Source organism: Carcharodon carcharias, chromosome 19 (assembly GCF_017639515.1).
Source record: "Carcharodon carcharias isolate sCarCar2 chromosome 19, sCarCar2.pri, whole genome shotgun sequence".
Taxonomy (NCBI): Eukaryota; Metazoa; Chordata; class Chondrichthyes; order Lamniformes; family Lamnidae; genus Carcharodon; species Carcharodon carcharias.
The window spans coordinates 28,793,406-28,864,551 of NC_054485.1; the positions used below are offsets into that span (position 1 = coordinate 28,793,406).

The following is a 71,146-nucleotide window of genomic DNA, read 5'->3' on the forward strand; positions in this document are numbered from 1 at the left end:
AGTCCTGGAGTGGGACTCGAAACCAGACGCAAGGGACGATACCCACTGTGCCACAAGACTCTCAATCTCAAATGTGATGACCTCCAAATTCAGTTACTGGGAAATCTATATCGACCTTCAGGGGTTTTCATTTATCCAAAGTGAACCGCACCCTCCCCAAATAGGGGCACATTCCACTTACCCAAGTCCACAGAATTTCAGTGTAAGTTAGCAGAGCCAAGTGTGCACAGGATTGCTACTGGAGTTCAATCAGCTAAAACTTTGCAACTTCCCAGCGTTACTTCCTGTTGGTTGTCCACTTGGTTCTCAATAATCCAGCATGTTGGTTGTAAGTGAAAAGAAAGGGTTGGCAGGCTGTAATTGTGGGTCACCACAGTGATCAGTACTTGGGTCTCAGCTATTTACAATCTATACTAATGACATAGTTGAGCAGATTGAGTGTAACACATCAAAGTTGCTGATGATACTAAGCAGTAAAGAGGTTGCAAAGAGGCTGCAGATATAAATAAACAGATTGCATGAGGGGGCAAGAACATGGCATATGGAGTATAATGGGGCAAAGTGTAAAGCTATTCACTTTGGTATGAAAAATAGAAGAAAGCAAGATTTTTTGTTAATGCTGACTGGAAAATGTTGGCAGATGGACGAGGGTGTCTTGTATGTGAATCACAAAGTTAACATACAGGTACAGCAAGCAACTAGGAAGGCAAATATTTATCTTTTGTTACAAAGGAATTGGAGAAAAAGGTAAAGAGTCTAATACAACTGTACAGGTTGAGGTCACACCTGAAGTCTTGTAGGCAAGTTTGGTTGCCTTACCCAAGGACATCCCTCCTCCTTCAGGTACCATGTCCTAAGAGGGTGTTGGCACCCATGGGCTTCCATTGGATTGGTCTATGATTATGTTTGGCAAAGCACTACAGCAGTTTGCCGTTGCCTTCTTCAGTATGACTGGCCAGGAAATTCTGCTTTTCTTGTCTGCCATCAGGTGTATTGAAAAGATTTACAGGCTGGTAATCAACTTGTTTGGCCATGTTATGAATACACCTTCCGTGGCCATCAAGTCCTGAAGTGGAACTTGAACGCAGAGCTTCTGGCCCAGATGTAGAGATGCTCCCTCTGTGCCATAAGACCTCCCTACCCAAAGCCATACTTACCCTAAGGGGAATGCAACAAAGTTTCTCTAGACTTGTCCCGGGGATGAAGGGATTGTCCTTTGAAGAGAGATTGTGTAGATTAGGTTTATATTCCCTCGAGTTTAGAAGAATAAAAAATAATCTAATTGAAACCCATAAAATTCACAAGGAGCTTGACAGGTTAGGTGCCAAGAAATTATTTCCTTTGGCTGAGGAATCTAGAACACTGGGGTCACACTATCAGAATAAAGAGTCAGCCATTTAGGTCTGAGATGGAGAGAAATTACACCTCAGAGAATTGTGAAACTTTAGAATTCTGTGCCACAAGAGACTTGTAAATGCTTAGTTGTTGCATATGTTCAAGACTGAGATTGATAGATTTTTGGGAATTTAGAGAATTCAGAAATATGGTGATAGTGCAGGAAGGTTGAATTGAAGTAGATGATCAGCCTTGATTTTATTGAATGGCTGAGCAGGCTGGAAAGGTCAAATGGCCTACTGCAGCCCCTTTTTCTTATTATTTCATGTCCTAATTGACAATGCCTCAATGTTCCATTAATGAATCAGACTGGCTGACAAATTAAAAATGTCCTGGAGTGGACCTAACCTTACCCAGATATCAGATTACAGAGTTTAGCACAACAGGTTCATTTAATTTCCTGCTTCCACTGGTAGGCATGCCACCTTTAATCGCCAAACAAATTTACTTGAAATTGGTCCTTCGGATATATCAGACTACCATGATGGTCTAGAAATTACAGTGGGAATAGAAAGATGAAGGACAGAGGGCGATTGCTACTGTAATGTAAGTTTACAGTTATGCTCATTTTATACCACATGATGCTAATGTCCATCAGCAAAATATTTTAACCTATTAGTCCTGTTCATCTCCAAAGTTGGGTCTTCTACTATGGAATGCTCACCACTTTCACAAAATTCTAGACCTCATTATATCTGTGTAATTAATCTGTGTCAGATTACACACCCAAAAGGATCCAGCAATATATGAATGCTTTCTTGTACAGACCATCTGAGAACAAATCTAAAGTGCTCTTTACAGAACATTTCAGATTCATTCTTAAAATGCAGAATCCACAAATTACCTGCCATGTTTTCAATTTCTCTCATCCTATACTAACCCTAATAGAAGCACCAATGAGACAGGTTTTGCCAAACCACCTCTTCCAAATGCAAAAGCAAAACACTGCAACTGAGTGTTGGAAATTTGAAATAAAAAACAGAAAATACTCAGCAGGTTTGGAAGCATCTGTGGTAAGAAAAAAAAATAAAGAGTTAATGTTTCAGGTTTGCAACCTTCATTCAGAACAGTTCCGACAGAAGGCCAGAGACCTAAAATATTAACTCTATTTCTCTAGCCGCAGACGCTGCCAGGCCCCGAGTAATTCTTGCATCTTCTGTTTAATTTCTTCCACATTATTAATTGCCCTATAAGTTTTGCCAAATTATATATTCCTCTCCCAAATCAGGACCAATGAAAAACAAAAAAAATCTCTACAACCAGCACACTGAACTGCCGATGAATTGAATACAAGTGCAGCCCTGAGCAACATACTCAACTTTTCCACTCCTCTGTATGAGGAAGCAATGTTTAATGTTGACTCAAGCATATGACCAAGATAAAGCATTCACAATGCAGAGAATTATGGACATATAGTTTATCTTCGATGGCACAGCACAAAGTTCCAAGTATTACAATAAATAGATCCAGTCATTGTTCCACTACTTTTGAAGTTTATTCATTTATGGAACTGATTTTAATACTTAGTAATTTTGCAATTGTTACATTGCATGTACACTTTATTAAAAACACAAATGAAAAAATATTGATTACATAAAATAGCAAGTCATTAAAGTTTGATTGAGCCCCATGGCAACTTTACCAAAGCAAGAGAAAGGTCATAAATGATAAATGTGCACTCAAGTTTGCTTTACCTGTCTGTGCAAAATTGAATTATATACACAAAAGAATTATTACAAGAACATTTTTTATGGGACTCTTTTGCACTTGTTTTTATTATCAGTAAAGCAACAGTTACAACACTACATACAAAAGATAATTACTAATTAGATGCCAAGTCAAAAAGTGTGTGTGTGTGTGTGTGTGTGTGTGTGTATGGGTGGGGGGGATCAACGTAGCTCATAGTGGGCATGGCTGCCAACTTAGCCACTTATACTGAAGATTTTTAAATGAATTGACATTCTAAGGATGCCACCACGGCTTATCTGATTATTGGAGTTTCCCCATCATTAGCATTAAATATGTGGTTAGGTACAGTTGACACAGTGACCTTCATTTTAACTAATGTAAAACTAATTATAATTACTGTGTTAATATTGCTCCACCAGATCTGGCAATTGTCCTCTATCTCTGAGTTCCCCAAGTAATTTACTGCTACTTGCTTTTCCTGTCCAGGCTAAATTCAGTAATGAGATTCAGGCAACCTGCATTATGGCAGATCAGAAAAGGAAGAGCAAGAGAGAGAGAATTAGTCAAGTTAATGAGGAACTTTCATCAGGATTCTCTGACTTACAAGCCTTGAAACCCTTTAAGCAACTTACAGTATCCACTAGCCCACTGTCATTTATAGGACCTTGCTTAGTAGGCAAATATACAGCAACTGTAACTACCCAAAAAGTATTTCATTGGCTGCAAGACATTCTGAGGTTGTGCAAAGCATCATACAAATTAAAGTTAGTTTTATATCCAGGAGCTTCGATATTTAAAATACATTGGTTGGGAATTTCCTGGAAGTTTCTGCTGCGACAGTGGCGCATCTACATTGTAAAGCTGTTTTCCAGGGCAAGAACCAGTGGAAGGTATGGCATGAGATAAACTGATTAACCTTATTCTAATTTGCTGGAACACGTGTCAATTTGGTAAAGTGCTCTTTACAGAACAAAACCCTCCAAAATTTAATACAGCTCTGTCCCTATTTAAAATAGCTGCAATTTCTTGGTTTCATGCTGATATCACCTTCTAGTAGAATCACTTAGGGCTCTCAGCCAGGCAGAACTATTTGCAGCTTGATTTCTGAACTTTTGAATTGATCTCTTCCGGTTTCTTTTTTTGTTATTTACTTTGCTTGAATCCATTTTTCACACCCAGAGACCTGTTGGTTCCCAATACTAATATTTGTAGAATTCCACTCTATACACTGCATTCAGAATGGCAAAGTAGCTCCACTAGTTGTCACAATAGGCGTGTTCCTGTTATCCTAGAGGAGGAGGGCCGAGACAGGAGGCATGGTGTGTGAGTAACCATGACAGAAGATAGCAACAAACATGGTGTTCCTGCCCAACCCAAAAAGAGTGTAAAGGATGGATTTACAATCTCTGGATTTTCAAGTAAGGTTGTGAAATGGGTGGAGCAATTTATAGATCAATAATCCCAGATGTGCGTCACATTGAAACAAAGCAGAAATAAGACATGGAATTGTGCGAACGTGCCAAGCATTGATGAGCTGGACACAAGCATTGTTGTTGCACCTTCCACTTCCAAGAAAGTTTTGCCTAAAAAAAAATTACATAATTTGAATTCTCCAGTTTGTGATGGAGACTTGGATCATCTCCTATGCAGCACTGCAAAAGTTAATGCAGCAAACCAGTGGTGTCTTTGCTGCATTTGCCAATATGACCACTCCCTCATTTATCAGGTCAGAAAACTCCAAGTGTCACAATGACCAAAAGATGTTCATCACTGCTTGTGGCTGCTATCAAGAAGTCACATGACACCTCCAAGGCACTCATTCTTTGTCCTTGGAAGACATGAAAATGACCCCTAAGCGACCAAGAAGCACTTGACTCGAACCTTGCAACTGGTCCCAGGTCCTAGAACATGGAGATCTTCTCTAGGACCATGAGAAATGAAGACATGTGATCCACTAAGCAATGCTACAAAGAATGAAGATTACAGGGCACAATGATCATACTAGAGCCCGCCAGAGAAGCTGTGTATGCACAGACAACACTTAGAGAAATAATCGAGCACTTGTGTGAAACCTTGCCCACCCTTGGTCACACTTCTTCCAAGGTTCATGGAATGGTAAGTTTGCTGCACGGTGTGTAAATTAGTTTTATAGGAAATTATGGAACAAGTTCACATTGGGAAGATTAGTGACAAAATCAGTGATTCTTGACATGGAAATTCCCATGTATTATTTTTAAAAATAATCATGCTATACTTAATCTACAATCCTTCATCATTTTGAATTCTGCTACTGCTAGGGGTGACATTTTAATCTGTTCTACATTATTTTATGTCACTCATCCTGACAATGTCCATTAATAAACAAACCACATATTAAAGTCAGATATGAGTGACAAACTCTGAAAGGAAAGTTGTAGAGAGGTGGCAACATGTAAGCTCAACAGCAAGAATTATGAACAAATACAGCAAGACAGGTTGTATGAGAAAATACAAAATATAGGCAATACACTGCAATGCCTGGATATTTACTGCCACAGGTCTTCTGTACGTCCAAACTTGAATACCAGGCCCCTGCAAGAAAGCGAAATTTCATCAGCAAAACGTTAAAACGTTTCTGTATTTCAGTTGCTTAGAACTGTTGTGCATTTTAGTTTATCATTTTTTTAAAAAAAAGTTTCAGAATACATTACTATTACTTATATACTTACCCAAAGAAGATAAATGCATTTTGGAAGAAGACAGCTATACCAGGATAAACATCTGTCTTTTCTAGAAAGAGAATGAAAAACAAAGAATTTTTTTTTAAACTGGAAAAAATACACATTTAATAAAACAGAAACATATAGCACCTAAAACTTGGAAAAATCTCTCTCAATTTTCAACACGAGACATTTTGTTTATTCAAGCTGTTGGTACAGAAAGTTATATTCCAACAGATTATTTTTTTGTAGATTTACTTGATGTTGGATGATGGCAACATTTCATTTTATTAAAAATGAACTTTTATTTATATAACACTTTTATATCCTCAGGATGTTCCAAAGCACTTCACAGCAGATCAAATTACTTCAGAAATGAAGGATGGAATTTAATGCCCTCCCCGACGTGGATTTGGCGGCATGGGCATTTAATTGCTATGGGGTGCAGGGTGGCAGGTGGGGACCCCAATGCCTTCCCGCCTCAGACCCATTTAAGTCCAGGGTTGAATGCTCGTGGACAACATTCTCACCTCACCCCCTTAAGTGGATTATCATTGCCTGCTTAGGGCCTCTTCCCACTGCTGCTGGTATTCACCCAGCAGGGGATTCAGCATCCAGGAAGCCAGAAAAGCAAACCCTATCAAAGGTTGATTCAAGGTTTGGGATGGGGGGTGGGGGGAGGCGCTGCAAGAAACCCGGCATCAGGAAAGGGAGGGTGGGGGGTGGGGGGGGGAGAACACTGACAGCCACACATGCCCTGGCTGCCCACCCACTTTCCCCTCAACCCCAACCCTACGAAACCCCTCCAGCCATCACTCATTTGTGGCCTGTGTCCCTTGGGGGGGCCTAGGCCTCAGGTGGGTGCATTACCAGCAGCAGCCACCCTCTCCCCGGAGGTCTGCCGAGCAATGAACGGCTACTGGTATCTAACTGGCTGGCAGCTCTTGGAGCCGGAATTTCCATCCCCAGGGAAAGCCTGCCACTGCCCAGTTAAGTGCCTGGTTAGCACTTAATTTGCCAGGTCTTCCCTAAAGGAGGTGACATGGGGCTCTTGCTGGATCTCCAGCTGGCAGGTGAGACCCTAGAGTCTACATTAAGTTCTTCCGTAACCGAGGTTTTCCATCCATTTTGGCTGAGAGGGCCCTCAACCATGTCCGGCCCATCTCCCGCGCATCCGCCCTCACACCTTCCTCTCCATCCCAGAACCATGATAGGGTCCCCCTTGTCCTCACTTATCACCCCACCAGCCTCCGCATTCAAAAGATCATCCTCCACCATTTCTGCCAACTCCAGCATGACGCCACCATCAAACACATCTTCTCTTCACCCCTCTGGCAGCATTCCAAAGGGATCGTACCCTCCGGGACACCCTGGTCCACTCCTCCATCACCCCCTACACCTCAACCCCCTCCCACGGCACCTTCCCATGCAACCGCAGAAGGTGCAACACCTGCCCCTTAACTTCTCCCCTCCTCACCGTCCAAGGGCCCAAACACCCTTTTCAAGTGAAGCAGCACTTCACTTGCACTTCCCTCAATTTAGTCTACTGCATTCGCTGCTCCCAATGTGGTTTCCTCTACTTTAGAGAGACCAAACGCAGACTGGGTGACTGTTTTGCGGAACACCTTCGGCCTGTCCGCAAGCATGACCCAGACCTCCCTGTCGCTTGCCATTTCAACACTCCACCCTGCTCTCATGTCCACATGCCCATCCTTGGCCTGCAGCATTGTTCCAGTGAAGCTCAACGCAAACTGGAGGAACAGCACCTCATCTTCCAACTAGGCACTTTACAGCCTTCCGGAGTGAATATTGAGTTCAACAACTTTAGATCATGAACTCTCTCCTCCATCCCCACCTCCTTTCCGATCCCCTTTTTCCAATAATTTGTATATTTTTCATTTCCCACCTACTTCCATTATTTTAAAATGTATTTCCATCCATTGTTTTATCTCTACCTTTTAGCCTATTTCGATCCCTTCCCCCCACCCCACCCACACTAGGGCTATCTGTCCCTTGCTCGTCCTGCTTTCTACCCTTGATGTCACCATTAGCACATTTCTTAGCTAATATCACCACCGTCAACACCTCTTTGTCCTTTTGTGTATGACATCTTTTGGCAATCTCCACCTATCACTGGCCCTCTATCCGCCTCTACCTGTCCCATCCCCACTTAACCAGCTTATATTTCACCTCTTTTCTATTTTTCCTTAGTTCTGGTGAAGAGTCATACGGACTCGAAATGTTAACTGTGCTCCTCTCCGCAGATGCTGTCAGACCTGCTGAGTTTTTGCAGGTATTTTTGTTTCGGATTTCCAGCATCCGCAGTTTTTGCTTTTACATCAAGTTCTGTCTGAAGTCACTGTTAAGTAGGCAAACATTCACAATGAGGTTCCGCAAATGAGATCAGTTTACCTATTTTGGTAGTTGATGTTTGAAGAATAAATGTTGGCTCTGATACTGAACAGGTTGACACGGAGACAAATACACAGGAAAAAAAAACTACCTCTACTGCAGTGGTAAATAATTGTGTTTTTGGGTCGGTAAGGAACTCCATGTTTCCTCATCATACCAAGACTGAATTTGAATAAAAATCACTTTTCCCCCTTTTCAAAGTTACCACGAAGACAGTTAAAGGAATTCATTAAAGTGGCACTGTACTCAGAAGTATCCAAACTGGAGATCAACATGATTTAATGGTGAACATGGCCATCGTGAAGATTTTTTCTTGTCCTTGTATATTTTGTGTTGAAAATGCACATCCTCTCCCAATATAAATATGCTTTCCAAAGTCCTGTATAGTACTGTAACAACTGTTTCCCTCACCAAGTGCATTGTAAAAAAAAATGCAAATATTGAATATTCAGGGAGTACACAAAACGATGAAGTCCAATCTTAAAAATTCAACCATGGTTAAATAGCAAAATGTATAAAACCCAAGAATTCATAATATTTTGTTTGTAAGCACTGAGAACAGTGGCTAATCAACCTTTATGTGCAGTTACTTTCTTTTTAATCTTTAAGAGGCATTGACAGAGAAATGACCTAACAACACAAAAACCAGTGATAAATCACACCTAATTATTTGGGTTTCAGCATCAGTCAAGCATGGGACTAAAAAGAGTTTCAAAAAGGCAGATTAGAAGAGTTACTTGCATTCACTTACGTGGCACAACATAACCACCAAAGAGGATCCACATGGATGCAATGAGGGATCCAAATGCCAACATAAAACCAATGAACAGCCAGATGCGAGCACCTGAAAAATAATCACTACTCATAAGAGTGTGCAGTATATAATATAACTGATAGCAAACCATCTGAATTTGATTAAAATATACCGTGGGAACTTCAGAATCAGTGTCAGGAATCTTTCAAAAAGTATGCATGTCAGTTTATAGCATTAGAAACAGGGTTGTCTATATAACATTGGTAAAATAACCTGTAACGATCATATTATCTTGGTGAAGCAGTACTTTTCTGCTAAGATAAAAGGACACAGATTATTTTTTAATGAAAAGCAAGACGCAGATACAATGACTTTCCTAAGCTGATTGGAAGAACTATGTCCTCCTATTACTAGTCCAGTGGATAAGTAAATGCACAAGAGACATATTCTCCTCTGGCTGACAAAGGTGAACAGATTCACAAGCATATCCACTAATGGATAATAGAACTCAACAACAGAATTTCCAAAGAAAGATGGACTGGGGAAAGCACACCTTCATTGGTTACAATAGTGGTTGGGAAATTGGGGGGAGGGGGGAAACTGATGTAACAATTCACCAACTTTTTAACTATGTATTTATTTTCTCATTTGTCTATTCGTAAACGGATTCTGTTAAAGCAGTTATCAAACCAAGAGGGTTCAGAAAGACTCAACTTGGTTACAGGGAATCATAACCTGTAAAATCAGAATAGAAACAAAATGACAAGGAACTAACTAGAAACCACCTCAGAGATCACTTCATATTAATGATGAGAATGAAAAGGAATACCTGTCTGGCCCATACAACCTTCACTATAGCCATCTCCACGGACCTGTCCATTTGAAACAGCGTTTATCCTAAAAAAAAAGACATTTTCAAGTGAAGCTTCATTGCAGTATCAGTATGCAGATATGTGGGGAGACAGTGAGGTAGTGATAATGTCACTGGACTAGTAATTCAGAGGCCCAGACTAATATTCTGGGGACACTGCTTCAAATCCCATCACAGCAGTTGGTGGAATTTAAAATTAATTAATAAAAATCTAGAATATCAAGCTAAAAGTAGTCACCCTAATGGTGGCCATGAAACTACCATTGATTGTTGTAAAAACCCATCTGGTTCACGAATGCCCCTTTAGGGAAGTGAAGGTGCAGAAAATTTAGATTTATTTTAAAGCACCAGCCAGGACCAGCAGCTAGGGTGCCAAAACTTACACAGACAATCACAGCCTTACATGAAAGCTATAAACTTGTACAAAGGGCTCAGCTGTAAATTTGCAATTAGGAAATGGAAGACACACACAGGCGGGGATATGGGATGACTCGATCAATAAAAGGGGAAGGCCATTTAACACCATCTGATAGCCTCGAACCACATCCAGTCAGCCCCCGTTAACCTTTTGCATAGAACAAACATACATTCTTTGCTATCTTCAAAAGGACAATGCCCAGTCTCTGCACTGCAATTACTGTACAAGAACACAATTATCAGCCCACCAAGGGGTCATTGTGCTGTGGCCTTTGTCTAACTAATACCATTGAGCTTTAACTGATAGTAAAAAATATATAAACTGGGTTCATTTGAACCTTGGTGGAGAAGCGCCTGGATTGCCCAGCATTTGCTCCCCGCATGCATAATAAAGGAACCACTTGAATATTGCATCTGGACTCCAAGTGTTGAAATTTTGTACCAGAGTATTCCTCGGACCTTTCAGAAGGAAATTTGCTGTCCTTGCCCAGTCTGGCCTCCATGTGACTCCAGACCCAAAGCAGTGACTCTTAACTGCCCTTTGAAAATAGCCTAGCAAGCCACTCAGTCCAAGGGCAATTAGGGATGGGCAACTAATGCTGGCCTTGCCAGTGACACCCATATCCCAAGGAAAAATAAAGTTTTTAAAAAAGATAATGAGATTGAGAATTTATGCAGTTGTATAGAGCCTTGGTGAAACCACATGTGGAGTAGTGTGCGCAGTTTTGACCTCCTTACCCAAAGAAGGATACACATGTCATAGAGGGAGTGCAGTGAAGGCTCACCAATCCCTGGGATGGCGGGATTGTCATATGAGGAAAGATTGAGGAGACTGGTCCTGTTTTCTCTAGAGTTTAGAAGAATGAGAGGTGATCTCTTTGAAGTATACAAAATGACTACAGGGCTTGACAGGGTGGATGCAGGATGTCTCCTGGAGGGGTCGGGGGGTGGGGGGGGGGGGGGGGTGTCTAAAACCAGGGGACACTGTCTCAGAATAAGAGTTAGGCCATTTAGGGCCAAGGTGAGGAGGAATTTCTGTAGACAGAGGGTGCTGAATCTTTGGAATTTTCTACCCCAGAGAGCTGTGGAGGCTCAGTCATTGAATATGTTCAAAACAGAGACCGATGGATTTCCAGATACCAATGAGATCAAAGGGCATGGGGATAGGTGTGGGAAGATGGTGTTGAGGTAGATGATCAGCCATAATCTAGTTAAATGGTAGCAGGCTCAAGGGGCCAAATGGCCTACTCCTGCTCTTATGTTCCTAAGTGGAATAGGCAGTCCTGGTGATGCAGAAAAGGACTAGAACAGGATCAAATAAGACACCGAGGTTTCAAATAGTCTGGTTAGCCCAGGGAAATGGCCAGGGATAGAATCAGTGGCTCGTGTGGCAGGGGCTGCAGACAATGGCTTTGGTCTTTTCAATATTTAATTGAATGGAGTTTTAGCCCATCCAGAATCGAATGGTGGACAACCAACATGATAACAAAGAGGCAGTGGAGAGGTGATGGTAGGTACAACTGGATGTTGTTATTATATATATCAGGAACCTGATGTGAAATCTATGAATTGAGTTCATCGAGGTGCAACAGGTAGATGAGAAATAGATCTGGGTCAAGGATAGATCATTTCAGGTCTCCAGAAGCATGGGCATGGAAAGAAAAGTCATTGCAGGATATTCTCTGCCTACAACTGAGTGAGTAAGAATGGTACAAGGTGAGGGTCATTTGGATGAACAGAGAAGAGGCACTGAAGGAGCATAACATGGTCAACCGTAGAGTAGTGGAGAAGAATGATGAGGGGAGAGTGCACTTGTGTCAAAATCAGTGGATGTTAATTGTGACTTTGATTAGGACCATTGCAATTCTGTGGCAAAAGCAGAAAAGAAATTACAGGAAAGATAGGGATGGATCTGGGTGGGGCCACACCAGGTTCAAGACTGCTAAAGTTCAATTCTACTTACATGAGAAATGCAAGTGTTGCTATAACTCCACAGGTGTGGTAGGAGTGGTTGAATTTGTCCATTTCGGGGTACTTTACAGCAGCATCAATGATAACCCACCAGCCTGTGAAAAACTAAAAAAACAAAATGCTTCAAAATTCCATAAGTGGATGATGAAGTAAAATTTAATATACATTTTATCTAATTTAGATTAGTGATTGGCATATTCCTAAATACAAATAAAATATCTTAGGAAAAAAATTAGCAGAATAAGGCACAACAAAAATAGTTCACCTAAAGACAGTAAGCCAACACAGACAGAGAAGCTCCCAGATTCAAGCCCTCCTCTGTCCCAAGTTAGTTGGTCTAAACCAAGGCACCAATATCAATATTACAATTTGCCTCAGTCCCGTAGGTTGGGATTAGGAGGACTGATTTATACAATGAGCTCTACATGAAGTATTTATGTACAATATTGGACAAGGATGGGATTAGGTTTGACTATGACTGACTATGATTCAACTATGGTTGAACAGTCTGTGCTAAGGCTTACATATGACTTTTAGCTTGAGTGAAGTATCAGAGGCCATCCAGAATCTAATCAACTGTAAATGACAAGGTGTTAACGTCTTCAGGAGAGAGAGGAATGAGATTTTGAAGAGTGGAGGCAGAGGGGGGAAAATAAAAAGATTTATGTAACATAGAAGTGAGTGGGCTTCAAGTAATTGTCAATATACTGGACTCTGAACTAACCCAACAAACAGCTTGTGCTTTACCTATAATTCTACTCAATGTTTAGATGCTGTATCAACACAATAATGTACTTAAGTGATAAGGATGTTATTTAATTGTGGAACATAAGAGAATAATTTAAACATATTGTGTCAGAAGGATTAAGCAGGAAAATTAGAATAAGATGCTCTTGTTGTGGTATCTTTGACAAATGGATCACAGGGGGCTCAGGTACAGGTCACGATCATTTATTCGAGCAACTGCAAGGAGAGAACCATCTCAAGGCAGCTTGAGATAGCACTTTGCCAAACTACAAGCATACAGCTTATTTTATACACTACTGATCACGTACAAAAACATTGTACAATTCCAATCTTGTCAGCATATAAGTTACATCATACATCCTCTTTCAAGCCTCTCCCTCTATCTAGGCTGGGACCATCTGTCCTTTCTTTATCTGTTGAAGAGCACACTTAATCTGTTGTTGCCATCCTCTGACTCCAGTCCGACTCCCAAGGCCTTTCTGTTGCTTGCAGGCCCTAAGGCTGTGCAAGGTTCATCTGGTAACCTTTAATTGTTAATGTGCTTGGTAGCACTGGCTGCCTGGAGATTTTAAGTAATTCATTCCCTTTCAATAAATTCTTACTGTTTTCCCCCTAACACTCTAGAGCTTAGTTACATCAAGTTATTAGTAGAAATTTATCACATACAAATCTTGTAACTATTCTATTCCAAATTATCACTTCTATAATTATATTATAGAGCAAATTAGTCAGATTTGCAGGAATACATACCAACACACCAGCAGCCATTGATGCAATGGCATTCCGTTTCTCACTCCAGTCAATACATTCACATTCTGGGCATCTGATGTTATCTAAAAATCCCGACATCCTATAAGCCCCAAAAATAAACAAAGCCATATACATCAAACTTTTCTTTTTATTAAAACATATAGCTAGATTCAGACTTAAGGAACTTACAGAATCAGAATAATACAGCACAGAAGGTGGCCATTCAGCACTGAGCCTGCATTTATTCTTTTGAAGAGTAATCCAGTTAGACTGATTGCCCCACTTTTCCCCATATCACGGCAATTTCTTTCTCTTTTTAGTATCTATCCAATACCCTTTGAAGGTTACTGTTGAATCTCTACTATCCTATTAAGCACTGTGTTCCAAATCCTAACCACTTGTGTTAAAACAGTTTTCCTCATATTGCCTCTGGTTTTTTTGACAATGCTCTTAAATCCATGCCCTCTACTACCAACCCTTCAGCCAATGGACACACTTTCTCTTTGTTTACTTTATCTAAATCCTTAATGATTTAAAAAAAACTCTCAGCCTTCACTGCTCCAAGGAGAACAATCCAACTTCTTTAGTCTATCCACTTAACCATAAATCATTGATTCCTGGAAGCATTCTGATACATCTCTTTTGTATGCTATCTAAGGCCTAATGATCCTTTCTACAGTGTGGTGTCCAAAATTGGACACACTACTCGAGCTGGGGGTGAACTAGTATTTAAATAGTTTAGCATAACTTCCTGGCTTTTGTAGTCTGTTCCTCTATTTATAAAACCTGGGACCACATATGCTTCATTAAGTGAACAAAGTAATTTTATAAGTTGCTTGAACCTCAATATATTAGGTTTAAGGGAGAAGATAGAGTCACAAACCAAAGTTATAAACTGAAGGGATGACCACAGTAAATTGGGTTGAACCGTTCATGGGTAAACCTAAAGACAAGCAGTAGAGAGTATTTGGTATGATACAAAAACAGTATCCACCCTTAAAGGCAAAGACCCCACTTGTGTAGATAATCAACCAGGTCAACAAATGAGCTAGGAGAGACCATTAAGCTAAATGGAACAAAAGGAAAAGCAGAACTCCAGACTGGGAGAGCTAAAAAAATTGCAACATCAGGATATGAAAAAAATGTAAAAGACATAAAAGGGAATATGAAAAAAATTGCAAGGCATACCAAATCTAATGGCAATTTCTTTCAAATAAATATACTAAGCATAGTAAGGTGGAATGTGGGCAAGGTTATAACAGAGAAGAAGAAAATGCCAGACTCATTATTAATGAGGGCTTTATGCCCATTTTCACAGCAGAGGAAAAGGGCAAATTACTAGCGACAGAAAGAAACCTAAAAATAACTCGATAATTGAACTTAAGACAAATTCCCATTACCCCAAATGTCTAGAGTAGACCAGGTCTGACTAATTGAGCTGACGTTTTTTTTTGAAGAGGTCAATAGACCGGATATTGGAGTTTCTGTATGGACATCCAGAAGGAATTTGTTATAGCTCCTTGCCAGAGGTGAGCAAAATTAAAATGTCATGGAATTGGAAACAATTTTGTGATATGGGTTGGTAAAAGTTGAAAACAGGGTAGGGATAATGGGTCCTTTCTCTGATTGGTGGGATGTCATCACACAGGTATCTATATTGGGGCCTCAACTCTTCACCATACATTAATGGTTTGAATGAAGGAAAGGAGTTGTATATCCAAGTTTGCAAGTGACAGTAAAGAGGCACAGTGAGATATGTGGATATGAAGAGGAAGTTTCAAAGGGACATACACTATTTTAGTGAGAAGGAACTGAATTAGCAGAAGTGAGTTCATCCACTTTGAATCTGCAGAAAACAAATTAGCATATTTTCTTAAAGATGACATAGTAGCAGCAGTAGAGAAGTAAAGGGATTTAGGTGTCCATGTACACAAGTCACTAAAAGCCAATGCACAGGTCCAAAATTTAGGTCAAACGACCAATGGAAAGTTCAACTTTAACTCAAATTGATTCAAATTCAAAAAAAAAGTGAAGTGATGTTTGAGTTGTTGAGTTGTATAGAGCCTTGGCCAAATCATACTTGGGCATTCAGCCTCTTTAAAATGATAAAATACTTGATAGTCTCTCTGGATCTACCCTATTTCCTCTGTTGGGGAAATCCAGAATAAGAGGGCGTAATCTTAAAATTCAAGCTAGGTCAATCAGGAACTATCTTTCCACATAAATTGTGGTGGAAATTGGGAATTTGTTCTCCCAAAACTTTGAATGCTGGGCCAATTGAAATACGACTGATCTCCCAGTCACATATTAACAAATAGTACCAGTATAATGTAAAAATAAGCACAAAATGGAAAATTGTTACAGATGTAAATGCTAGGACATTGTGTCATTGATGCATCATATTATTTAAAGAAAGAACTTGCACATTACATGCCTTAAAACATTAGCTGAGTGATAAGAGGAAAGGAACTATTCAGGACCACATGATCTCCACAACCCCAATTCAAATCCAGCCTGCCACAGCAGGCCACACACTACTTGGACGAAAAGATAGAGAGAAGAGAAGGACATCGGGAAAGAAGCAAAAACAAAGGATAGGAAAAACAACAACAACTTACATTTTCAATTACTATTGAAAAATGCCTCCAAAGTGCTTTAGAAGCAATCAAAAATAACTTAAGGGATAGGAGGAGAAATTAAGAGGGATGACCAAAGAGGTGAGTTCTAAGGAGAGCCTCAAAAAAGAGAAAAAAAATGGAAGCAGCAAGGTTTGGAGAATTCCACAATCTAGAGCCCAAAAAAATGAAGACACTGCCACCAATGGTGGGGTGCAGGCAGGATGCACAAATGAAAGAAATCAGAGAAGTACTCTGATTGCAAGGGAGGTTGTAGGCCGAATGAGGTTACACAAATAGGAAGGGTAAGGCAATGAAGGGGTTAAATACACAGATCAAAATTTTAAATTGGAAGCATTGGAACACTGAGTCAATGAAATCAAGCAAAGACAGGGACGATGCGTGCAAGGCAGGATGCGAGAAGAGCGTTCAACGAACTGACATTTACGGGAAAGTGTAGAATGAGCTGCCAAGAGGAAATTGGAATAGTCAAATCTGAGATGTGATAAACACACGGATGAGGATTTCTGTGACAGATGGGCGAAGGGAGGGACAGGCAGGCCATATTACAGAGAATATGAGATCATAAACTCAATTCAAGATTGGACAGGAAGCTAGGATTGCAAGTGTGTTTCAGCCAGAGGCAGAAACCTGGGAGCAATCAGTGACTGGTACAGGGTTTAGTGGAAGCCAAAAGGTAGGTGATAGAGTGATCATGCTTTATGGTCAATTCAACACGAGATCAAAATAAAAAGAGTGTTATTAATGAAGTAATACAAGCATTATTCACTAATTTGGTGTTACTGAAGGAGTCAGGACAACTCTGGCATACCAACATACTTTAAAAGGTACTTCCTGCACTCAAAATGAATCAATACCAATTTCTTCCACTTTAGAATCAATATTCTTAAATATAGTGAAAAAACTACAACCTTAAATTAACCTAAGCCATAAATATAGTCAACAAGAAAAGCTTAATATTTGTTTGAATGACTAACAATACCCACTTGCCCATTATCTGAAATAATATTTTAGATAAACTAACGGCAGTCGCACGACTGGGGGAATGTAATGCGATCACAAAATATTACCGAAACAAGCCTGAGAAGTGAAAGGCTAGGCCCTATAGTGTTCTCGGGATTTATAGTCCTGCATGACTTCCACTCCTTCCCTGAGGCTGAAAATTCAGCCTCAAGAAAACTACATCTCCCACTGCAGGAAGGACAGCTGTGCGCATGCTCAGACCACAGCTGCGACGACCCTTTAATTCTCGAGCCACAGCTGAAAAAGAGTATCACCATTTACAATGACAACAACGGCTGCACTCTATATAATAAAGTAAACATGCGAAATAAAAATTGATAAACTTTAAAAAAAAACGATCTACGAAACGAAACCCATACTTGCTCGGTCGCCGGGAAAGACGGTCGAAAACAAAAGCTCAGTCCTCCCTCGGCAGCCAGCTGGATACGCGCATGCCCATTAGCGCGGGGCCGTCACGTGATCGGAGTGACGTCAGGGCGTGTGATGGCTCGGGTATATCAGGGCCTGGCGGGCGAGCAAGCAGCGCATGCGCACAGCTCCACCGCCCAGTTGACAAGATGCCGAAGTATTATTGCGATTACTGCGACACTTACCTGACACACGATTCCCCGTCTGTCCGCAAAACCCACTGCGAGGGCCGCAAGCACAAAGAGAACGTCAAAGACTATTATCAGAAATGGATGGAGGAGCAGGCCCAGAGCCTCATCGATAAGACCACCGCCGCTTTCCGCCAGGGGAAGATCCCGCCCACCGCTCCTTTCCCGGCGCCGGCTGGTCCGCCTCCCGCCGGGGCCGCCATCCCGCCGCCGCCCGGCAATGTCGGCGTGCCGCCGCCGCGGCCCGCCATCCTGCCGGGGCCCCCGATGGGAGGGCCGCCAATGATGCCGATGATGGGCCCCGCGCCTCCCGGGATGATGCTGGTCGGCCCCGGGATGAGACCGCCTATCGGGGGCCCCATGCCCATGATGCCGGGGCCGATGATGGGGCCTCATCGGCCCATGATGGTTCCTTCCAGACCCGGATTGGTTCGCTCGGGAAGATAAACGGTGACTTAAAGAGGGAGATTTACTCAGTGCAGCTTTTCATATTCCCCTGAAGCAAAGGCAGTCGGAGTACGGAGTCGCCTTTTGAAGATCAGATTTGTAATTGTCTTTTGTTACCAGCAAAGTCGCATGTTAGCCGCCATCTTCCTTACTTGCGGCCAGTTTGGTTAACGTGAGCGAATTTCTGCCTGGCCATCAGTGATTCCGACTGATGTGTACTCTCTGAAATCTCGATTTACACTTGGAAGTGGGTAATGTTCAGTTTAGAGAGAGTGGTTCACTGATATTCTGGCTTCCTCTAGATTTTACAGAAAACACAGACGTCTTCTGTAACATTTTTCTGGCTATAAGGCATATTGCTCCATTGTATTTGATATTTAAAAGGGATTTTGGCTTTCTAAATTGTCCATTTGATTTCTAACCTTCCAGTGCCACATGTCATCCCTTGGCTAGAAAGCGAGTGGATATTTGGAAATCTTTGTTTTTTTTGTCGGTCTAAATCTTTTATATTTATTAAGAGATCCCAAAGCCCACTGCTGTGGTTGACCCATCTGACTGTACAAAAGCTATGAGCCATAACATATTGGATTAAATTGTATATGGAACTTATTTCTTTCTCCATAATAGTTTTGGGTAGCTGAACCAACCAGCTGAAAATCTTAACTTGAAAGTGCACTGATGTTGAACAGAATTTGTTGCATTTTTTTGCAATCCTTAATTTAGTGGTGCAAATAAGTTTTTAAAATCTGTAATAAATGTCATACTTTGGACAGATTTGGTTTCTTTTGCTGCCTTATAAAGGATGTAATGAAGCTGTAGTTTTGGACCTGAAACTTGGTGTGTCATTTTAATAGCAGGAATTGTACATTTCTGGCCCATGTAAATCACTTCTCGTGGAATAAAGCTGCCATTCCCCACTAATATCCTATGTTAGAATATAAAATATAATTTACAAAAGGTAAGCTTCATTTTCATAAACTTGGACAATTAACATCTCTAGCATAACTGTATCACCAATTAGTTTGTGCAGAGGGCAGATTAAAGTACAAAATGCAGTGCTTTTTTTTAAAACCAACGTTGTGGATTCTCATCATTTTGTCTTTTAACTTGGTAACTATGTACTGTATGTAGTTAAAAATAATTAATCAGTCTCAGTTTTACCTGCCAATGTCGTTGCAGTATGAGAGAACTTCTACATTTGATTCTTAATCAGCCCATAATGTGAATCGAAGTGGCTTGATGCTGTCTATAGATGGCTTGAACTATACTGAAAAGTTTCTTATTAAGTGACCACTTTCCTTTTGTGGATAAAAGCATTGGTCTTTCCCAAATCTTACAGTAAGAAAATAACCTAAAACGTTGTTTTCAAAATAATTTAATTGGAAATAGTGTAGCCAAACATATGAAGCTACGTCAAGATATACCCCACCCCCACCCAAAACAAACTGTCAAAACTAATTAACATAGGATCCTGATAATTTGGTTATATTAAGATTTCTATAGAAATCTAAGCAAGACAAAATTATACCTTGAGGCATCATTATTTATTCAGCTGAATAGAATTTAGAGTGACAACTTTTAATAGTTTCTGAAAAATCTGATTTTAAAAATGGATGCTGGAAATGTGCAGTTCAATGAACTTTTGAAAGAAATGCTGTGTTTGAGGTAATTATCAAAGTTATGCAAATATTCTGTTGACTCTCTCTCTCTCTCTCTCTCTCTCTCTCTCTCTTCCCCCCCACCCCCACCACACACACACAACCTGTTAACCTATCTTTCTCTTCCAGGTGTTCATCAGCCTGATCTACACTTTACCATTATCTGTTTATTTACTTTCAACTGATTTAATTTCAAGACATCATAATGCATGCTGATGCTAAGAAGTCAAATTGAAAACAGCTTGAAATATTGAGCATCCCTAGGACTGGAAATAACACAAATCTAAGGGGAAAAAGTTACATTTTGTTACATCAATTTAAGCTACCAAGAATTACAATTCCTTAACTGGAGTACAGAGTAATTCTACATTTACAGAAGAGGATGTAACAGCCAGTTGCCCAATTTTTTTTTAAATTGGAATGTGATTTTTCTGCTGGGATTTATCTATAATTATCCAGTTTATAAAACACAACTTTTTAAATATAATTTGCAACGCATCATTTATGTTAAATGGAGTAGAAAATGTTTTGTCCCACAAAACCTAATCAAAATGGAATGCTTATCATATTGAAGAGAATGGCTGATAATCAAACAAATAGCAGGAAGTGCTAAGATGATGCTCATTTCAAAATGGCTGAATATGTATAATACCAGAACTATTGCTAAGCAGTCAGTCACAGTTATTTTCCTACATCTATATTTGTGGTAGAAGGTAGAATGGAATGGCTTTGTTTATCCCGTTGAAAGGAGGATTTTAAAAGCGACAACTATAGACAGAAAAATGACTCCCAGTAGACCAATATATCCATACGAACCATTCATTCTTTTCTCTGGCACTGTAAAGAAGCAGAAGTAACATAGATTATGTACTTTGATTCAGCTGAAACAAAACATGGCTTAATTGAGATAGCTAAGACCATGTGGAACTATTTTTTTCAAAAAATTTCAATGTACTGTATAAAACTATCATGTATAAATTTTGATCCACATGGAAGTAGGAGTTTCATCACATGATATAATACGGTCTAGTGAACTTCATAGACCCCTCACTATTTGAAGAGGGTGGAAGGACTCAAAAGACTTGAGCAAAGTTTGGTGAATGTTTAGGGGGCAGAGAGAAAAAAAAAACAGGTCTAGACGAGATGAGAAAATGAAGTTGGGAGAGCAAGAGAGGGAAAACTGACATTTGAGTAGAAAAAAATGCACAAAAACAAAGTGTTTGAAATACACAACCAGTCAGCCAACATCTGAAAATAAATTAAGTTGGTTATGACTTTTCTGATGTATGATAAGTGGACATTTTGGTAAGATTGGAAAAAGAGAATCAACAAATACACCAACTGGAGAGAGGGAATTAACTGATTAAATGATCTGTAAGCTGCTTAAGGCTCTAATATAAAAGATTATCTGACACGCAAAGGTAGGAATGTATAAAGACTAAGGTGTGAAAAAAACAGGCCATATAGCAAATGTGAGAATAAACAAACCGAGAAAGGAATAAGACTGCAAACGCAGCAACTATGAAACTCATAAAGAAAATGCAAGTAATGGTGGAAACGACAATTTGCTTTATTTAATGTAGTTAACAAAAAAGACTGAAGGCACTTTGAAAAGCTGTAATAAAAAAAACCGAGAAGTGACAAAAAGCTTTGTCAAAGAAGTGGATTTTAAGGACGGTCCTCAAGGGGGAAAATGGAGGAGCACAGTGATTTATGGAGGAAGTTCCAGAGTGGGATACAGAAATGAGTGTCCATCCCATCAATAGCGGTACATATGGTACTTTACACTAACATTGAACACATTTATCTCATACTTTAGAAGAAAAACTAAATGTATGTAAAAAAAAAAAAAGAATTTGAATACTATGTACCTCCTGAGTAATATCCCCATGCATATGTAAATCGGCTGGTTACCCAGATAATACCAAGAACCGAAGCAGTGATCTGTGAAATATCAAGTAAATTAGATTACTTCATTATAACACCGTGTGCAATATAAACAAACGTTAAGAAGCCACAATGACTCATAGATGTCTACAGCACAGAAGGAGGCCATTCGGCCCATTGTGTCCATGCCAGTCGACAAAGATCTGACTATACTAATCCCATTTTCTAGCCCTGGAGGCCGTGGCAATGCAAGTGAATATCCAAATACTTCTTAAATGTTAAGAGAGTTTGTGACTCAACCACCCTTTCAGGCAGTGAGCTCTATACTCCCACCACCCTCTGGCTGAAAAAATTTCTCCTTAACTCCCCTCTTAGCCTTCTACCTCTTATCTTAAACCTATGCCCCTTGGTTATTGACCCCTCTACCAATGGAAAAAGTGCCTTCCTATCCACCCTATCTTCCCTTCATAGTCTTATACGCTTCTAACAGATCACCTCGCAACCTTCGTTGCTCCAAGGAAAACAACCCCAGCCTATCCAATCTTTCCTCATAGCTCAGACCCTGCAGTCCAGACAGCATCCTGGTAAATTTCCTCTGTACGCTCTCCAATGCAAAAACATCCTTCCTATAATGTGGTGACCAGAACTGCATGCAGTACTTCAGTTGTGGCCTAATCAGCATTTGATACAGTTCCAGCATAACCTCCCTGCTCTTGTATTCTATGCCATGGCTAATAAAGGCAAGTATCCCATATGCCTTCTTAACCACCTTATCTACCTGCCCTGCTACCTTCATGGATCTGTAGATCCTCTACTCTTCAGTTCTTTCCAGGGATCTACCATTCATAGTGTAATCCCTTGTTAACCCTTCCCAAGTGCATTACCTCACACTTTTCCGGGTTGAATTCCATTTGCCACTGCTCTGCCCACCTGACTAGTCCATTGATATCCTCTTGAAGTTTATGGCTATCCTCATTATTTATCACCCTACCAATTTTTGTGTCATCCGTGAACTTCTTGATCATATCCCCTACATTTAAGTCCAAATCATTTACATACACCACAAACAGCAAGGGCCCCAGCTCCGAGCCCTGCGGAACCCCACTGGAAACAGACTTCCAGTCACAGAAACATCCCTCTACTGTCACCTTCTGCTTCCTGCCTCTCAGCCAATTTTGGATCCAATGTGCCACTTTGCCTTGGATCCCATGGGCACTATTTTCTTGACCAGTCTGACATGAGGGATCTTATCAAAAGTTGTATCAAAATTTTCCATTGTGAAGATCGATGCAAAGTATTCATTGAGGACTGCGCCCATATCTTCCGGGTCCACACAAACATTATCTCCATGGTCCCTAATTGGCCCTATTCTTTCCCTAGTCCATGTAGATGACATCAAATGCATTACCCTCATCAACATTCCTGGTTACCTCAAAAAATTGGTCAAATACGACCTCCCTTTAACAAATCCATGCTGACTAACCCTGATTAATCCATGTATCTCCAAGTGCAGATATATTCTGTTACCCGGAATTCTTTCTAGTAACTTCCTCACCATCGAGGTTAGAGTGACTGGCCCGTAGTTTCCTGGTCTATTCCTTCATCCCTTTTTTAATAATGGGACAATGTTAGCAGTCCTCTAGTCCGCTGGCACCTCACCTGTGGCCAGAGAGGATTTGAAAATTACTGCCAGAGCCTCTTATATCTCTTTCCTTGCCTCCCTGAACAGCCTGGGATACGTCTCATCTGTGTCTGCGGATTTATCCACTTTTAAGGCCACTAAACCCGCTAGTACCTCCTCTCCCTCTATGTCAATTTCCTCTAATATTTCACAGTCCTCCACCCTGATGTCTATACCTGTGTCATCCTTTTCCATTGTGAAGACCTACGCAAAGTATTCATTAGGGACTGGACCCACGTCTTCTGGTCCACATACACATTACCTCAATGGTCCCTAATTGGCCCTACTCTTTCCCTGGTTATTTTCTTGCTCTTTATATATTTAAAAAACCCCTTTGTGTTTTTCTTTATTCTACCCACCAATGCTTTCTCATGTACTTAGTTTTCCTAATTTCCTTTTTTTAAGTTCCCCTCTGCACTTTTTATACTCCTCTAAGGACCCTGCTGTATTGAGCCCCCAGTATCTCATACAGGTCTACAGCACAGGAAAAAGGCCCTTCAGCCCATCGAGTCTGTGCCGGTCAAACAAGTACCTAACTATTCTAATGCCATTATCCAGGACTAGGCCCATAGCCTTGTATGCTATGGCATCGCAAGTGTACATCCAAATCCTTCTTAAATGTTATGAGGGTTTCTGCCTCCACCATCCTTTCAGGCAGTAAGTTCCAGATTCCCACCATGGTTCCCCCTCTGGGTGAAAAAATTCTTCCTCATATCCCCTCTAAACCTCCTGCCCCTTACCTTAAATCTATGCCCCCAGGTTATTGATCCCTCCAAGAAGGGGAAAAGTTCCTTCCTGTCTACCCGATCTATGCCCTTCATAATTTTATATACTTCAGTCATGTCCCCCCCTCAACCTCTTATCTGCCATAAGCTTCTCTTTTTTTCTTAATCCTAACCTTTATGTCCCTTAATATCCAGGGTTCTCTAGACTTGGGTTCCCCCCCTTGTCTTTACGGGAACATATTTGCTCTGTACTCTTGTATTTCATCTCAGTAACATTAGCCTTTCCCCAGTTTAGAACTATTATTCTCAGCCCAACCTTATCCTTTTCCATAACTATCCTAAATCTAACTGAGTTATGGTCACTATCTCCAAAATGCTCTCCTACTGATATGTCTTCCACCTGCCCAGGCTCATTTCTGAATATTAGGTCCAGAACTGCCCCTTCCCTTGGGCTTTCTATGTACTGGCTAAAAAACTTCTCCTGGATGCAACAACAATTTTGATCCCTCCCTACCTTGCACACTAAAACTTTCCCAGTTAATATTTGGTTAGTTAAAATACTCTACTATTACTGCCCTATTATTCTTACATTTCTCTGAAACTTGACTACATATTTGATCCTCTATCTCTCCCCAACTGTTTGGGGGCCTGGAGTACACACCCAACAGCGTGTTTGCCCCTTTTGTGTTTTTTACTTCTACCCATGGCTTCCATTTGATGATCCTTCCAAGATATCATCTCTCCTCACTACTATAATTGATTCCTTGATCAATATTGCGAACCCCCCCCATCTCTTTTATCCTCCTTTCTATCTCATCTGAATACCCTATAACCAGGAATGTTGAGCTGCCAGTACTACCCTTTTAACCAAGTCTCAGTCATTGCTATGATATCACATTCCCACATGCCTATCTGTACCCTCAGCTTGTCTGTCTTATTCCTCAGGCTCCATGCATTAAATATATATTCCAGTTAGCCTTGCTAAACTCACTTCTTTCTTATCTAGCCTATGTTTCCTCTGCCTTCCAGACTCAGTTACCAGTGTTTTCACTTCTAATTCCATCTCAGCTTCTCTCCCCTCTGAACTACTTTTCAGGATCCCATCCCCTTGCCAATTTAGTTTAAATCAGTCCCAACAACATTAGCAAACCTCCCTCTGAGGATGTTGGTCCCGTTCCTATTCAGATGTAACCTATCCAACTTGTACAGGTCCCACCTCCCCCAGAAACAGTCCCAATACCCCAGGAATCTAAAGCCCTCCCTCCTGCAGCACCTCTCCAGCCACACATTCATCTGCTCTATCCTTCTATCCGGAGATTACTACCTTTAAAGACCTGCTTTTCAATTTCCTACCTAACTCCCTAAAGTCTGCTTGCAGGACCTCACTTCTCTTTCTTCCTATGTCACCGGTCCCAACATGGACCACGACCTCTGGTTGTTCACCCTCCCCCTTCAGAATGCCCTGTAGTCATTACATAACATCCTTGACCCTGGCAACCAAGAGGCAACATACTATCCTGGAGTCACGTCCACGGCTGCAGAAGTGCCTGTCTACTCCCCTCACTGATGAATCCACTACCACTATTATCCTACCAGACTTCTTACTCCCTTCCCTGAGCAGCTGGACCACCCACAGTGCCATGGCCTTTGCTCTGGTTGGCCTCCACAAAGGAACTATCACTCACTGTTTTCCAAGGCCACAAAACGGTTTGCGAGTGAGATGCACTCAGCGATTCACTCAATACTTGCCTGGTCCCCTTCTGTCTGGTGGTCACCCATTCCCTCTCTGCTTGCACTTCCTTAAGCTGCGGGGTGACAGCATTCTGAAACGCGCTATACACCAAAACTCGGAGCTCAAGTTGGTCCAGCTGGAGGCATCTCCTGCACACATGGTCATCCAGACCACCAGGAGCGTCTAGGGTTTCGCACATAGCGCAAGATGTGCAAATCATGGGACTGAGTTCCCCAGACATATCTTAACTAAATAGGTAATGAACCCTTGCTTTTATTTTACCCTTACTCCTACTTGAGTATAGACTAGATGCTAGATCTTCTAGGTGCTGCTGACTGCCTGTCCCAGGGCCCTCCTCTCACACTCTCCTCTAGGTGCTGCTGACTGCCTGTCCCAGGGTCCTCCTGTTCCACCCTCCTCGCGCTAATGAAGGATATCACTAAGTGATAAAAATCAATTGAAAATATTTAGCAGACTAGGCTTCATGTGCATGTCTAAAATTAATACTTTGTTCTTGTGCAGAAAATGGCTGCTCAGTTTATACCAAAAGTCACTGCACTTCAAAGTATGTAAAGCACGTTGAGATGTTTCTAAGATGCAATACAATATCATACAAATTATAGATTTTTTTGGTTCTTTTTAATTTGTATATTCATAAACATAAGAGTCACTAATAAATCCAAAAGGAAATTAAGGAGAAACCTCTTTACCCAAAGAATGTTAATAATGTAATTAAATATGTCAACCTTCTCAATTTTACCCCTACGCTGTCAGTTTTTTTCAGCAGAAGGATGAGGCAGTGCACTTTCAGACTTGTCCATTGTCTGTGGGACACAGTGTTCATGTTAGTTAGTTCTGAGGGAAAAAATAAGTCACTACTGTAGCAATATTCCCCTCTGTGAAGATAAAGCATGCTGAGTTGAGTGACAGTGAACACAAGGATCAACTGAAGTTAACATCAATCAGGTAATAGTTTGTTGGAGAATCAGTTTTTGGCATAATTGCACACAGAAATCAAGTTCAATTTTGTATTTTTTAATGTAGTTCTTTGTTGAAACAAGACAGTGTTAGTTACGAACTCGTGAATTTTACAGTCCTTTGGATAAAAGCTGAAGGATTATCATACTTTCACTAACATGGAGCTAGTTGTCTTACTGGCTAAAAGGCAGCATGGTAAAAGATAGCACATCATTCATGGCAAAATAGTTTTTGAGCTACAATGCCATTTCATCATTTTTACCGGATAGACAGCTCCAGCTATCAGTTGGAAGATCAGCCACTGAGGATATATCTCCAGTGTGTTTTGATGTGCTCGTTGGATGCAATTGAATATTGGGTCCTTTTCACTGTACATGTTTGGATACTGAAATGAAATACAATGCATTATTACAAAGCAAATGAACAATTGTACGACCCAATTCCAGAACTTTGTGAATGTTTCAGCTTCAAAAATCCATTGTTAGCAACAGTCAATGCGAAATTAATCCAAAAAAATTCTTCATTTAGCCAAATAGATCTAAGCTTTCCACTAATGCTTAAAATTACATTGCACAGCTCATGAACTAATGCTGTACATTAATGTCCCCATGCTTTTACTGGGTTGGATCAGAAGTTATGGCCCAATATAATTTTCCAATTCACCAATCAAAGACTAAATTAAGAAATCTTTCAACTAAAACTTTTTCTCAATCCTAAAATTAACAATTCCTATTGTTATGATCTCAACAGGGGAACCGTAAACCAAAACAACCAAATTTACTGAAAACATTACCAACAAGATTTCACTGCTTGCAACTTTTACTTTAACATGAATCTGAACCAACGTAAACTAAACATGAATTAACAGGGAAATTATACTTCAAATAAAAAGGTAAATTTCACTTCAAATAGTCAATACAACAAATTTACATCTTATGCAAGATAAGCATTTGCATCACTCCTTGCACAATTGTGGCACTACAAAGCTACACGGTTCTACAATATACTGCTTTCTTCACTTTGTAGGTTAGAAGTTCCATCTAACAACAGAAGACACACTTCTACAAACCCTCTTTCCTGGGTCACAACAGTCCAGATGCTGTAGCTTTCTAGAGTTCCTTTTCAACCAACCAATCGATAACACCCTGCTCACAGTTTGGCCACCTTTAAACAAACACCAAGCTCTTAAAGTCTCTAAGCTATTCACATAGCATTCCAGATTTTTGCTGCTTGCACAGTCCTCCAAAAGCTCCTGTCTCCTTTTCTGCCAAAACAAAACTAACCTCTTCTTGAGAATGATTTACTCTTCTCACAAGAACTCTCTCTGTTCCTCTTTATGTCTCTGTCTGCTTTCTCTTTGTGTCTGCGTCTGAACCTTCAACCTCCAACTCTTCTGCTTGTAGCTCTCCTTTGTGTCTGTCAGCCACATAGCCTCTTTTTTTAACTTCCTTCCTGTTTGTACTGCTTCCATGTCAGGGGTCGCCAGATCACATGGACCAGTATTTCTTATACAAGAAAATTACAATCGGTGCAAACTTGTAAAAATGCCATTTTCAAACATTGTTAAAAGCATACAGATTCCACAGACATTTTAAAGAAATTACAAATTTTCCTTTTCCTTCAAAATGACCAAGGACTATGTTACTTTATAAAAAACACATGTTGGAAACTGTCAAAAATGTGTTGGTTTTAAAAACAGTCCAAATTGCATATTAGCTACTAATTATGGTACTCGCAATTAATTTCAATGTACATAGATTGCAGGTCATCAATTCACAACTGAAATGGTATTTTGACATGTGTTCTGATTTACTTAATTATTTCACACCATTACTGAAATTTTGCAAGAATTTTTCACATTGCCACTTAGTCTCCTGATGGGGCTTTCACATTATTTGTCATTGTCACTTTGGAACACATTGTACATTGAGATTAGACTAATGTTCCATGCAAAGGCTGAAGAAATATGGTGGCATATACACTTTCTAAACTAAATTCTTACTTCATTGTGTTGTGTGGCAATATCACTAAGCTACTTGGGATAGATCCCGAACAAACCTAGCAGCTGAAATCTGGACATACATGAGATGCTGTGGGCCATCAGCAGAATTGTATACCACTGCAATCTGTTATGGCTCTACATACCCTTAATTTACCATTACCATCAAGCCTGGTTCAATGAGGAGCATAGGAGAGCAAGCAAGGTGCAGGACCAGGCGTGTCTAAAAATTAGGTATCGACCTGGTGAAGCTGCAATGAAGAATTGCATGCATGCTAGACAGTGGAAGCAGTGTGCTATGGACAGAGATAAGCTATCCCACAACCAATGGATCAGATCAGATCTCTGCAGCCTTGCCACACCTGATCATGAATGGTGGTGAACAATTAACCAACTAGCAGGAGGCTTCACGAACTTACCCATCCTCAATGATGGCAGAGCCCAGCACGAGTGCAAAAGACAAGGTTGAACCATTTGCAATCATCTTCAGCCCTAAGTGCTGAGTGGATAATCCATCTCAGCCTCCTGCTGAGGTCCCCACCATCTCAAATGGTAATCTTCAGTTACTTTGATTCATTCTACATGATATCAAGAAATGGCTGCGTGCTTTGGCTGCAGCAAAGACTATGGGTCCCAACAACATACCGGCTGTACTGCTGAAGACGTCTGCTCCAGGACTAGCTGTGCCTCTAGCAAAGTTGTTCCAGTAGAGCTACAACGCTGGCATCTACCTAACAAAGTGGAAAATTGCCCAAGTATGTCCTGTTCCCAAAAAACAGAACACATCTGACCATTTGCTGCCCTGTAAGTCTACTCTCAATCATCTGAAATGATGGCTGGTATCATCAACAGTGCTATCAAGTGGCACTTACCAATCACCTGCTTACCGACATTCAGTTTTGGGTTCTGCCAGGATCACACGCCTCGAGACCCCCTCTCAGTCTGGATCCAAACATGGACAAAAGAACTGAATTCCAAAGGTAAGGAGAGATTGACTGCCCTTGGCATCAAGGCACCATTTGACTGAGTATGGCATTCAGGAGTTTTCATAAAATTGAAGTCAGTGGGAATCAGGGAAAATTCTCTACGGGCTGAAGTCATACCAGCACGAAGGTAGTTGTTGGAAGTCAATCATCTCAGTCCCAGGATATTGCTGCAGAAGTTCCTCAGGACAGTGTCTTAAGCCCAACCATCTTCAGCTGATTCATCAATGACCTTCTCTTCATCATAAGTTTAAGTATGGAATTGTTTGTGATGATTGCAGCATTCAGTTCCATTTGCAACTTCTCAGATAATGAAGTAATTTGTGCTCACGTGCAGCAAGACCTGGTCAACATTGAGGCATAGGCTGTTAAATGGCATTTTTAAAAATATTGGTTCCTGAGATGTGAGTGCTACTGGCAAAGCCAGCATTTAATGCCCATCCCCTAATTGTTCTTGAGAAGGTAGCAATGAGATGCTTTCTTGAACTGCTATGGTGTAGGCCCACCAACAATGTTAAGCAGGGTTCCAGGTTTTTGACCCAAGGGCAGTGAAGAAACAGCTATATAGTTCCAAGTCTGGATGGTGTGGTTTGGAGGGGAACTTGCAGTGCCAGGCAATGACCTTTTCCAACAAAAGAGAGCTTAACCACTTTTTTTAACATCCAACGGCATTACCACTGCTGACTCTCCCACCATCAAGATCCTGGAAGTCACCATTGACCAAAAATAAAACTAAACCAATCATATAAATACTGCGTCTACAAGAAGAGATCAAAGGCTGTTTTATCGGTAGCAAGTAACACTTCTTCACTCCCCAAAGCTTGTCCACTATCTACAAGACACAAGTAGCTGATTATGGATTGTTTCCTAGTCAGTTAGTTGCCTTGCTATCAGCAATTATCCAATCAAGTGTTTGTGACAATCAGGGAATAGGTTTCTTCATCTCAATTTTCCTGTTCACCTACGTTCCTTGTTCTGAATGATATCTAACTAACAGGATTCCAATCCTCTCCCACTGACCCTTCACCTGAACAGTGATTATGTTCCAATGAAACACCAGTAATATTTTTATAAATTATTTTGAAATTATCAGCCATATATGTATTTTGCCAAAAAAAATAGGTTTACTAATGTTTTCTCCATGAAGTTTTTTTTATAGCTGTAACTGATTGAAGGGAGATCTGATAGAGGTGTACTGTACAAAACTGTGACAGCTTTTTATAAGGCAGACAAAAAAATCTATTCCCATTAGCTGATGCTGCAAGAACTAAGAGACAGATTTATGGTTTTGGGCAAGAGGTACATATGAATTGGGAGCAGGAGTAGACCACTTGGCTCCTTGAGCCTGCTCTGCCATTTAATAAGATCATGGCTGATCTGATTGTAACCTCAACCCCACATTCCTGCCTACTCCTGATAACCTTTCACCCCCTTGTTAATCAAGAATCTATCTAGCTCTGTCTAAAAAAACATTCAAAGACTCTGCACCCACTGCCTTTGAGAAAGGGAGTTCCAAAGACTCATGACCCTCAGAGAAAAAAATTTTCATCTGTTTTAAATAAGCAACCCTTTATTTTTAAACAGTGACCCCTAGTTCTAGATTCTCCCACAAGAGGAAAATCATCTCCGCATCCACCCTGTCAAGACCCCTCAGGATCTTAAAAGTTTCAATCAAGTCGCCTTTTACTCTTCTAAATTCCAGTGTATACAAGCCTAACCTGTCCAACCTTTCATCAAGAGACAACCCGCCCATTCTTGGTATTAGTCTAGTAAACCTTCTCTAAACTGCTTCTAATTCATTTACATCTTTCCTTAAATATGGAGACCAATACTGTACACAATACTCCAGATGTGGTCTCACCAGTGCCCTGTACAACTGAAACATAACCGCCCTACTTTTGTAATCATTCCCCTCACAATAGATGATAACATTCTATGAGCTTTCCTAATTACTTGCTGTACCTGCGTACTAGCCTTTTGTGATTCATGCACTAGGACACCCAGATCCCTCTGAATCTCAGAGATCTGCAATCTCTCACCATTTAGATAATAAGCTTCTTTTTTATTCTTCCTGCCAAAATGAACAATTTCACATTTGCCCACATTATACTTCATTTGCCAGATCTTTGCCCACTCACTTAACATAGCTGTCACTTTGTAGCCTCCATATGTCCTCTTCACAATTTACTTTTCTACCTATCTTTGTGTCATCAGCAAATTTAGTAGCTATTCTTTCACCCACGTCAGTTATATAAATTATAAAAAGTTGAGGCGCAGCACTGATCCCTAGGGCACACCACTCGTCACATCCTTCCAACCAGAAAAAGACCCATTTATGGCTACTCTTTGTTTCCTGTTAGCTAGCCAATCTTCTATCCATGCTAATGTTACCCCCTCCATCATGAGCTTTTCTTTTCCGCAATAACATTTGATGTGGCACCTTATCAAATGCCTTCTGGAAATTTAAGTACAGTACATCCACTGGTTCCCCTTTATCCATAGCACGTGACTTCTTCACAGAACTCCAATAAATTGGTTAAACATGATTTCCCTTTCACAAAACCATGTTGACTCTGCTTGATTGCCTTGAATTTTTCTAAGTGCCCTGCTATAACATCTTTAACCATAGCTTCTAACATTTCCCCATGACAGATATTAGGCTAACTGGCCTAAAGTTTCCTGCTTTCTGTCTTCCTTTTTGAATAAAGGAGTTATATTTGCTATTTTCCTATCTAATGGAACCTTTCCCGAATCTAGGGAATTTTGGAAAATTAAAATCAATGCATCAATTATCTCACTAGCCACTTCTTTCAAGACCTTAGTGTGAAATCCATCCTGGCCTGGGGATTTGTTAGCCCACAGCCTCAACAATTTCCTCAATACCACGTCCCTGGTGATTGTAATTTTCCTGAGTTCTTCCCTCCCCTCCATTTCCTGGTTTACAGCTATTTCCGGGATATTACTTGTGTCCTCTATAGTGAAGATTGAAGCAAAATATCTGTTTAATGAATCTGCCATCTCCCTACTTTCCATTATCAATTACCTAGATGCACTTTCTATTGGACAAATGCTCACTTTGTTAACTCTTTTCTTATTTAAATGTCCATTGAAACTCTTACTATCCGTCTTTATATTAGTAGCTAGCTTCCTCTCGTATTCTAATTTTTCCCTTCTTATTAATCTTTTTGTCATTCTTTGTTGTCCTTTATATTCTTTCCAATCTTCTGACCTGCCACCCGTCTTTGCATAATTATATGTTTTTTCTTTAAGTTTGATACTGTCCTTAACTACGGATGGTGGGCCCTCTCCTTGGAATTTTTCTTTCTCATTGGAATGTATATATTCTGAAATATCCCTTTAAATGTCCGCCACTGAACCTCTATTGACCTATCCCTTAACCTCATTTGCCAGTTCACTATAGCTAGTTTTGCTTTCGTGCCCTCATAATTGCCCTTATTTAAGTTTAAAGGGGGGAATGTGAGGAAGAATATTTTTAAACGCCTTGTACCCGCTGCCTGCAAGGGTGGTGGAAGCAGAGACGATCAATGATTTCAAGTGGAAACTGGATAGGCATTTGAGGGAAATAAGTGTAGGGCTACAGGAATAGAGCAGGGAAATGGGACTAACTGGGTTGCCCAACAGCGAGCCGGATGCGTTACATAGCCTCCTTATGTGTTATGATGACTCCATGACTGGATCAACCTTGAGTTAAGACCATAAGATCACAAAACGTAGGGGCAGAAGTAGGCCATTCATCCCATTGAGTCTGCTCCACCATTCAATGAGATCATGGTTGATCTGATAATCCTCAACTCCACCTTCCTGCCTTTTCTTCATTACCTTTTATTCCCTTAGTGATTAAAAATCTATCTCAGCCTTAAATATACTTAACAAACCAGCCTCTACAGCCCTCTGTGGTAAAGAATTCCACAGATTAACTACCCTCTGAGAGAAGAAATTCCTCCTCACCTCTGTTTTAAATGGGTTATCCCTCACTCTGAGATTATGCCCTCTGGTCCTAGACTTTCCCGCAAGGGAAAACAACGTCTCAGCAACTAAAACAAAAATAAAAATACCTGGAAAAACTCAGCAGGTCTGACAGCATCTGCGGAGAGGAACACAGTTAACGTTTCGAGTCCGTGTGACTCTTCAACAGAACTGAGGTAAAATAGAAAAGAGGTGAAATATAAGCTGGTTTAAGGGGGGGTGGAACAAGTAGAGCTGGATAGAGGGCCAGTGATAGGTGGAGATAGCCAAAAGATATCATAGACAAAAGGGCAAAGAGGTATTGAAGGTGGTGATATTTTCTAAGGCTAATAGGTGACATTAAGGGTAGAAAGCAGGACGAGCAAGGTAGCCCTAGTGGGGCTGGGCTGGGGTGGGGGGGAATGGATCAAAATAGGCTAAAAGGTAGAGATAAAACAATGGATGGAAATACATTTAAAAATAATGGAAATAGGTGGGAAAAGAAAAATCTATATAAATTATTGGAAAAAAGGGGGATCGGAAAGGGGGTGGGGATGGAGAAGAGAGTTCATGATCTAAAATTGTTGAACTCAATATTCAGTCCAGAAGGCTGTAGAGTGCCTAGTTGAAAGATGAGGTGCTGTTCCTCCAGTTTGCGTTGAGCTTCACTGGAACATTACAGCAGGCCGAGGACGGATATGTGGGCATGAGAGCAGGGTGGAGTGTTGAAATGGCAAGCGACAGGGAGGTCTGGGTCATGCTTGCGGACAGACCGAAGGTGTCCCGCAAAGCGGTCACCCTGTCTGCATTTGGTCTCTCCAAAGTAGAGAAGACCGCATTGGAAGCAGCGAATGCAGTGGACTAAATTGAGGGAAGTGCAAGTGAAATGCTGCTTCACTTGAAAGGAGTGTTTGGGCCCTTGGATGGTGAGGAGAGGGGAAGTAAAGGGGCAGGTGTTGTACCTTCTGCGGTTGCATGGGAAGGTGCCGTGGGAGGGGGTTGAGGTGTAGGGGGTGATGGAGGAGTGGACCAGGGTGTCCCGGAGGGAACGATCCCTGCAGAATGCCGCCAGGGGGTGAAGGGAAGATGTGTTTGATGGTGGCATCATGCTGGAGTTGGCGGAGGATGATCCTTTGAATGCAGAAGCTAGTGGGGTGATGTGAGGACAAGGGCGACCCTATCATGGTTCTGGGAGGGAGAGGAAGGTGTGAGGGTGGATGCACGGGAGATGAGCCGGACACGGTTGAGGGCCCTGTCAAACACCATGGGTGGAAAACCTCGGTTAAGGAAGAAGGAAGACATGTCAGAGGAACTGTTTTTGAAAGTGGCATCATCAGAACAGATGCAACACAGGCTAAGGTACTGAGAGAATGGGATGGAGTCCTTACAGGAAGTGGGGTGTGAGGAGCTGTAGTCGAGGTAGCTGTGGGAGTTGGTAAGCTTGTAATGAATATTGGTGGACAGTCTATCATCAGAAATAGAGACAGAGAGGTCAAGGAAGGGAAGTGTCAGAGATGGATCATGTGAAAATGATGGAAATTGGAAGCAAAATTAATAAATTTTTCCTGGTCCAGACGAGAACATGAAGCAGCACCGAAGCAATCATCGATGTACCGGAGAAAGAGTTGTGGGAGGGTGCCGGAGTAGGACTGGAACAAGGAATGTTCCACATACCCCATAAAGAGACAGGCATAATTGCGGCCCATGAGGGTACACATAGCCACACCTTTTATTTGAAGGAAGTGAGAGGAGTTTAAGGGGAAATTGTTCAGTGAGAGAACAAGTTCAGCCATACGGAGGGGATTGTTCGGACCTCTGTTCGAGGAAGAAGTGGAGAGCCATTAGACCATCCCGGTGGAGGATGGAGGTGTAGAGGGATTGGAAGCCCATGGTGAAGAGGAGGCAGTTGGGGCCAGGGAACTGGAAATTGTTGATATGATGTAGGGTGTCAGAGGAATCACAAATGTAGGTGGAAAGGGACTGGACAAGGGGGGAGAGAATGGAGTCAAGATAGCAAGAAATGAGTTCCGTGGGGCAGGAACAGGTTGACACGATCAGTCTGCCGGGACAGTCCTGTTTGTGGATTTTGTGAAGGAAGTAGAAGTGGGCCGTCCGAGGTTGGGAGACTACCAGGTTGGAAGCTGTGGAAGGAAGATCTCCAGAGTAGATGAGGTCACTAATAGTCCTGGAAACAATGGCTTGATGTTCAGTGGTGGGGTCATGGTCCAGGGGGAGGTAGGAGGAAGTGTCTGCGAGTTGATGCTCAGCCTCTGCGAGGTAAAGGTCAGTGCGCCACCCTTGTCAGCAGGTTTGATGACAATGTCAGGGTTGGACCTGAGAGAACGGAGTGCAGCAAGTTCAGACAGAGAGAGACAGGTTAGAGTGGCATCTACCCTGTCGAGCCCCCTATGTTTCAATATGTTCTAACATTGGAAATGCAGTCAGGGGCCCTGAAGCAAAAAAAAAAAAATGCTTTTAGTCACCTTTCAAATTCAATGTGGGACTATTAGAACATCCACAGGTTCTTTAAATCAGAACCTTGTGAAATAACTCACCTGAAAGAGTTCGTTGAAAAAAATAAAGGGCTCAGGAGAGAATTATATAACACGGCTTAACCTAGAGACGATGGTCAGGAATGCGGAAACTGTCAGCTGGTGAGAGTCCGCAGTATAATAATCAGGGTGTAAAGCTTGTGATTGAGAGGAAGGAGGTCTGTGCTGATTGTGGAGGGATTTTCTCTTTTCCCCCTTACCTTGACATTGTATTTCTTCCTGGCGATGCCCACTTTCATTGCCAGATAGGCCAGCATGACCCAGCTGTAGATAAACACCAGGATCACATAGCCGAAGTGCTGCGGTATGAAGTGGGTCGGGTGGGACAGAATATTCTGCGAGGGAACGTATTGCATTAGAGACGGTGGAGCCACGGCAGCTGGCAGTGTGTTCCCTGGAAACTGGGCTGAGCGGCCGAGAGCGAGTCCCCCCTTCCCCCCGGTGGTCAGGTGCTGGGGAGCCGCCAGCGCCCCCTCTCTCTGCCAGCGACACTGCAGCTCCACATCCCACCCCTCTGCAGCTGCAGGAAAGATATGGTGATGGATTTGGGAGGCTCAAGGACTTTGGAGAGAGATACAGAGATGGGCGGGGGAGAGGTTATATGATATGGTGCTGCAGAGTGGCAGTGAAACCTCTGCAAGTCGACAGGGTCCCGAGACAGCCATGAGGCTCGAGTGGATCCAGTGAAAGATACCTATGGTCTATGGGACACATTAAAATAAAAATAACATATTGTGGATCCTGGTTCAGAAGAAGATTCAAATTTGATTCAGAACCTTAGCTCTGTTTCTTTCTCCGCAGATGCTGCCAGACCTACTGGGTACTTTCAGCACGTTCTGCTTACTGATTGGCATCACGGCAAGAAGCACAGTCAGGAGGCTTATTTAATTTTTCTGCAGGTTCGTTGCCAAAAAACATACCTCTGTTGCCAGATCTACAGGTTCACTGTCATATGAAATAGGTCTTATCTTTATATTGTTTGCACACGAAAAAAACAATATGCCTCTAATATTTAAAGGAGAATCATAGGCTTTTTTTTTTGCAAAAATATAATTTATTCATAAATCTTCAAAAACATTCTGAACCATTTCAAAATCACCATTACAAAAATACAATCAGGTTCAACTTTTACAACATGAATCACAAGGTGTATCAGTACAAACAAAGAATATTACGATCATTGGCAGACATTCATTTTGAGCTGTACATCCGAGGGGCTCTAAACAGTTCCCAGTCCCTCAGTGCACTGTGGCAGAAAGATCTTAGGCAGCGACCTTTCCCCATTGCGCCTTTGCGGCGACTGCCCCAAGCTTAACTGTGTCCCTCAGCACGTAGTCCTGGACCTTGGAATGTGCCAGTCTGCAACACTGGGTCGGGGACAACTCTTTGCGCTGGAAGACCAACAATTTTCGGGCAGATCAAAGAGCAGCTTTCACTGAGTTGATGATCCTCCAGCTGCAGTTGATGTTTGTCTCGGTGTGTGTCCCTGGGAACAGCCCGTAGAGCACAGAGTCCTGTGTCACAGAACTGCTCGGGACGAACCTCGACGGAAACCACTGCATCTCTCTCCAGACTTTCTTTGCAAAGGCACAATCTACAAGGAGGTGAACAATGGTCTCTTCCCCACCACAGCCACCTTAAGGGCAACGTGCAGAGGGAGTGAGACTCCTGGCATGTAGGAAGGATCTTACAGGGAGGGCCTTTCTCACCACCAGCCAAGCTACGCCTTGGTGCTTGTTGGAAAGTTCTGGCGATGAGGCATTCTGCCAAATGATTTTGTCAGTCTGCTCAGGGAACCATCCTACAGGATCCACCCTCTCCTTTTCCCTCAGGGCCTTTAAGACGTTACGTGCCGACCACTGCCTGATGGACTTGTGGTCAAAGGTGTTTCTCTGCATAAATTTTCCCACGAGGGACAGGTGGTTCAGCATGGTCCAACTACTTGGAGCGTTCTGCGGCAGTGTGGCCAGACCCATCCTTCGTAACACTGGGGACAGGTAGAACCTCAGCATGTAGTGACACTTGGTGTTTGCATACTGAGGGTCTACACACCACTTGATGCAGCCGCACACAAAGGTGGCCATCAGTATGAGGGCGATGTTGGGCACGTATTTTCCCCCTTTATCTAGAGGCTTGTACATCGTGTCCCTGCGGACACGATCCATTTCAACCTCCAGATAAAGCGGAAGATGGCTCAGGTGATCGCCACCACACAGGAGTGTGGAATGGGCCAGACCTACGACACGTACAGCAACAGCGAGAGTGCCTCACACCTGATGACCAGGTTCTTACCCGCAATGGAGAGGGAGCGTCGCTCCCACATGTCCAGTTTCCTTTTCACCATCGACACTCGCTCCTTCCAGTTTCTAACGCGTGCCCTGGTTCCTCCGAACCATATCCCCAGCACCTTCAGGCTGTCAGCCCTGACAATGAAGGGGACAAAGGATCTGTCAGCCCAGTTCCCAAAGAACATGGCCTCGCTCTTCCCACGATTTACCTTGGCTCCCGAGGTCAGTTCAAACTGGTCGCAGATGTGGATCAGTCTGTGCACCAACAGGGGATCCGAGCAGAAGACGGCGACATCGTCCATGTACAGGGAGGCTTTGAGCTGAGTGCCTCCACTGCCTGGGATCGTCACTCCTCTTATGCCCGGATCCTTCCTGATGGATTCAGCAAAGTGTTCTATGCAACACACAAAAAGGACAGGGGAGAGAGGGCAGCCCTGCCTGACTCCAGATTTAATAGGAAAGCTATCTGATTCCGACCCATTGATAGAAACTGCACTACTGATGTTAGTGTAGAGCAGTTGGATCCAATTGCGAATTCCCTCCTCAAACCCCATTTTGGATAGCACATCCACCATGTAGTTGTGCGATATTCTGTCAAAGGCCTTCTCCTGATCCAGGCTGATGAGGCAGGTATCCACACCCCTGTCCTGTACATAGGCAATCATATCCCTGAGCAGAGCGAGGCTCTCAGAGATCTTCCTGCCCGGCACAGTGCAGGTCTGGTCAGGGTGGATCACCAATTCCAGAGCGGATTTGACCCGATTGACAATGACCTTGGACAGAATCTTATAGTCCACATTCAACAGTGAAATGGGTCGCCAATTTCTAATTTCCTCCCTTTCCCCCTTGTGCTTGTAGATGAGGGTGATAATGCCTTTCCTCATGGAATCTGACATACTGCCGACCATGAGCATACTCTTGTACACTTCTAGCAGGTCCGGGCCGATCCAGTCCCACAGAGCCAAATACAACTCCGCCAGCAAGCCGTCGCTTCCGGGAGTTTTACTCTTCTCGAAGGACTCAAGGGCCTCAGTCAGTTCATCAGGAGTTAGCGCTTTGTCCAGGCTCTCCTGTGTACTGTCGTTTAAGACCTCCGTGATAGAGGACAGGAAGGACTGGGAGGCCGTGCTGTCTGTGGGCTTCACGTCATACAATCGGGCATAAAAGGATTTGCTGATCCTCAAAATGTCGGACTGTGATGACTTTACTGAGCCGTCTTCTTCCTTCAGGCTGTTGATTACAGAGCTCTCTCTGTGTACCTTTTGGAAGAAGAAACGTGAGCACATCTCATCCTGCTCCACGGAGCGGACTCTGGAACGGAAGATGATCTTGGAGGCCTCCGAGGCAAAGAGCGAGGCTTGCTGGCTCTTCACCTCTTGGAGACCCTCCTTGACATCGACCCCCATCGACTGCAGCCAGAGCAGATTCTGCATGTTTTTCTGGAGTCGGGACATTTCCCTCTGTTCCTTTCTAGCTTTCTGGATGCCTTTGAGGATGAAAAACCTCTTGATGTTTCCCTTGATCACTTCCCACCAGTGAGTCAGTGACTCAAAGTGGGGTTTCATGGTTCTCCAACCTTTGTAATCCCTCTTGAGCTCCTCAATGTTCTCTGGGGTCAGCAGTTGCACGTTTACCTTCCATACCCCCCTGCCAACCCTCTGGTCTTCCTCTAAGTGACAGTCAGCCAGCAGGAGGCAGTGGTCAGAGAAGAACACCGGCTTGACGTCAGTGGATCTGACCGCGAATGCACGGGACACAAACAGGAAGTCTATCCTGGGATGGACGGACCCGTCAGGCCGCGACCAGGTGTATTTACGCTGCGCTCTGTCTGCAGGGTTGCTGAAGACGTCGTGCAGCTTGGCATCCTTTACTGTTTCCATCAGGGATCTGGACGTAGCGTCCAATCTGCTGTCGGCCCTGCCGGATCGTCCAGCCGCATCGATGATGCAGTTGAAGTCACCGCCCGGAATGACCGGCCTGGAGGTCGCCAGCAGCAGTGGGAGCTGCTGAAAAACCTCCAGCCGCTCAGCCCCTTGTGATGGGGCATATACATTAATTAACCAGAGTGGAGCATTCTTGTACATTACGTCTGCTACGAGGAGGCGCCCGCCCACCACCTCCTTAACCTGGGAGACGGTGAAGCTGCCTCCCCGCAGCAGAATCCTCAGGCCGGAGGAACGAGAGTCGTTTCCTCCCAACCAGACCGATGGCCCATGGGACCACAATCGTGACCATTGCCTGTAGGAGTTGAGGTGCGGTATCGCACACTCCTGCAGAAACAACAGGTCAGCTTTGACCTTGGCAAGGTAGTCCAAGGTCGCAACACATCGCACAGTAGATTTAATGCTACGCACATTTATGGATACAATCTTTAAACCCATTTTAAAGCATTTAGTCTCTTACCAAACCTGTTGTCTCTGAGAGTTCCAGACCTTTGGTCTGCTCCTTCATGCCCGTAGTGTGCTCAAATTGCTTCACTTTGGATGGGCTGAGGAAACCGTCCTGAACCTCCCCATTGGCGGTGTTCTGCTCGGGTGGCATCTGGGGGTCCGTGCAGAGAGCGGGGTTTGAAATGTCCTCTGTTGGAGAAGCTTCTCCAATCCTCTCCCCCTCTGGGGCGTTGCTGCTCCCGGCTTCCCGGAGCTGGGGTGCGCTGAGCGAATCATAGAATCATAGGCACTTGGTCCCGGTGGCAGGGAGTGGGACAGGGGCTTGGATTCTGCCTGAACTTTAAGCATGGATTCTGGGGACAGACTTCCACTTCATATTTGCTGATACTGTGTTGCTAGTGCCTGTTTCTGGAGTCCTATAGGACAATGTGGGAGTGGAATGAAGTAATGCTTACTCTTGCGTTTTATCAACTAATTTTATGTTACCTACTGCAAACGTAGCTTTTCGTGATTGTATGTGTGAGGATCTGTCACCTATAGTATCGTTGCCTAGTGGCATGTAGGAGCCCAGCAAGGCAAATGCAGAACGGGAGGATGGGTTTGTTTTTGAGGAGATGGGTGATCATTGCAGTTTTGAAAGGCAGGGAGATAATACCAAGAGCTAAGAAGAAAAGTTGGAAACTTGTCAGATCTTAGTGTAAAATTCAAATAAAGTTTAAAAAATGTCATGTAATGTTTCTTCCTAAAAGTTGCTGTTCGACCAATTATTATCAGAAGAAAACGCTGGCAGCTCAGGCAAGAATTTTAAGCTGGTGAATTCACAGGCAAAATATTCACTGCTCTTAAGATAAAAGCAAAATACTGCGGATGCTGGAAACCTGAAACAAAAACAGGAAAATGCTGGGGGAAAAAAAATCAGCAGGTCTGACAGCATCTGTGGAGAGAGAAACTGAGTTAACGTTTCGAGTCCGTGTGACTCTTCTTCAGACTCTTCCTAACTGTTCTAATCTCTCCAAAGATGCTGTATTCAGTATTTCCTGTCTTCAGTATTTCCAGAATGTTCCGTTGTTTTTTATCTCCAATTCCCAACATCTTCAGCTTTCTGGTGGAGAGTCACACGGACTCGAAACGTTAACTGTCTCCCTCTCCGCAGATGCTGTCAGACCTGCTGAGCTTTTCCAGTAATTTTTGTCTTTGTTTCAGGTTTCCAGCATCGACGGTATTTTATTTTTATCTTCAGCTTTTATCCCCTCAGCTTTTTTCTCTCTCTCTCCCTCTCTCTTTGTTGATTGACATCAACTTGGACCAATTGGGCGTCGAATTGACAGCGGCTGCCAGGGCCACATACTCTGACGGACAGCTCCCTTGACCAATGATAAGAGGGTCAGCCTCCATACGCGCTGTTCTACAGCCCAATACCTCGCGCGGCCTCCAAATAAACCAATAATAATAGGGATCTGGAAGCAAGAGCCAATGAGAGAGAGGTGAAGGCGGGTTCTCGCGGACCGTCAGGTTATAAAAAGAGCAGATCGATTACGTTGGTTTCAGTGATAAAATGGTGGTACTCGGTAGCGGTGAGAATTGTGGCACTTCAGAGTCTCCCAAGCATCGAGCCAGTGATTATAATCGGTGAGTTTTGTAGGACAAGAAAAAACCCAGCTAGCAAAATTATTTGAAATTGAAATTTTTTTTGGGGGGGTAGGGGGGACCTGATTTTATCAATAGTTTTAAAGTCTTGGCCTTGGGTGTGACGCGTTTTTGACCGGCTGATAAGTGAAGAGGGAGTTGGCGCTGGGATCATGGTTAAGAGTCAGTGTTTGGGTTGGGTTGTCAGGGGAATGGGGTGAGAGTCAATGGGTTGGGTTGTTAGGAGCGAATGGGTTAAAGTTAATGGGTTGGGTTGTCAGGGTAGGGAGTGGGGTCAAAGTCAAGGTTATTAGTATTATTAGGTTTTGTTTTTTTATATGCTGTCCTAATGAAAATGAGTTGATAACCTAACATGAAATGCAGTGAGTGTAACCCGTTGTATATTGTTAAAATTACGTTAAGTCGACAACAGTAATAATTTTCATTATTTTAGTTCCTGCGCTGGGGAAGGAGCGACTGTATTTCTACAATGGTAAAGGATGTTTATACTGTCAGAGTCGAGCTGCTGACTCACCACTGACCAATTCTCCAGCATTGGAGAATTTTCCAGAAAGCGATTGACTCACTTGTTGGGTGATGCTGCTGATGAAGCTGAATAAAATGCAGGCTTTTTTGCCTTTGATTCCTTTTGTCTTAGGTTTCATCAAATGATTGATATTATATGAAAGTTGCAATGCAATCGCATGTTGCATTGATATAGCACATTTAACATAAGAAAAAATGCAGTGTCCTTTACAGGTGCAATCAAAAATGAATGGTGATCACAAACTATGTCAGATGGAAAAGAGGGAGTTGGAAGGGTTTAAGGAATGAGGAGCTTAGATGCTTGAAGGCAAGAGGCAATAGGAGTGCAGGGTGCACCTAGTGGGCAGAGTTAGAGGGAACTGTTGGTGCGGTGAGTTGTAGGGGTGGAGTAAGTTGGAGAAGGAATTGGGTAAGGCCATGATGGGTTTTAAATCTGAGCTTTTAATTTTGAGGCTTCTAGATCTGGGGCCAGTGTAGATCAATGAGGACAGTAGTAATATGTGAGTGGGGCTTGGTCCAGTTTGAGCTGTGTCATTTTAAATGAACTCAAGTTTATGGAGTCTGTTGGGTGTCTTTGTGTTAAAACCTTTTGTTCCCATTCTTCTAATTGCTATAAATATAATGCAACTACTTATGGTTCTGACCTAAGCTGCCTAAGTTTCACTTACAAAAAGTATCTTTTGTGTTAACAGGCTGAATTCAGTTGGTTTCTCCAGGGAAATGATGGGAGAGAAATCCAGCTGTGGTAAGTTTAATTGTTTTAGATTTTTCTGTTTTCAGTTTATATTTGAAACTCTGGTTTGACCTTTCCATGATGCATGGGAGAGAAACTATGCTTGGTGTTTGGACTGCTATGCATTATTTTACAAGCCAAAGGATCTGTAATGATTAGAGTGGTTGTGTAGTGGTGAAGGTTTGTGTAGAGTATTAATTTAGATTTAAAATTGTTTCTAAAAGCATCACTGAGCTATCCTAGTGTCCCTTTGGAACTGAGGTGAGACATTTAATTCTCTTATAATAAAAGCAATAAACTGCGAATGCTGGAAATCCAAAATAAAAATACCTGGAAAAACTCAGCAGGTCTGGCAGCATCTGCAGAGAGGGACACAGTTAACGTTTCGAGTCCATATGACTTTTCAACAGAACTAAGTAAAAATAGAAGAGAAGTGAAATTAGCTGGTTTAAGGGGGTGGTGGGACAGTTAGGGCTGGATAGAGGGCCAGTGATAGGTGGAGATAACCAAAAGATGTCACAGACAAAAGGACAAAGAGATGTTGAAGGTGATGATATTATCTAAGGAATATGTTAATTAAGGGTAGAAAGCAGGACAAGCAAGGTACAGATAGCCCTAGTGGGGGTGGGGTGAAGGAATCAAAATAGGCTAAAAGGCAGAGATAAAACAATGGATGGAAATACATTTAAAATAATGGAAATAGGTGGGATATTGGGGGAAAAATAATTATTTTTAATGCTTCTAATTGTTAGAATGAAACTAACTGTTTGAGTCATGGGCTTTGGTGCAGTTTACCCGATCATGAGAGAGTACTCTAAAAGTATGGTGCCCCCGGTCTCCCTTGATGAATGCATAGCAGAAATAATGTTAACCAGCTGTAACACTGGTCAGTGCATGGAGCACAAATGTCTGATATTTCATGTCATTAGTATTTAGATAATACACCTGTGAATAGTAGTGCATCTTTGCAATTACATAACAGCAGAATGTCCAGCACCTGATGAAGCGGTGCATTTACTAGCCCCATTAAGATTGACAACAAGCAAGAAGAATCCATGAAAATTGGGACTTTGTTGTTGATCTAAAAGTTTTGTTGGTTACTCACTCCAGGCAACTTATGCTACAGAAATTGGAGATGGAAAACAATATAAAAGCTCCTTCGATTTTAAGTTAAAAGTGTCCCATTGGAGGAATTTTCTCTAAGCTAAAATTGAAAAGTTTCATGTTACCTACACTGAGAACTTTGTGTATTCAATTTGAGGTTTCTAGAAGAATTGTGCTAAACGTTGACCTCCAAACTTGGAAGAATTACTGTGTAGTTTACAGTTAAACCCCAAAATATGAAGTTTATTTACAGTTTTGGAAGGATGTCAAGGCCTTGAAAAGATGTAGTGGAGAGTTACCATAATGATGCCAGAGATGAGGGCTGTGTTATGTGGAGAGATAGGAGAAGCTGAGATTGTTCTCATTAGCGCAGAGAAAGTTAAGGGGAGATTTATTTGGGGTGCTTAAAATTGGGGGTTTTGGTATTGTAAGTAAAGAGAAACTGTTTCCTGTGGCAAGTGAGTCAGTCACCAAAGGGCACAGTGAGTTATGGTCTGGAATACACTGCCTGAAAGGTTGGTGAAAGCAGATTCAATAGTAAATTTCAGAAGGAAAATGAATATATGCTTGGAAATAAAAAATGTGTAGGGTTATGGGGAAAGAGTCAGGAAGTGGAACTAATCTAATAACTCCTTCAAGGAGCCAGCACAATCATGATGGGCTGGATAGCCTCCTCCTAATGCCTTAAGATTCTCTGATATGATGCTATGTTTGGTTAGTGTTAAACCACTGAATTCAGCTTTTGGTATAAAATAATGGAAAATAGTAACAGCAGTTGAAATTCAATTAATATGCCATATACTAGATTAGATTATTATGTAATTCTGTATGTGTTCAATATAAATAACAAGGTTTGTGTTCACTGCCATGTGAATGTGATTATTGATCTTTTAGGTAAAACAAATTTGCAACGAAGATATGGTGTTTTGAAATCAGATTCAGAAATGGAGCAGATGTCTGAGAAAGACATTGAAATGGAGTGGGGAACAGATGGATGTGCACAGGAACAGAAGACTGAAAATGTAGGTGTTGGTGTGGATGAATTGAGACTTGGTTCTCCTTGTCAGAAGACTGAAAAGGAGAGAATCTCACGTTCCAGAACACTTGGTATCAAGTCTAAAATTTCCCGATCGAGTTCACTGTCATCTTCTGCCAGTTCCCGATCAGGTTCGGTTTCATCTTCGAGCACTTTTCGATCAGGTTCAGTGTCGTCTTCAGACAGCTCCTGGTCAAGTTCAGCATGTTCTTCAAGCAGCTCGCGGTCGAGTTCAACATCGTCTTCAGGTAGCTCTCGATCGATATCTGTGTCATCTTCAGGCAGCTCTCGATCAAGTTCAGTGTCATCTTCAGGCAGCTCCCGATCAGGTTCAGTGTCGTCTTCAGAACGGTATGGTTCAAGTTCAGATGATATCTCATTAGCTTCAAGAGGCAGGTATGCTTCACTGAAGAGGAGCTGCAGAAGATCAAGGCGGACCTATTCAAGGTCCCGGTCTAGAAGCTGGTCAAGGTCTTGTTACCAAAGATCCAGATGTCGAATGTCTTATCAGTCACCAAGTAGATACAGGTCCAGAACCAGGTGCTACATGCCCCCTTCTAGATCATACAGAAGGTCAAGATCCAGCTTGAGGTACAGAAGATCTCGCTCAAGGTCATGGTCGAGGTCTCCATCCAGACTTCAGAGAAGCCATAATGGCTTTATGTGCAGAACCCAACCACCATCACACAGAAGAAGCCGTAGCAGATCGAGGGACAGATCTATCCACTTAACGCAAAAAGGTAAGATGCTTTGAGAACTGAAGTAAGAGTTTGTGTTTTCTAAAAGATTGGGACAAAATCTGGTCACACCAGCTCTGTACGAAATCGGTCTCTTAAAGTATTGTCAGAATGTGGCTATTTTGTCTACGGGGTTATAATTTTTTGTATTGTCCTTTTACTGTGGTATCTTTGAGATTAAAATCTTAAACTTCCCTGAAGCAAAAAGCCCAATCTGCACAAAATCCTTGGAAACAGATTGAACCATAGAAATGTTACAGTCAGAAAGGGGCCATTCAACCCATTTGTGTCTGTCAGCCAAAATGAGAAAAAAAAACTAGCCGCTCATTTTAATCCCATTTTCCAGCACCTGGAACCTTGCAGGTTACGGATCTAGGAACCTTTTTTAAATGAGTTGAGCATTTTAGCCTTAACCACCAACTTCGGCAGTGAATTCCAGATGCCCACCACCCTCTGGGTGAAAAGGTTTTTCCTCATGTACCCTCTAATCGTTCTACCAATCACCTTAAATCTGTGCCCCTGGCAATTGACCCCTCAACTAGGGGAAATAAGTCTTTCTTGTCTACTCTATGTGGACACTTCATAATTCTGTACACCTTAATTCAGTCACCCCTTGGCCTCCTCTGTTCTAAGGGAAACAACCCTAGCCTATCAAATCTCTCATAGCTGAAATTTTCAAGCCTTGACAATATTCTTGTAAATCTCCCCTGCACTCTCTCCGGAGCAATTATGTCTTTTCTGTAATGTGGTGACCACAACTGTACACAATTCCAGCTGTGGCCTAACCAATGTTTTATACAGTTCCATTATTACATTTCTGCTTTTGTATTCAGTACATCACCCAATAAAGGAAAGCATTCCATATGTTTTCTTGACCACCTTGTTCACCTGTCCTACTGCCTCAAGGACCTGTGGACATGAACTCCTCACTTCTCGACCCTCTCTCAATAACTTCCTGTTTATTGAGTATTCCCTTGCATTGTTTGCCTTCCCCAAATACATTACCTTGCACTTTTCTGGATTGAATTCCATTTGCCACTTCTCTGCCCACTCAACCAAACCATTGAAATAATTCTGGAATTGACAGCTATCCTCTTCACTATCAACCACATGGCCAATTTTTGTGTCACCTGCAAATTTCCCAATCATGCCTCTCGTAACTGTTTTCCATTCGCAAAAACATCCACCGGCCATTACCCTTTGCTTCCTGTCACTGAGCCAATTTTGGATCCAACCTGCCACCTTCTCCTGTATCCCATGAGATCTCAATTTCCTGACCAGTCTGCCACGTGGGACCTTGTCAAATGCCTTACTGAAGTCCATGTAAATAACATCCACTGCATAACCCTCAATAATCCTCCTTGTAACCTACTCAAGATTCTAATAAGTTAGTAAGAGACTATCTTCCCCGAACAACCATGCTGACTATCCCTGATCAATCTGTGCCTTTCTAAGTAATAGTTTATCCTGTGTCTCAGAATTGTTTCCAATAATTTACCCACCACCAAAGTCAGACTAACTGGCCTATAATTTTCTGGCCTATCATTTGCACACTTTTTTAAATAATTGTGCAATGTTTACAGACCTCCAAACCTCTGGGATTACACCTTTTTAAGGTACCAGGGAAACATTGTGGTAAATATTTTGAAATGCAACTCTGTTTGAAATTAAATGACAGTTGGATTCTTCCAGCAGCTATTGGGTAGGTGGTGGACTATATTGGTTTATTTTAAAGTGATGAATTTGCATATATTTCTACTTGGCTGCCCACATACAAACTATTAAATATGGGCAGCTCCCTGAGCTATTAACTTACAAGCAAGTTTTGAGGAGCTTAACAATTATCTATCGTCTTGTGGGTGTTTGCCATTATTGTGTACTTGGAAAAGAGATACACAAAGGAAATTAAATATGTAAGTGTTTTGACAGACTGCAGTCCTTCTGAAAATCAGTGGTAGGAGGCTCATGAAAGGTTACCAGTGGCCATCCATGTAAAATTATGTTAAGTTACTTCAGGTCCATTTTATATAGGGTTTCAGCACTGGAAATGCTGTGATTTCTTTGCTTCGAACAATGAAGTCCTTTTTATTATTAGTATGTCTGCTGTTCAGTTGCCATTTCATAGTTGATGATCAGTGGCATACCACCACAAAGCCACCTGACTTTCAAAGTCAAGGAGAAATGGCACTTGGTCATGTGATATATCCAATAAGCTGAAGACCACAACCAAGTGTTTCTGTTCAAGACCGGGGTATTTTCCATTATCCAGTATTTTTAAAGTCACAGGGTCTCTGACTGCTCACTTATGGGAATGATGTGCATTGAACACAAGGAAAATGACACTTATAACTTCTTAAGATAAACTGGATTAAATATCTTCAGTGTAGTCAATATCAGTCTCTTGATGTGGCACCACCATTCATAGATTTGAGCACAAATGCCATAGCTTTAAGTTTTTTGAAGTTGGATTGTTTGTAAAGTGGTAGTTATTGCCCATCAGCACTTAAACTCTTAATCCAAGTTAAGTTTTCTAAAATCTTGAAGAGTTGCAACCTAAAATTGAGTAAATCATTGTATTTTTTACCCCAGAGAAAAAGAAATTGCTTGAAATAGCAAAGGCAAATGCTGATAAATTATTGGGAAAGGACAACATCCACTTGCTTCCCAGTCTGAAGCCTGCCAGTCCTCTTAAAAATGAGAGACTTTTCGAAATGAAAACTAACAGTGATGCAATAAAAGACCTGACCAGAAAGGTGAGTAATGACTCTGTATACTGTAATGAAATGTGTTCTAAACAGCATGTCTAAATGTAGAAGAAGGTCCTTTTTTATCTAAATATTTCAGCACTCACTCACTTGCACATTGAGGTCTATGATTTTTATTAAAGTGGCTGCTGTCAGTTTTCTCACTCTCTTGCAGACTGGTGTTCCTGCAGTGAAGTAGAATAAATTGAGTTGTAGTCTTTTTCCAGCTCAACCATTGTTACATTGGTTTAATATTTAAATTATTCTTTGATAGTTTATTTTCAGAGTAATGTTTTCGATGGTGCACGACTGTGCAAGATATTGCAGCATGTAGCCATTCCTACAAAGTGACAGACTATTCCATGTTGTCTTACATTGTAAGGAAAAGAAAGAACTTGCACTTGTGTGCATTTTGCAACCTCAGGATATCCCAAAATGCTTTATAGCTAATTTTTGTGTACTTTGTATTATCAGAAATTGTAATGTACAGTAATAATTTAGCTCTGCTGTTGCTTGTCAACATGTCATTCAAACACTTCCCATATTTTTATTATAAAAACTAAAATTGGTTTGCGTGACTTGATTTATTTCTGTTTTATAGAAGCCTTGAAATGGACTGCACTTCTTGAAGATATGAGGTGGTATCTTTGTATCTGCGTGTGTGCAGTGTTTGGGGGCAGTTTGGCCAATGTAGTATGATTAAAGGAACAATTGGCTTTCAAAAACTCCCATGTTACAAAAGAAACCGGGGCTCTGTATATCCATTACCAAATATTAAGTGGGAAAGCTCTAAGATTTTTGTGATGAAGTGTGAATACATTAATTTTCCACACAACTTGTGACTGAGGGGTGAACCATGAACCACATGGCTCTGTGCCAGGGCAGTCCTGCAGTTGCTTGCCCACCATAAGGTGTGGAAGGATAAAAGAGTGTACATAATCCACTCTTACTGCCCTAATTTCTATTTTGTTGTTTTTTTGGGTCAGGGAGATCTGTGACCTATGCGAAGATACCTACTTATAGAAGTATGGTCAAAATGGGGAGTTGAGAATGGGGGAAGCTAGGTCTGCATCTTGCCACTCCGAAGACAAGGCAGGACAATATGTTGGTTCTTTGATATACTGCATTGACTCTTATTTATGAAGGAAACTTGTTATGATGCATCTTTATTCTGGCACTCTTAAAGATATTTAGTATAATAAATTTTTGGACAAGTGAACCATTCTCCGCAGCCAATATATATATATATATATATATATATATACAGGACCATCAAACTCTATAAATTGTCAGAACTTTTAATTGAAATGCAGCTAATTATATGCAATATAAAGCTCAAATAGTGGTTTTGCCCAACTCTTCTGTTGGTGTTTATGCTCCATGAGTCTTCTCTAGTCCATTTACCTCACGTCTGCCTTTCTTCTATTCCCTTTTCTCGTGTACTTGTCTAGTTTCTTTTCGTAATCGGTTTGCCTTAATCACCTCCTGTGACAGCAAGTTCCACATTCAAGCCACTGAGTAAAGCTTTCTCCTCCTTTTCCTATTGAATTTATTAGTAACAACCCTGTATCTATGACCCCCAGTTTTGGATTATTTTGTAAGTGGAAGCATTCTCTCTATCTACGCTGTACAATCCATTCATAATTTTTAAAAAACTCTATCAGATCACTTCCAAGTCTTTTCTGGGGTTGCGGGGGGAACAAAAGCCCCATCCTGTTCAATATTTTCCAATGGCTATTTTCTTCATCTTGTACTATCCTTGTCAATATTTTCTATACTGTAGTGCTTCTATGTCCTTTTCTTAGCATAGGGACTAGAACAGTTCAGAGCTCCCAAATGTGGCCTGACCAAGGTCCTATACAAGTTTAATATTACTCTTGAATTCTATACACTTTGAAATAGATCCCAACGTTTTGTTGGCATTTTCAATTACTTAGCTGACCTGTGGTGCTTTTAATGAATTATCTGTATCTCTAGATCCCTTTGTTCTTCTACCCTGTTTAGTTTCTTATTTTCTAAGGTGTAGGTGATTTTCTATTTTTCCTACCAAAGTAAGTCACCTTACAATTATCTGTTAAAGTTCTTTTGCCACTTCATTGTCCAGCCTGCAAGTTTTCTAATGTATCCATTTATGATCTTGCATTCTTCCTCCGTGTTAGTTATACCCTCCAGTTTGAAATTTCAAAAGTTATTTGATCCTAAGTACAAATCATAGTTATGAATAAGTGGTCCAGCCTTTATCCTGTGGAACATTTTTTTCTACTGTCCTCTAATCTGAATAATACCCTTATCTCCTAGTCTGCTTTTTTTTAGCCAATTTGCTATTCATCTACCTGTGTGTCTTGTGATTCCACATGCCCTGACCTATGTTACAAGCCTAACCCTGTGGTACCTTATCAAAGGTACTTTAATTACTGGGAATCAAATTAAAAAGAAACGCCCCATTGGTTTTCTAGGTACTTGTAATAGAATCTTAAGTGTTGAGGATTCCATAAAAATGACAAATCAATAAAGCCAGTATCATCAAAAAACTTGCATCCATTGCAAATACACTGCACAATTTAGGCAGTGTGCTGTGCATTAATGATTAAAGCACAGCACAAATGGCCTACAGCATACCAGACTCTTTCTCCAACAGTTGGAGTTCAAGTTTAAAATGTGGACTTTTTTGGTGCTGTGTTCAAACAAAGCCCAGACAGTCTGTCTTTAAGCCAAATAGGATTGCCTGACTCTTTGTTCTGAGCAGGTCTGTGCCCACAATTTGGTATTGGATTGACTATTTAATCCTAGCATCATGTAATGGTATTGAAAGTTGAGTGGTGTTCTAGTGCTTTTTTTGAGATTGAGGTGTGAATCTATATTGGAGGTAGTATGGAGGGAACTTCACTTTAAATGTGCCAATATTGCACTTGACCTTGGAGTGCTGGTCTGATACTGGGTCCAAAAGCACACTTGGCACTCAATAAGCAGAGGAAAGCAAAACAAAATAACTGTTCTATGCTTTGCTAGAATTCTACATCTGACAGAATTTAGTTCACAATCTATTCCTTATGGTCTGGAACAAAGATTACTGATGTACTTGCATCAGTTCTTGGTATTTGCTGCCAGTTTTTCAAATTGATAAATATTTTAATTTATTAGTTAATGTAAAAGCTCTTATTTCTTGCACTTGCTCTTCTGGTCAAGGCAAATGAAGTTAAGGTTTGACTAATGCAGCTTTTGGATTCAGTATTGATCATGCTTTACAGCTTTGTTCCAGGATTTTCTTGTCCTCATAACTTATTCACTGTGTTCCAGGAAGTTTTGAATATCAGATCTTTGCCGGAGAAGAGGCCAACAGTTTTTGAAGATAAGTTTATTGGCTTTTATAGCCTAGAATATACCTTATCAACACAGCTGCGTTCAGTTCTACATTTGTAGTGATTAATATGTTACTGAAAATGCTCAGAAGCATTTTGAACTCTGAAGTTGAAATTGTCATTGAAATAACTAACATGTTCAGTGGTAATTCATTGATCTGACTCATTGATTACATTGAAGTAATTGGTGCCCATTAAGCTTTGATCAGTGGATCAGATATTCTGGAACTTTAACATTCCAAGTCTCATTCTCGTATCTGCTTGGGTCAGCATGCTAAAATAAGGTTTGAAGTATTCTAAACTGTTGACCATATTGGTGCAAATATACAGAAATGGTATGGTGCCAAGCCACAAGGAACAATAGCAACTCTACTGCAGATTCTACCACATCAGTTAGAACAATAGTGACATTTATTATTCAAAAGCCAGTGTTGTAATGTTGGGTCTGTCCAACCAGTGCTACAAATGCTTCATCCTGAAGAGACTCTCTGATTGTGGGTCACAGTTTACAATACATTGACCACTTTTAAGATTAACTTGTAGATTTTTTTTGTATTTTTGTGCAGGAATACAAAAAAGAAGCTGAAGAGGATGAACCAATTCAGAAATTACCAAGTGCCACTGCAAGGATAGAAGCAAACCATTGGATAGCTTTCAGTGTTAAAGTAAGTAAAATTTTTAAACAAAACGTTATTGCATTCTTTCCCTCTTTGCCATCCTTTAAATTTTGGGTGGGTGGTTGTAAATCTTAGCTTAAAGTTTTTAGCATCTTGCCAAGCACAGTTTGCATTTGTTCATCCTGCTGTGATGCTGCAGTTACATGCTATCTACTGCTTTTACACCATTATGATTTTTACTGGTTCCTGAAGTATGAAATGTTTTGGTTATGTATTTAGTACATTATAGTGTAGTTGACCAATGACAGGTGATACAAGACTACTATTTGAGGTGGTTTCAAATTTGTACTGTGCTTTTTGCTGTGATGCAAAATTTAATACTATATAACTCACTGAAATGCTAACCCTCGATCCAATTCTGGTTAGGATTAGTCTAGAATAGTAACATAGTAATGTACCTGTGGATTTAAATTATTACTCTAGTCAATAATGATAAAATTTTTTGCAGTTATGGTTGCTTTTGGCGGTAGCTACCTATTTAATTTATTCTTTTGCAGAATACAGTGGCAAAACCATTGAGTCAAAAAACATCAAACGCTTCTGCTAAAGAGTCTCCTGAACACAAGCGGAAAGGAAGCCCCTATGGACAGTGGGTATTAGTGCATAATGGCCACAAGAATGCGGATAAAATAAAGGCTCATTGAGGACCATTTGAAATGAGAAAAAAATATATATTTTTGTACGTAGGACCAATTATTCTGATCACCCTGCCAGAACTGCATAGTTAGACAGAATATTGTGATAACACACTTGAGAGTTTGAAGTGTGAGGCACTAGCTTTAGCTTGATCCAAACTTTTACTTTTGTGAAAGTTAAAAATGTAATTGGACTAAACTGCATGTGTAATGTAACATGTTTAACAGTTGTAACAAATATTTAGGCTGTGATGATTTCATGCCCAATGTTATACTTCTGAAATCAGTTGCTATTTTGCAGCTAAGATACTGGCGATTTAACCAAGATTTCAGGTGGGACTTTATTCTATTTCTGCAAAGAAATACCTTCATTTGTTTTGTAGCTGTGCACTTTGTTTTTCCAGAATTCAATAAAGGTGATTTGTGAATTTAAATGTTGTTTCTATGGCTTGTATCTTGTCTGTTCAAAGAAATAAAGGCTAATTATAGGGAAATAGCAGTGTGGATTTTGAATGTTACATTTTTACTGCTGCTCTTTATATTTGGGTAAAAGGAACAGTTTTTTTAGATTATTGCTCATGTGCTGAGAACCTGAGATCACTCCTGTATGTGAGCCTTTGCTTCTTATGTGGAGTTTGCCGATCATTTCTTCTCCAAACTCATTATATCATAATTTGCGATATCATTAAACATATTTGTGGTGTGAATTGTCACTGTGAATATTCACATTGGGGCCTGAGTGCTTTTTGCAGATTTTCTCAAGACTGAGTGACAAATTCATAGCTTTAACAGACTTCCATAATACCGCTGATATTTTGCAGCTCCCAACATGTGCCTACCCACTATTGATTTCCAACTATCAGTACACACTCTATCTACCTTATTCCCATCTAGATTTTATTTTATGAATTTGAGTTTTGTATATCAAGGTTCTTTCCAAGGTGACTCTGTATTGCCACATCTTAAGTCTTTGATACCTTATATAACAGTTTTACTTTTATATATTGTCAACAGTTCAAATGGTACCAGAAACACCATAGACTGATGCTGTCTGTACTTTAAGCTGCAGTTGGTTATCTGGAGTCCATATCACTTAACAGTATTCATTTTCTATAGTCCTCATAGAGACAATAAAAGGAACTCCAGAACAGTGGATAAATAGTAACCACCAAGTAGAAATGAAAGAGGGTGATAAAAAGCATTGTCCTAAGGAATACTCGTTACGGGTTGAGGGTGTTCCAGAGGGCTGGGGTTATGGCGGTTCAAGGAGAGCTGCTGATTTGCTGTCATTGTGGAGATAAAGTCCTGCCTTCACATTGAGGATACCTTCCATTGTGTTATGTGGCACTACCACCGTGCTAAATGGAATTGATTTTGAACAGATCTAGCAACTCAAGACTGGGTATCCATGAGGCACTGTGGGCCATCAGCAGCAACAGAATTGTACTCTTAACACCATCTGTAACCTTAACCTCATGGTCTGGCATATCCCCCACTCTAGCATGACAATCAAGCCAGGGGAGCAACCCTGGTTCGGAGGGCATACCAGAAGCAGTAGCAGGCATACCTAAAAATGAGGTGTCAACGTGGTGAAGCTTTCACACAGCGTAAGCAGCAAGTGATAGAGCTAAGTGATCCTGCAACCAATGGATCCGATCTAACCTCCATAGGCCTACCACATCCAGTTGTGAATGGTGGTGGACAATTAAACAACACATTGGAGGAGGCTCCACAAATATCCCTATCCTCAATAGAGGAGCCCAGCACATAAGTGCAAAAGATAAGGCTGAAGCTTTTGCTACAATCTTTGGCCAGAAAGGATGAGTGGTTGATTCATCTCTGCCTCTGGAAGTCCCCAGATGCCAGTCTTCAGCCAACTCTATTCACTCCATGTGATATAAAGAAACGGCTGAAGGCACTGGATACTGCAAAGGCTATGGGCTTTGACAATGTTCTGGCAATAGTACTGAAGACTTGTGCTCCGGAACTTGCCACACCCCTAGCCAGACTGTTTTAGTATAGCTACAGCATTGGCATCTACACAGCTATGTGGGAAAATTGCCCAGGTATGTCCTGTGCACAAAAAACAGGACAAATCCAACCTGGCCAATTACTGCTTCATCAGTCTGTTCTTGATCATAAGTAAATCAGTCTGTTCTTGATCGTAAGTAATGGAAGGGGTCATCGACAGTGCTATCAAGTGGCACCTGCTTATAAATAACCTGCTCACTGATGCTCAGTTTGGGTTCTGCCAGGGCCACTGCGCTTCTGACCTCATTACAGCCTTGGTTCAAGCATGGACAAAAGAGCTAAACTCCTGAGGTGAGGCGAGATTGACTGCCCATGACATGAAGGCTGCATTTGATCGGATGTCATCAAAGAGCCCGAGCAAAACTGAGATTCCCAGCCAATGGTATTCCTGGCCAGAATCCTGTGAACATACTGCTTTTGCAGACAGCCTAATCAAATAAGAGAGGGTCTTCACAATTTTTAAAAACAAAAATAGGAGCAAGAGGAGGCCATACTGCCCCTCAAGCCTGCTCCACCATTCAACAAGATTAAGCTGATCTGATCTTTGGTTTCAGCTCCCACTTACCTGCATGTTTCCCATAACCCTTGACTCCCTTCTTGTTCAAACGTCTGTCTATATCAAGCTTGAATATATTCAATGATTCAGCCTCCACAGCATCATCTGTACAAGCACCCACACCATGGGCGGGATCGTCTGGTCCTGTTGGCAGTGGGCATCATGGCAGGTGTGAGTGGACAATATTGTGAGAAGACCAAAAAATCAGGTTTGTACCATCGTGAAACCAGTTGGTGGTCGTCCGTGGCAGGCTATGTTTCCCACTGCCGAATTTTGAGAACCTAATTTCAATACTTTAGCAACGCATTATAAGCCCGGCTTGCTGGAGTCATCCCCCCACGTCAAATTTATAGCCCACATCAGCGTGACTTCAGAACGGTGTGCTTCATGACTGCCTTTAAAAGGCATGCATCTGGCGACCTGAACGTCGAAGGGAACTTGGAGATCAGTGCACGCAACTTTGCGCAGCGCTCGCAAGCATCGCCTGTAGGACATCAAGGAAGAGCATTTTGCGGAGTTGGGGGGTGTGTGGGGGGAGGTGCACAGGCAAGTCACTTTCTCCTGGCTGGCTTTTGAGTGAGAGAGTAGGGCCTCTGAAGCTTTTCTGCCCACTCGAGCAATGCAAAAGCTTGAAAGTGCCACCAAATGCTCCAGAACTTTTCACCTTTGGGTGCAGACTGCAAATTAATGTGCATTTTAGAGGGCAGAAGAACAAATGGCCAACTGGGAATGTTGTAGAATCCTCTCACGAAATGTCATGGTGCAGTCACCCGCAGCCCCTTGCAATATCTTCATTAAGGTTTGGAACGGTATCCCTCACGGTTCAAGTTAACACCGCAGCTTTGCAGTGTGGCTGAACTGACAGCACAACACGCAGCCCAGTGGCTAAAGCTGCTGCCAATTGGTCAAGTGGAGGGGGGTGGAGCTGGGTAAGGTTTCAGAAGCGCACTACACAGTGGCCATGCAAGTGGTTACCAGCACTCCACTGCATGCGTGAAGGGGCCTTCAGACTTAACCAAGAGAGGTTCTTAGGGCACACATGCTATACGTCTCCCTTTGATCCTGCAGGAGGAGAACATCAGGATCATGGAACCTGGTGATTTAGCATTATGCCTCATGGCTTACAGGAAGCAGAGAAGAAGACAGCAGCGGAGGCACCTGGCACGTCAAAGGAAGGAACACCTCCCTCAAGATGAAGGGGCAGCAAGGACTTGCGCACACAGCTGAAGATCCACAGAGAAAAGTCGCTCGTAGGTGCTTTGCTAGTCCCAGGGTCTATAGGCAGTGCTTGTCGTTCCTGCAGACTACTGAGAACCAGTGTCCTCGAAGACTTTGCATGTCTAGGGAACTGGTCAGTCATATATTCAACTTGTTGCAGGATTTGATACCATGGGGACATGGAGGGCATCCACTGCCAGTTGCTGTGAAAGTGACTGTGGTGCTCAATTTTTATGCCAGTGACTCCTTCCAGAGCTCCAGAGGTGACCTGTGTGGGATCTTGCAAGCCTCCGCCCACTAGTCTATCCAGGAGGTCATGGATGTCACCTTTGTGCATTTTGCCTGAGATCAGGAAAGCCAGGAAGCAAGAGCGCTGGCATTTGCACAGGTCTCTGGTTTTCCACAGGTGCAGGGTGCCATTGACTGCACTCACGTGACTCTTAGATCTCCATAGCAACAAGCAGTCAACTACGTCAACACTCCCTGAATGTTCAGCCAGTGCAACCACCACAAATGCATTCTACAGGTCTACGCACGATTTCCAGGAGGCGTCCATGACTGCTACAACCTTAGCAGGTCTCAGATCCCTGACATCTTCCAGAGAGGCTGCAGGGTTGGCTCCTCAGGTCAAGAGCTACTCCACAGAGGATGTGGCTGATGACACCAATGCGGCAACCTCAGACTGCTGCAGAGTGATGGTATAACAAGATCCATGCCGTGACCTGGACTTTGGTGGATCAAACAATAGGCATTTTGAAAATGAAATTCCACTGCCTTGACAGGTCTAGTGGAGTACTGTAATACAGTCCCCAGAGGGTGTCATACATCATTGTAGCAACGCAGTAAGGACCTGGCTGTGGAGAAGATGGAAGAGCTGCATCTCTCCAATGAGGAGAGTGTCGAAGGGGATGATGGTGATGAGGTCTTCGAAGGCGAGGGTGCTGGTGAGGAGGCCATTGCACAGGCCAGATGAGGCAGACCTCATAGCTGCAAAATTCGTGGAGGATGATGACGGGATGCAGTGAGGTCCTGACATCATTACCTTGCATATGTGAACGTTTGACTCCTGTGCGACTGATGGCAGCTCAGTGCTCAGGGCCTCTGCTGCCTCTCTATGACATGAGCCTAACCGTCGCTAGATCCCAAGAGTATGAAGATGACATACAATGAGAACACTCCATAGACCCTCACATTGCCTTTGTGAATGTTTGACTCCTTCTGGCTGAGGCAGCTCGCTTGCGCTCTGTGACCAGGATCATATCATGGAGACGAAGCCTTGAAAGTTGAAATGTACCTGATCCTTTGTCAGTCTTCAGCACCCATCCCCTTCAGGAGCACAGCATCACCAGTTACAGATGCTGAAGAGATGGGGGGCCAGCCCCACCTCAAAGGTGCTGAGAGTACACAGAGAGAGCAATGGAACTCTGTGACGCCTGCCTACGACATTCTGGCAGCAGTGACAAGCACCATTGAGGTGCAGGCATCAGTAATATGTCCAGTGAGTGTGAAGATGGACTATCACTCTGGTCTGAAGGTTACACACTGCACAGGGAAGAGGCCCTGGACTGAGACACCTGCTTTTATCTTGTGTAGGAACCAAGTTTCACATCTGAGTAACACGAACACTGTTCATCATAACAAGGAGCCATAGGGAGGGAGACATTCTTGGGAGTTTATTGACAATAGTGAACATTATGTACAAGTGATTAACACCTTTGCCCAGGCAAAGATCCTCTTAACCTTCCTAACCCTGCAACCAAGTCTTCGTGCTCCCCAGACATTCACAGCGGAGGTGGAGGCAGCCCGTTGACTGCTATGCCCTGTCTGTGATGACCTTGGTGGGTGTCCTCTGGAGGGCCCTGGTGTGCTCTAAGTGTCCTGCTATGGACCAGCTGCACCCTCTTGGGCTTGTGGAGCTGGAACTGCGGGGATCACAGGGAGGGGGGATTTGGATTAGCCGGACATTTTCGGAGTCATCTGGGTGAATGGCCCCAGAATGTCGAGCTACTGGTTCTCTTCCCTATTGGTGCCAGATGGCCCCTGGCTGATTCCTTGAGAAGAATGGAAAGCTGGAGTGAGAACGAGCTGCCCCACACCCTCTCACATTGACACTGTGGGAGGCCAACTATAGAGTCAGTGATGGAGTTCAGCCCGTGCAGCTGTACAGGACTGATGTCCTGGACCAAGGTCTCCATGGCGGCTGGCATCCTGCCAGTGTTGACCTTGGTGCATTGGCATGCTGGTGCCATCGCCTCAGACTGAAGGCAGATAGACTCCTCCTTTGTACCTCGCAATCTGAGGGGTGCAACAGAGATCCCTTCCTGATGTTCCCGTGATTGCCTTTGCAGCCCCACCAATTGATTGAGGATGGAGCCCAGAGGCTCATCATCTGACTCAGACTCAGCAGATTCCTTGCCTCCAGCAGTCCTCCAAGTGCCGGTGACCAAGGATGTCCCCACCTCTGCCTGCTGTGGAGTAGATTGTGTGGTGTGCTCACCAGATTGTGCTCCCAAGGCTACTCTACATCTAGGTCCTAAGGAGATGTGTGTTGAAGGTGTGGGTGAGTGCCGTGACAGGACTTCAATGGTGCTGCCCTCAGGGTCCTCATCCGAGGTGCTCTTGGCGCTGGGGTCGGGGTCACAGTTACCTGAGTGCAATGTGTCAGACTGCCTAGGAGAGAAAGTGGAGATTATTAGTGCTTGGCAACTGTGTTGTACACAGGACAGTGAACTCAGAGTAGCATTGAGAGAGGGATGATGTGGTACAGGATCCCCACATGGATGTTCACCGCCGACCTCACCATCACGGCAGGAACAGTTGACGTACTGTCCGGCCAGCTCTCAAATGGAGTGAGGACCTTGACGTCCAGCACTCCACCCCCGGTCTAGGATATCTCTCAGTGATTGTGCATGATCTTGTCCTGCATAAAGACAGATGAGAGAGTGTGGGCAAGGTGCATGCCAGGCCAAATGAGAAGGATGGTGTGCATGCGTGTGTGCTGAGTGAAGCCATGGACAGGATGAGGAGGCAGTTTCCAGAGCAGATGACGCCAGAGAGAGATGTGAGGGTGTGTGTGAGAATGAGTGGTGATGTCCCTTGAGTTGGCAGTGACTGATATGTCAGTGAATGTGTGATGGGCTTGTGAGCGGGTGAGTTGAGATTGATGAGATGATTGACTTATCCTGGTGGCACGGATTAGATCATTCATCCTTTTTCTGCATTCCTTTGGCACTGACCATCTCTGCCACTCACCCAAGCCAGTGTGGTGAGACTGATGGACCTCCTGCGGCCAGAGCAGTGGTAGAGGACATCATGGTGGGCCTCTCTGGCATCCAGAAGGTGTCTCAGGGATGCATCACTGAATTGGGATGGCTCCAATATTCCTGGCTTTTGGGGCCATGTCTTCACCAGAGCAGTCCTGGGCTGCCAGCATTGAGAAGTGTGTGCATGGCTGCATTTTAAATATGGAGCCCAGCAATGAGGAAGTGGTGAGGTAATGACGTAGCAGGCCAATCAGAGGCCTGTCACCAATGATCCGGTGTGTTTCCCATGGCTGCATAGTTTGTGAGGCAGGAAGGGGAAAATATGACGCGAAAACCCACCATTGCAGCCGATGGGTAAAATGACTTTTTTATGCCTGCTGCCACACTTAGTGCAAACCTGGGACAATTCTGGTCCATATGGCAATGTAGTTCTCATTTTTGCAGCTGGGGCTCATATCTCCAATTGCGTTCATTAACAATGCTATCATCTGCAAAAGGAGCATTACAATACTACTATTCCTAGTTGGCCAGATCTGGCTTTATCACCACGTTTGAATCCTTCCAATCTGGTTCCTGACCTGGCCACAGTACTGAAACAACCCTTGTAAGGTCACAAATGACATTCTTTGTGACTGTGATCGTGATGAACTATTCCTTCCTGACCTGCCTGCAGCTTTCACCAGCTGACCATGCCAGCCTCCTCCAACACCTCTGCTCCGTCATCCAGGTGGGTGGAGCATCCACAGCTTCCTTCCGTTCTTATTTAATTTTACTCAGAACAATAACTTCACTTCGTATTAATACTCTTTTTTTCTCGGAAGCTTCCCGTAAATCTATTCTTCATCCTCTTATATTTCTCACCTACATGCTATCCCTTGGTGACATCATCCAGAAACACAGGTTTCATATGTCTGCCAATGACGCTCAGCTCTACCTCATCACCTCCTAGGACCTCTCAATAGTGGCTGATTTGTCACAATAATTGACCAACATCCAATATTAGATTTGCAGAAAGTTCCTTCAACTCAATATTATGAGGACTAAAGCCTCTGGCCCCCACCACAATCTCCATTCTCTGTCCACCATTTCTGCTCCCGGTAACTATGTGATGAAATTTATAGTTTACAAGCTGTTCTCTGCACTGACTGTGGTGCTTCCAAAGTCTGTATTTTTTCAGAAAGTTCCTAACTGAAAAAGAAACCAAAACTCCGGTTTCCTGGGAAGGGGGGTTGTAATTAGAATTCCTCGTTTTTTTTTATTCATTCATGGGATGTGGGCTTTGCTGGCTGGGCCAGCATTTATTGCCCTTGAGAAGATGGTGGTGAGCTGCCTTCTTGAACTGCTGCACTCCATTTGGTATAGGTACACCCACAGTGCTGTTAGGAAGGGAGTTCCAGAATTTTGACCCAGTGACAATGAAGGAATGGCAATATATTTCCAAGTCAGGATGGTGAGAGACTTGGAGGGGATGGTGGTGTTCCCATCTTTCAGCTGCCCTTGTCCTTCTAAATGCTAGTGGTCGTGGGTTTGGAAGGTGCTGTTGAAGAAGCCTTGGTGAATTCCTGCAGTGCATCTTGTAGATGGTACACTATGTTGCTACTGTGTGTTGGTGGTGGAGGGAGTGAATGTTTCTGGATGTGGTGCCAGTCAAGCAGGCTGCTTTGTTGTGGATGGTGTCAATCTTCTTGAATGTTGTTGGAGCTGCATTCATCCAGGCAAGTGGGGAATATTCCATCACACTCCTGACTTGTGCCTTGTAGATGGTGGACAGGTTTTGGGGAGTCAGGAGGTGGTTACTCAACACAGGATTCCTAGCCTCTGACCTTCTCTTGTAGCCACAGTATTTATAGGGCAAGTCCAATTCAGTTTCTGGTCAATAGTAACCCCCAGGATGTTGATAGTGGGGGATTCAGTGGTGTTAATGCCATTGAACATCAAAGGGCGATGGTTGGATTCTCTCTTTCTGGTGATGGTCATTGCCTGACACTTGTGTGGCACAAATGTTACTTATCACATGTCAGCTAAAGCCTGGATATTGTCCAGGTCTTGCTGCATTTGAACATCAACTGCTTCAGTATCTGAGGAGTCATGAATGGTGCTGAACATTGTGCAATCATCCCCATTTCTGACCTTATGATGGAAGGAAGATCATTGATGAAGCAACTGAGGATGGTTGGGCCATGGGCACTAACCTGAGGAACTCCTATGCTGATGTCCTGGAGCTGAGATGACTGACGTCCAACAACCACAACCATTTTTCTTTGTGTTAGGTGTGACTCCAACCAGTGGAGTGTTTCCCCCCCTGATTCCCATTGATTCCAGTTTTGCTAGGGCTCCTTGATGCCACACTCTGTCAAATGCGATGTCAATGGCAGTCACTCTCACCTCACCTCTGGAGTTCAGCTCTTTTACCCATGTTTGAACTAAGGTTGTAATGATGTCAGGAGCTGAATAGTCCTGGTGGAACCCAAACTCAGTGTAAGTGAGCAGATTAGTGCTCAGCAAGTGCTGCTTGATAGCACTGTTGATGACCCATTCTATTACTTTACTGATAATGGAGAGTAGACTGATGGGGTGGTAATTGGCCAGGTTGGATTTGTCCTGCGTTTGTGTACAGGACATACTTGGGAAATTTTCCACATCGCCGAGTAGATGCTAGTGTTGTAACTATACTGGAACAGATTGGCTAGGGGCGTGGCAAGTTCTGGAGCACAAGTCTTCAGTTTTAGATCAGGAATATTGTCAGGGTCCATAGCCTTTGCAGTATCCAGTGCTTTCAGCCATTTTTGATATCACGTGGAGTGAATCGAATTGGCTGAAGACTGGCATCTATGATGCTGGGGACCTCCGGAGGAGGCCAAGATGGATCATCCACTTGGCACTTCTGCCTGAAGCTTGTAACAAATACTTCAGCCTTATCTTTTGCACTGATGTGCTGGGCTCCTCCTTCATTAAGGATGGGGATATTTGTGGAGCCTCCTCCTCCAGTGAGTTATTTAACTGTCCACCACCCTTCACGACTGGATGTGGCAGGACAGCAGATCTTAGATCTGATCCGTTGGTTGTGGCTTAGCTCTGTCTATCACTTGCTGCTTGTGTTGTTTGGCACACAAGTAGACCTATTTTATAGCTTCACCAGGTTGACAACTCATTTTTTGGTATGCCTGGTATTGCTCCTGCACTCTTCATTGAAGCATTGTTGATCCCCTGGCTTGATGGTAATGGTAGAGTGGGGGATATGCAGAGCCATGAGGTTGCAGATTGTTTTCGAGTACAATTCTGCTGTTGCTGATGGCCCACAGAGCCTCATGGATGCCCAGTCTTGCTAGATCTGCTCAAAGTCTCTCCCATTTGGTACGGTGTTAGTGCCACACAACACGATGGAGGGTATCCTCAATGTGAATACGGGACTTCGTCTCCACAATGACTGTGTGGTGGTCATTTAGATTTTCAGTTCGGCGGGCGTGCAGCTGAATCGGCCGCACACCCGCCAAACTGTCAAAGGCCTATTAAGACCAATTAAATGCCAATTAAACTAATAAACTGAGCTGCCCGTCCAACTTTAAGGTTGGCAGGCAGACGAAGAACCCAGGCAGCACTTTGCATTTTTCATGGAACCTCATCTACGGGCGGGATGAGGTTTCATAAAGTGTTTATAAATTGAATTAAAATTTTTATAAAAATTCATTGGCGTGTCCCAGTTCATGTGACAGTGTCACATGAAAAGGCACGTCTTAAAATTTTTTTGTTTCCTTTATTAAAATTTTGGGGACTTAAACTAACCTCCCTGGGGCAGCTCTGTGTCTCAGGGAGAATCCTGCACTCTTTTGCATGCATGCACGAAAGAGCGCAGGCCCCCACTCAGGGAGCACCACCACCCCACCGTGCCCCCCCCCACCCCCATCCCCACAGCAAGCGCTTCTGGGCGAGCATCATGCTGGGCGATCCTAAATTGGCCTGTTCACGTAAAATGGCGGCACGGACCCGATTGGAGGCACCCGCCCCCACACATCCCCCACCGACAGTGGGGAAATTTTTCCCCATGGTGGCAAAAAATGTTATGTGCTTTGGGACAATTTACTACTTCAAATGTACTTTATAAATGCAAGTTTCTGTGGACCTATGGACCCTAGCAATATCTTCAAACTCATCAGTAATGAAGATATTAATAGGCTGGGTGATAGCAGATGGGTTTGGCTTGCTCCTCTTCTGAGAAACACAAACCGTGAGAGTCTCTTGTTTACCCTAATACATCTGGTAGCTGACATACAATTTGCCAGGAAAATTGTAAAATTTGTCCATCTACTCCCCCAGTTTCTAACAGGTACGAGGATCAAAGCTCCCTGAACATCGGTGAAAAGCTTTCCCTTGAGAATTAGAGCACTTTCAAATTTAATATAATCCAATTGCACATTCACATCATGTGACATCCAGCCTGATTCTTTTTGGCGTTCCTTCACCCTGCAAAGGGTTTGATGTGCGCACTGCAAAAACTCACAGCTGGTGTTGATGCTTCCCAGTAGTTTCCAGGCCCTTTAAGAATCCCCTGTCCTCTTGTGGGTAGAAAGCACAACTGCACCCCAAAAACATTGGCCACAAATAGAATCCCATTCACCTGCCTCATGAGCGCAACTTTTGAGCGCATGAGATCCCCGCCACCATTTGCTAATGCCATTGCTTTTCCTAACCACTCAACCAGAGCAGTTTTTAGTAATTTGACTGTTCACGCATGCTACTCTATCATTAGACAGGCAAAGCTGTGCAGAATCCATTTCCTCCTGTTAAGCTGAGTTCTCTTCTCTATGCAGCACACTCCAGTCCATGCAGATGATTCTAACGGCAGGCAATTAGGCCAAGTGCCAACTTACCACAGTGGTCTCTGTGGATTTTGTGGATCTAGCACCAAGTTTGTCAGCTATTGACATAAGCCCAAGGGAATCCTTTTGACAATGATCTGACAACAGAAATTGGTTTATGGAAAAGCAATTTAGGAATGTTTCTTTGTTAGTTGTAAGGTGTTGTGAACGTTCGCACCCAGCAGTACTGCCCCTTCACCCTAATGGCTCTTCTAGCTTTATCATAATCTATCTTTATAATATATCCTTATTTCCATGACAAGGTTTCAAGCACCGTTTTAATGGCTGTTTTACCTGCAGTTTGTTAAATAGAGCACAGGATTATAAATTAAAAGGCTCTAACTCCCTCATGTTTATGACTTCAGTTGTAAAGACAGGAAAATCATTCGCCTTTGAGTTGGTCCTATCAGCAGTCACAAAGACCCAAATCCTGCTATCAGGGTTAGCAAGAAATGGCTCCTTGTAATTGATTATCTTATTAGCCCAATTACAAGGCACTTAAAAACTGCCATCTCGACTAAGCAGATAACCACTGTAGTGTGAAGTTTTCAAATTGGATATCAAATTGATTCAAGTTTGACTGATAAGGTTGTGCAACATTACCACTAGATGGCAGCAACATAACAGTATAATGTAAATAAAGCGCAATTTCTGCAAATTGCCTAACACTCATAATTTTGGTTACAAGATTTAATCTTTCATTTAAAAATCACAATTCGACAACAAAGATAGAACAACAGTCAACTCATTGAAAGCACAAGTTTAAAATTGTTTCTTGTTCCTTCATCACATGGACAGACCTTTTAATGCACTGTAGAGGACAGCTAAACTAAATTTTACCTTTTCTTTAAACTACTGAAAAACTACCAAGACTTGAGTGACAGATTGACTATGGGTTACTCAATCGTGATTTAGTTTTACAACTTGTATGTAAAATCTTAACTTTATGTTGAACAAAGTATAAAGTTTAATTTCTTGTTTCATGGTTCTACTTATGTTTGCCTTATTTTATCAATCAGTAATGCTTCTCATCTCTGTGAAATGTTAGGATAGATTTTCACCTTTACTACCTGGATATTAACCAGCTCTTAGATGGTGTGCAGAGTAAAATTGAATGGGGAAAATGGCACAGTTCCCGTCTAATTTTCTTTCCATTAATTTGAATGGAAAGAAAATCAGATGCTTTTATTTTGGATGTGGAATCCTCCTCCTGTGGATTTTTCTTCCTGTGCTCGCTCAAGTGATGCTTAATGCCCAGGATATAAAAATGGGGAAGAAAATCCCATTGTGACAGCTTTGAGCCCGTACAGTGGTCTGACTCTTCAGTACATCATTGAGGGAAAGCTGCACCATCAGGGTGCCATTTTTCGAATGAAACATTGAATCGGGAAACAGTGTGTCCTCAGGAGGATGTAAAAGGTCTCATGGCACTGTTTGAAGATTAGGGGAGTTCTCCCAGTGACCTGGCTAATATTGATCCCTCAACCAAAGTTACTAAAAACGGATTACCTGCTTATTATTTTGTTTCTGTTTGTGAGATCTTGCTGTGCACAACTTGGTTGCTGTATTTGTTACATTACACCAGCCATTACATTTCATAGGAAATTCTTGAGGTCATAAAAGGAGATATATAAATCCAAGTATTTAGATATCCATATGTACCAAGGGCGAGATTTTCTGACCCCGCCCGCCACTGGGATTGTCTGGTCCTGCCGAAAGTTAATGGACTTTTGGCTGGAGCGCCAAATCTCCTGCAATGGGTGCTGCCATGACAGGACCGGAAAATCCTGGCCCATGTGATTCAGCATATATTTGTAAGGGAAAAAATACAAGATCAGCCATAATCAACAACAAACGGTTGCAGAATTCAATTCTATCATAACTTTTTAAAAGTAAAGGTTTAACTTCTGTTCTACTGTGTTGGTTATCGTTTGGTAAGTCTTAATTAAATCTTTGTAGTCTTAAGTAGGTTAACCGTATGTATTTGTTAACAACAAGAACTATGTACATATATGTGGTAAAGTGAGGAAGACTGTCCCTTTGAGAGAATGCAGGTGTACTGATCATGTGACAGCACTGACAAATCACTATACAGTGCAGGCAACTGGGAACTGTAAGTCTAGTTCTGGAGGTTTCTGAGTTAGTACGTATGATCTGGTGCTCTGCCCTATGTCTCAATAAAGCATAACTGTTTGTTCTTACAACATTCTCTCCCTGTTATTGATTGCAAGCAGCAACTGATGAGAACATAGGAAGGTGTGCAGTAAGAGTTCAGTTGGCCAACCAACTCATTTAACCAAGAAATAAAAATATATACAGTAAAAGGTTCAAGCAGGGAGCTGTCTCCATGCTTGCTTGTGCACACAGGTCTGTCCAACATCATTAAAAGCTTTCTGCTTCCTGAGAGCAATGGTCCTGCGTTCTCCTTGGTTCTTGTTTCTCCTTATCAAACACATTTATTGTACTTGAAAGTTGATTTTCTACACTGATCAGCTTTTCTTTTGCAGAGTATAATCCCCCTGTGCTATTGTTCAAGCTCGCATTCTGTAATTGTGCTTCTGGTTATTGTTTTCGAGACTTCTCACATCCTTTTGGGAAAACTTCTTTCTCTTGTCATCTCTTCATACATCTCCTTGGGTATGTAATGTTTTTCCCAGTTTTCTTCAGTTCTGTGGCCTCTTTCATGTACCTTGCTGACACCTCAAAAATTTGTTTGTTCTGATCTTGAACCATTTGGTTCATTGATGACTTTAGTGTCTCATGTGTTTCCAAGGTTATATACTCAGCTTGAATCTTGAGGTTTAGATCTTCCAATTCAGTTCTGATATGAATGTTTTCCAGCCTTATTTTATTTTCCTTTTGCAGGAATTTTTTTAATTTTGTGTTTCATCAGATACCTTTCCAGTCAACTGCTTTCTCCACACTCTCCCCTGCTGTTGCAGTTCAGGTTATGGGTTGGGATTTCCAAAAATATATATTTTTGAGAATTCTGGAAAGTTCCCTGTCTCTTTGGTGCCATCGCTAGTTTACTTGAATATTGTCTTTTCTCTTTCAGCGCCTAACTGGGGATTTTCTATGCCTCTTTCTAAGCTCTCTCTGTACGCTCCATAACTTGAAGATTAAAACATTTGCCAAAGTCTTTTAATGTTTCATTGAAGCCGTTTGAGGATTCATCAATGCACTGCATTGGGATTATTTCGTCAGCAAGTTCACCAAACAAGTTCAAAAAAGTATTAATCTGGACTTTTTCTGACTTTCTATTTAGACCTGTAGTACACTGGTAGTTTAAAAATTCTCTTCTCCAGCATGCCCAATTTTCTGTTAGGTTGGCCCTTGGATGAGTCCAAGCTGATCTGGTAAATTGGATTTTTGACCCATGGTTAAAAAATTTTAACGTGTAGGTTCAGATTTAAAAGTTACTGAAATTCAAGATGGTTCTGCTGTTCATTTGAAGACAAAGAGTTTTACCACACTTGCCGGTTTTGGTGGGCTTCCGCTGCAATGGCGTTCGTGCACAACCTCGAAAAATTTTAAATAATGGCTGCTTAGGTCAGCTAGTTGCAGACTTCACTGTTTCAGGACTACACTTTAGGGTCATGAAAGTGTCAAATCCTGGTCTTTTCTGGTCTTTAAAGCTGATCCTTTAGTCATGATTCTTCCATATTAATTAACTATTATTTTTTCTTTCTCGAAGCGAGCTCAGGTGCCACACATTCAGATTCCAACTTGGGTTTTTCTGACTGAGTTTTTGAATGACAAGTTTTGACCACTGAATTATTTAAAAGTTTATCAGGACTTGCTTTATCCTGGAATTTAAGGTTTTAACAGTGTCCCTGATAGATCTGCAGACTCAACCTTATGGGAATTGAAGCTGGACTTCCATGAGATCCTATAGAGTCTTCTGCTGCTGTCAGGAATTTTAAATGTCTGCATTCAGCTTCCAAGCCTTTCTTTGGAGCTTTTCCTTGACGATTTTCCTCTGTGCATCTACTTCTCGAGCTTTTCTTCAGGTCAGAATGTTTCTTCAAATTTTTCTTCAGTTTTTCAGGATTTAAGTTTTTTTCTGCATTTTTTGTGATGTTTTTGTTTTTTTTTCCCACTCACTGCCATTATGTTCTAGGATATTGGTTATAATTTGGTAGGTCTTAATGAAGTCTTTGCAGTCTTAAGTGGGATAACTATGTATTTATTAACTACAAGGACTATGTACATATATACAATAAAGGCTTCAAGCTAGGAGCTGTATCCACGCTTGCTTGTGCACAAGGCTCTGTCCAACATTAGACTGACCCCTAGGTGTGAGTCATGTGTTCTCTTGCATCTCTGTGTAAGCAGTAATGCACTCAGTCCCACATTAACCCCATGTGCCAGACCCTTATACTACAACTTTGGATACTAATATATTCTCCAAACTTAAACAGAATAGCCTGAAGTACCTGTGTTGATGTCTAAGTGCATTTACATGATCTTGATTTAAATCCAGACATTAAAGAAAATCATTCTGGATTGAGTTGAACCTGATCAGAGTTCTCACAGTTAGACAAAGACCTGCTGCTCTTTTACCAGTTAATGTGATGATAGTTTGATGTTGGTTTTGGCTGCTGCACAGGAATCTGTCACAAGGGAAGTTTTTATGTCTGTCCAACAATAGCAATTTGGTCCTTTGAACAACTCCCTTCCTGATCCCTTGGTGAACAGGTGTGTTGTGGTACAGCCAAAATCAAGTTTTATATGAAAGTGCTAAACTCATGTGCTTTCTACTGAAAAAAACCCCCTAAA

At 42.2% G+C, this 71,146-nt stretch overlaps 4 protein-coding genes across 12 annotated transcripts; 2 read left to right on the forward strand and 2 right to left on the reverse strand.

Moving 5' to 3' along the window:
- Window positions 1-2,871: 2,871 nt before the first annotated feature.
- Window positions 2,872-18,088, reverse strand: tmem50a (transmembrane protein 50A). 3 transcript variants are annotated; one of them, XM_041213442.1, is made up of 7 exons: window positions 17,958-18,088; window positions 13,706-13,805; window positions 12,201-12,313; window positions 9,779-9,846; window positions 8,947-9,039; window positions 5,793-5,853; window positions 2,872-5,655 (listed from the first exon to the last, which is right to left on the reverse strand). In XM_041213442.1, the coding sequence occupies exons 2-7, from the start codon at window positions 13,802-13,804 to the stop codon at window positions 5,610-5,612; spliced, it is 480 nt and encodes a 159-aa protein (XP_041069376.1). In that variant the 5' UTR covers window position 13,805; window positions 17,958-18,088; the 3' UTR covers window positions 2,872-5,609. The 3 variants fall into 3 exon arrangements, with proteins under 3 accessions (XP_041069376.1, XP_041069375.1, XP_041069377.1); XM_041213441.1 differs by lacking the exon at window positions 17,958-18,088 and adding an exon at window positions 17,724-17,834; XM_041213443.1 differs by lacking the exon at window positions 17,958-18,088 and adding an exon at window positions 17,412-17,430.
- Window positions 17,879-19,482, forward strand: snrpc (small nuclear ribonucleoprotein polypeptide C). The gene has a single exon (XM_041213440.1). It carries the CDS (start codon window positions 17,922-17,924, stop codon window positions 18,405-18,407), a length of 486 nt encoding a protein of 161 aa, XP_041069374.1. The 5' UTR covers window positions 17,879-17,921; the 3' UTR covers window positions 18,408-19,482.
- A 999-nt stretch (window positions 19,483-20,481) lies between these two features.
- On the reverse strand, window positions 20,482-37,013 carry mgst3b (microsomal glutathione S-transferase 3b). The gene is made up of 4 exons (XM_041213444.1): window positions 36,769-37,013; window positions 27,331-27,453; window positions 21,937-22,009; window positions 20,482-20,902 (listed from the first exon to the last, which is right to left on the reverse strand). The coding sequence occupies exons 1-4, from the start codon at window positions 36,922-36,924 to the stop codon at window positions 20,799-20,801; spliced, it is 456 nt and encodes a 151-aa protein (XP_041069378.1). The 5' UTR covers window positions 36,925-37,013; the 3' UTR covers window positions 20,482-20,798.
- Window positions 37,014-42,776: 5,763 nt separating this feature from the next.
- Window positions 42,777-54,877, forward strand: rsrp1 (arginine/serine-rich protein 1). 7 transcript variants are annotated; one of them, XR_005946094.1, is made up of 8 exons: window positions 42,777-42,875; window positions 44,111-44,163; window positions 46,150-47,031; window positions 49,618-49,781; window positions 50,374-50,410; window positions 53,070-53,121; window positions 53,698-53,796; window positions 54,306-54,877. XR_005946094.1 is itself a non-coding variant. In XM_041213436.1 (6 exons), exons 1-6 carry the CDS (start codon window positions 42,802-42,804, stop codon window positions 54,450-54,452), a joined length of 1,419 nt encoding a protein of 472 aa, XP_041069370.1. In that variant the 5' UTR covers window positions 42,777-42,801; the 3' UTR covers window positions 54,453-54,877. The 7 variants fall into 7 exon arrangements, 3 of the variants coding, with proteins under 3 accessions (XP_041069370.1, XP_041069371.1, XP_041069372.1); XR_005946092.1 differs by lacking the exon at window positions 50,374-50,410; XR_005946093.1 differs by having other exon boundaries at window positions 53,070-53,796; window positions 54,306-54,421.
- Window positions 54,878-71,146: the final 16,269 nt, after the last annotated feature.

What these genes read in the sequence shown, in the direction of transcription:
- rsrp1 (XM_041213436.1), top strand. Translation starts at nt 42,802, where the DNA reads ATGGTGGTACTCGGTAGCGGTGAGAATTGTGGCACTTCAGAGTCTCCC. An exon ending in TATCCACTTAACGCAAAAAG is followed by an intron (nt 47,032 to 49,617) that starts GTAAGATGCTTT and finishes TTTTTACCCCAG; the next exon opens with AGAAAAAGAAATTGCTTGAA. An exon ending in TAAAAGACCTGACCAGAAAG is followed by an intron (nt 49,782 to 53,697) that starts GTGAGTAATGAC and finishes ATTTTTGTGCAG; the next exon opens with GAATACAAAAAAGAAGCTGA.
- mgst3b (XM_041213444.1), bottom strand. Translation starts at nt 36,924, where the DNA reads ATGCAATACGTTCCCTCGCAGAATATTCTGTCCCACCCGACCCACTTC. An exon ending in TAGCTGGAGCTGTCTATCCG is followed by an intron (nt 22,010 to 27,330) that starts GTAAAAATGATG and finishes GATATTTCACAG; the next exon opens with ATCACTGCTTCGGTTCTTGG. An exon ending in ATGGGGATATTACTCAGGAG is followed by an intron (nt 20,903 to 21,936) that starts GTACATAGTATT and finishes GCTTCTTTACAG; the next exon opens with TGCCAGAGAAAAGAATGAAT.
- tmem50a (XM_041213442.1), bottom strand. Translation starts at nt 13,804, where the DNA reads ATGTCGGGATTTTTAGATAACATCAGATGCCCAGAATGTGAATGTATT. An exon ending in AGGTTGTATGGGCCAGACAG is followed by an intron (nt 9,040 to 9,778) that starts GTATTCCTTTTC and finishes ATTATTTTTCAG; the next exon opens with GTGCTCGCATCTGGCTGTTC. An exon ending in AATGCATTTATCTTCTTTGG is followed by an intron (nt 5,656 to 5,792) that starts GTAAGTATATAA and finishes GCTTTCTTGCAG; the next exon opens with GGGCCTGGTATTCAAGTTTG.
- snrpc (XM_041213440.1), top strand. Translation starts at nt 17,922, where the DNA reads ATGCCGAAGTATTATTGCGATTACTGCGACACTTACCTGACACACGAT.